The sequence below is a fragment of the Enhydra lutris genome, unplaced genomic scaffold (assembly GCF_002288905.1).
Source record: "Enhydra lutris kenyoni isolate GAN:26980312 unplaced genomic scaffold, ASM228890v2 scaffoldscaffold9, whole genome shotgun sequence".
NCBI classification, from domain to species: domain Eukaryota; kingdom Metazoa; phylum Chordata; class Mammalia; order Carnivora; family Mustelidae; genus Enhydra; species Enhydra lutris.
In genome coordinates, this window is record NW_019154093.1 from 42,508,910 (window position 1) to 42,580,998 (window position 72,089).

The 72,089-nt window shown below is 39.2% G+C and overlaps 1 protein-coding gene across 2 annotated transcripts; it reads left to right on the plus strand.

Annotated features, from left to right (window-relative positions):
* The first annotated feature begins 4,424 nt into the window (after positions 1-4,424).
* Positions 4,425-30,999, plus strand: LOC111143319 (LIM homeobox 8). Of its 2 annotated transcripts, XM_022496980.1 has the most exons (10): positions 4,425-5,137; positions 5,328-5,400; positions 7,127-7,213; positions 7,609-7,770; positions 11,627-11,748; positions 13,757-13,977; positions 14,479-14,582; positions 19,792-19,887; positions 25,524-25,707; positions 29,449-30,999. In XM_022496980.1, exons 3-10 carry the CDS (start codon positions 7,139-7,141, stop codon positions 29,523-29,525), a joined length of 1,041 nt encoding a protein of 346 aa, XP_022352688.1. In that variant the 5' UTR covers positions 4,425-5,137; positions 5,328-5,400; positions 7,127-7,138; the 3' UTR covers positions 29,526-30,999. The 2 variants fall into 2 exon arrangements, with proteins under 2 accessions (XP_022352688.1, XP_022352687.1); XM_022496979.1 differs by lacking the exon at positions 5,328-5,400 and having other exon boundaries at positions 4,915-5,137.
* The last annotated feature ends 41,090 nt before the right edge of the window (positions 31,000-72,089 follow it).

The following is a 72,089-nucleotide window of genomic DNA, read 5'->3' on the forward strand; positions in this document are numbered from 1 at the left end:
GCTTGCGGTACACTAAGGTCGGCTAATAACCGGAGCCCTGTGTTGCCTTATCAAAACCGGATTGAAGGCTGCGAATAGGAGGCTCACACAGCTCCCCGCAGCCACCACCACCCCTCCCCACTCCACCCGACACTCTCAGGCGCCCATTTTTTACATTCAGATCAACTTTGGCTTTCTTGGCTCCCTGGCCGGGTTTTAGTGCGCCGCTCAGGGATCGAAGGGGAAGAGGAGAGTGGAGGAGGAGGGTATCCGCGGGGCTAGGGTTTCCGTTGTCCTTCTAGATTCGTGAGCTCCCCTCTAGATCCTCCCTGAGAGCCTACTAGGACTTGTAGGAAAACCCAGGGCGGGGGAATTGGGGGTTAGATGCCTCGCCGCCAACCTCCTAGCTCGGTTTTTTACAGAGTTGTGTGGGCCGAGGTCTGCAGAAACAGGTTAGAATCAGGTTTCCCCTGGTCCTGCCGCGCTGCTTATTCTGAACGATAAAATGCCTATAAAATTAGCAGCTCTAAACCACAAGTGTGCTTAAGGCGAAGATTGTGGGCTTGGAAATGTTACAGTGGGTAAATAGTGTAGTGGACTTTCGCGCTTTGCCCAGTAGCATTTGGTCCAGAGCGTCCCAGACTGCGTCTTGACTAATTTTAGGCTCCAAAGAGCTCCCAATTCCATCACTCCTGTTACCCGTCTTATCAGGCGAGAAACGCTTACCCTCTCTCCTTCCTCAGAGGACTGGGCAAGTTTACTCGCGTTGTGGGGGAACAAGGGCACCCGCTGAAGAGAGACACCGAATCCACACGTACAGCCCTCTGGGGCGCAGAACGTGGTTTTCGGTAGTTGGGTCTCTAGAACCGCGGGAGACCGCTGGCCCCAATAGGCGCGCAAGACTGCAGCGAGCGCAACAGACGCCCGGCGCGGCCCGGTGGTCCAGGCGCGGCCGGCGCGCCAGTGCGTACCCGGCTGTCCCACGCGGAGCACGGTAGCCTCGCCGGCAAGTTTAGTGAACCTCGGCTCGGCCCGCAGTGGGGCAAACACCAGAAGGTCCCGGACGGAGGCCCTCTCCACCTTTGGGCGTCCTCCACTGCCGTGAATAAACACGCCCTTCCTTTTCCCTCAGAAACTGAGAAGGAGCCTGGGACCGGTAAGTCCCAAGGTGAGCGCGCGTCCGGCTGCGCGATCTCTGAGGGGTGACGTGGGTTCTGAGCTGCGCAAGTTGGTGGGAGAAGGTCTTTGGAAGTTATCTCCTTCAGTCTCTTTCCAAATATGTGTTAATAATGGTTAGACGGGGTGGGCAAAAATCAAAGGACACACTCCTAACCCTAAAACAAGTGTGACCTTCGCAGTTTCAGGGCTCTCTTGGCTGAGTTTTTACCTTCATGCATGAAGAGGTCGCCACAAGAATCAGAGAGAAGCTGCGCTTTCTTATCCGCGCGGAGGTCTCCCATGCCTCAATCTCCCGCAGGGCTCCGGGCTGGCCCCCGGCGCAGGGTCGCGGGAGCGGGGAAAAGCGTAGAGGTGCCATGGCTGGCGCTGGCCCTATGCCTGAGGCCCGGGAGTCCTGGGAGCGTCTGGTGTAACCGCGTTTCCGCCCAGGCCCCCAGCAGTCTCGCCCAGGTCTCCACAGCTCTGACCCGAGTGGGTCCTCGAAGGCTGGCGGAAGGGCTGGGAGCCAGGGCGCGCGGGGATTCAGGAAGCGAGATTCCGGAGGTTGCTTGAGTAACGCGTAAACTCCAGGTTAAGTTCCCTCAAACATGTGGTTACTCACGGCGAGAAGCTCAGAGGCAAAGGGTTCAATAGTCAAGTTAGTGGGGACTTCCCCTACTTAAAGTAGTAATTTGCTAATTCGGATCTATTGCTTTTAAATATCGAGTTCCAGAGACCTTTGTCAATGCAGGCTTAATTTCATCCTACTGATGAAGGATGTTTATAAACGGCTCCTGTGGAGGAAGCCAAGTGTGAAAATATCAGTTTTATGCCTTTTGATAAGAATTACCGAGGTGGAAGGCTTATTAGGCGATTACAAATTTCGCAGCTGCTCACAGCCCAATTAGGCAGCTCTTCGAGGTGAGTGGAATCTGTAGGGGTGAGAGCGGGTTGGTGTTTCCGCTTTCCATCCCCTGACCTCCAATCAAGGCCTGACCCCAGGGGACCAGACCCCTTCCCTAACCCCTCGGACTTTAGGGAGACACACCCAGCGCCTCCCAACTTGCCAGGGCGTCCTCCCAAGACTTCTGGGTTTATTCCTTGTGCCTTGCAAAGACCCTTTGCAGTCCAGGGGTGTTGGTTAGTGCCCTGGGTGGGCTTGCGGTCTCTGATTTATTTCAGTGGAGGTAGCCATCTAGAAATTTTAAGTTAGTAGGTAGGAATCGACCCAACGCGGGTGATTCCTCTCCCACCTGCAGAAACACAAGATGATGTTTTTTGGTATGTCCTGCTTCGACCAAAATTGGTTTCAATTGGAGTTTGGGCTCAAAACCCTTATTAGAAAGACAAAAAGAGCCCTTAATTTTAGCACAGGAACCCAACTCTGAGAAGCAGCGGGCGAACTTTTTCCCTTGCCCTAGCGGAGGAGGAGCGTGGTTAAGAGGTGTGACGCGAGCTCCAAGAAGCCGGGCCCGGTTCAGGAGCAACCCCAGCGTATGTTCACCCCTGACAAAGGGTCAGGAGGTCCTTGGGCCCATCACCAACAGGACGCTCAGCCCCGACATTCACAGCAAATACTTGCATACCACCCCCTCCTCCCACCTCCACATACAACCGCTGGCCAAAGGTTTACAATGCTCAGGACACAGAAACAGACTCACCGCCGCCGGGAGGCCTACAGAGCAAGGCTGTGTGCACACAATCACACCCCGGGAAAAGGTCCTCGTCCTGCAGTGCGTCCGCAGTAAAGCGAACGCCAGATCAGTCTTTCAGGTCTTCTGCGATCTGAAGACCATTCTTCTTCCCCATGCCCAGAAGCCTCTAAAAATGATCATTTCCTCCACTGATGTAGAGATAGGGGCTCTTAGATCAAGATTAGTATTTTGAAAACCTGATTGAGAGCCGAGCCGACTGATTAGGCGAGGGTGGGTGAAACGACCGCACAAACGCCCGCGCCCCCGCCCTACTTCCCCCAAACAGCTCCAGCGCTCTCCGGATCTCCAAATGACCGAAGCGATTAATTCTCCCGGAGAGTAGCCAAGCAGTACCCCAGATTCATTTTGCAGACCCTAATGAATAGTAACTAAATCTGAACTGGGTCTTTATTTTTAATTCCACTTTCAATTTTGCTCTCTACGAACACCCTGATAGAGCCAATGTTCTGACGACTCTTTCCATTCGGAAGAGCCATCTCGAGGCCGACGCTATTTCATGGAAAATGCATTATGTGGATTTCCCCCCAAATACTAATTTTTGCACTTGATGAAAAACTCAAGACTTTCTGTTCTCCACGCACAGGTTAGCTTTTTGAGGAGAAGTAGGTCCGCCCCAAGCCTTCAGTTCTGTAAGAGGGCACAGATCCCAGCGTCCTCTACCTCACAATTCATAAATTTAAGAGAGATCTCCCAGAAAGGACCGGAAGGGGGATGGCTAATATTAACGTGTCCGCAGCTTAACGAAAAGGAACACAATGGCAATAGGAAAATGCTCTGGGACCCTCGTGTTTATGAGAGAAAAATGTACTTGAGGGAAAACTAAATTTGCAGTCCTTGCTCGGTCCTGGGTTATATAGTCTCACTTCATTACAGGAAAGGCTACCTAGCTCTCCCTACTGCCCCTACTCTGTTCTGCTATTGAGGTGTCTGTGCGAGAGGCGATCTTACTCTTCTAGACAAACGAGGCAAGGAGATAAGAATATCTAAGATTATAGATAGATAAATAGATACACAGATACATATATCCATCTAACTGGAGCAACATCACATGGTTTTACTAAAGGCCTTTAGGAAACAGAGACTTCCAAGTATTCTTAAGTTACGTTTTGCTTTGTTTCGTTTCTTAAAAAAAAAAAAAAGAGAGAATTGGAAATAAAATATTGTTAAATGGTCTCTAACTAAATTCCACTTTACACACTAAATAATGAAGTAAAATTCGCACAACCAAGAAGCTTCTTTAGCAAACATACCCTTCAATCCTAATCAAAATTAGGTATTCTGCGAACACCGCCCCCCTCCACAAACCCACAGCCAACATTTGAGGCAGGAACTGGTCCCTTCTAGGGCTTAAATTTTGTCTAGGACGAGATGAAAGAGCAATACTATTAGCAACATACTTTTGTCTTTCTTGTAGCCTTGATTTCAAATCTAGTCGCAAATCATAAGCTTTTGTGCTGCTCAGATGTTCCTTCTTTATCTTAATGAGAAAACTTTTCGCAAAGGGAGCGCGAACCGCTAGATAAGTCAGCCCCGAGGCTGCCAGGGAGCGGTCGAGTTCCCAGCTAGACAGGAGAGCTGCGTGTTTCAGGAGAATGACTAAAAAGTTTAAGTCACTCAGACCTCCGCTTCCCCTTCTGCTTGCTGCAGAAAGAGATGTAACCTGAATCTTTGTTTAGGTTTTGGTTGGGGAGTGAGAATTAAAAAGCCAGGGCAAATGCAGAGAGCAGATTTTTTTTTTTTTAAGTCAAAAGTTAACAGGCCATTCCCAGTGTTGTTCCCCCCCCCCTTAATACTAAATCTGGAGTAAGTTGGCTTGCCCTGATAAAGATCTTAACATGTACAGAAGGCGGGTTTTCCTTAAGGAGGTGAGGCTATTCCTCCAGGAGAAGACTCCCCCCGCTTACACACACCCCCTTCCCTCCCTTTATGTAAGGTTCCACCCTCTGGAAAACAAAACTTTTTTTTTTTTTCTTTTCCTGGAGGGACAGACCTCAGTGAAGTTGGGATAAGAATCTTAAGAACAGTCCACCAAGTGGTAACGGCCACAGCGGCCTCTTTGGACGAAGACTTGCTTGTAGTATTCCTGCTCTTCTCGGTGTCAGCTTTTATTAGTGCTTTGGGGTGGGGGAGGGGGGAAGATCGGCAGACACGGACGGCCGCTGACCCTCTGGAGTTGGTATGTGATAAGCAGCCCTAGCAGTGCCATGTATTGGAAAAGCGATCAGATGTTTGTGTGTAAACTAGAAGAAAAGGACGTGCCGGAGCTGGCAGTTCCCACTGAGAAGGTGAGCGAGCGGACGCCTGGCCAGACCAGCTGAATTGCAGTTCCCTTGAAACGCGAGCTGTTTGGGCTCCTAAACGAGGTTCAGAAATTACCTGTAACGGCCTCATCTTCAGACTTGGCTTTTTTTTTTTTTTTTTTTTTTTATTACGTAGTAGCGTTAGTCAGTAATCATTGCCTCCCCTCCCCACAAGCTCACTTAACCTGAGGCATGGAGACTGTAATTTGGGAGACGAAGCCTCAAGCCTAAGGCGTTCTCGGGTACATGTGAGTCGTGCTTTTGTTCTATTTGCCGTGGTGATCGTGGCGGTGGGAAGAGCGAGTCGGGAGGTCCGGGCGGCTCTCGGGGTGGGATCAGAGGCTTGGCTCCTTGCGTCCAGCCGCCCGCGGGCGTTTGCCAGCGCATAGGCTCGCGGCTGGACGACCCGCCGCGCCGCGGGCCCACGACGAAAATAGAGTCGTGGCTCCTGGAAGGCCTTGGGGGATCCCAGGGCGCGAGATTTTACTTAAAATACCCGCCCCCGCAAAAGGCAAAACCCAGGACCAGTGAGTCACACCCTTCGTAGAGTAGATGGGGAAAACTGACAAGCGCTCACCTCACTCTGGAGGCCCGTTGGTGTCTCGCGTTTTAAGTTTGAAAATCATCTGCAGCCTGTTTGAGCTCCTCAGAGGGCCCCGCCTTGGGAACCGCTGACTTTGTCGGACTCTGGCGGGGAATACCCAGCGAACGCGGGACTTCTCTGCTTAAACTTGCTTTGTGTCTGAGAGAAGGCGGCCTCTGAGCGGCGGCGCTGGGTCCGCACTAGGGAGCGCACCCGAGGGTCCCCACTGAGGGCTCGGCAGGGAGCGGGGTGCTCTCGGGTTTGGACGATATCTTGCCTGGCGCAGCCGGAAGGAGGGAGGTGAAAAGTCGGAAACGCAGGTGTGGGTCGCTTGAGTTCGGCATCCCCTCCCCCCAAACTGGAGTTTTCCTGAACGAAGGCAGAAAAAGCCTGCAGAGGCTGCGTTTTCGTTTAAGAACAAAACTCCAGCAAAGGCTTGGAAACACTTGAGTAATGCGCGCTGTTGCTTTAAAACATTTTGACCGAGGTTGGGTGAGTTTTAATGGCACAAATTAAATTCAGCTGGATATTTTCCATTATTCGTCCCGCTTTTTGCGCTGGTTAAAAATAATCCTTTAGTAGCTCAAATGTTGACTTACTGAGCAATAAGTGGCAATTTACACCTTAAAGAAACGAGTGTAAATCACTCGCAGCTCTAATGGCTGTAAGTTTACGAAAGAGCTGGTGGCTTGGTGTAATCTGAAGCATTTTCATTCAAATTGTCATCGGAACAAACACCAGGCTTCTTAAATCCCGCTGTAATTAGCTTTCAAGTATCCTATTAAACCTCTTCACCTTTCGGGCTATCCAATTCAAAAAGCACCCTTTTAAAAATATATATGTGTCTTGCTCTTTTAATTGAGGTTATTAAAGAAATCAAGTTTCTTCCCCCCCCCCCCCCCCAATCCCCTTTTCTTCTCTCCCCCTCTCCCCCCCCCCCACCCCCGCCCGTTGCACCCGCTTTAGCCTGGTGATCCCCGCTCCGCCGTGATTGACGTCTAGAAAGAAAATGCTTTGTGCTGGGATGATTGTTATTAACTTGTTACCCCCGGCAGGGGGGCGGGGAACCGACTTGCTCCGGTGAGCGCTAGGGACCTGCGGCCCCGAGAGCGCCGGAGCGCGCCGGGGGAGCCCTCAGCGCTGCGGTGGCAGCCTTGCCGCGCGCTCGGCCAACGCCACGGCGCCCCACGTCTGACAAGAGAGGCTGCGCTCCCGCGGGTTTACCCGCGCGCTGGGTTCCTGGAGCCCTGATGGTGCACGCGCGGCCCGGAGCGCTGGGGGCCTTCATTAGCCCACTCCGCGTGCCAGAAGCCCCGGCTCTGGGCTGAGTCTGCCGGCTCTGAACTTCTGCTCTCCGTTTTTCCCCATTTCCCCCTCCTCCCACCCCGCAGTGCCCGGGGCTCATGTCGGAGGAGTGCGGGAGGGTTGCAGCCCTGGCGGCCGGGAGGACTCGGAAAGGCGCCGGGGAAGAGGGACTGGTGAGTGGGGAGGGACAAGGCTGTTGGCAAGACTAGACGTGTGGAGGCGGCCCAGAATTAAGGGCCGCTATTCCCGCGCTCCTTCCAGGGCCCAGCTGGCCCCTTGGGGAGCGGGTGGAAGGAGGGCCTGAGGCAGGGCGGGGTGGAAAGCTGAACCGGCGCGACGGGCGGCGCAGGGCTGTAAGGCTCCCTGGGTCCTTGAGGTCAGGGGTCGATAGCCCCAGCGGGTGCGTGGCAGGAGCTTGTGGGGAGAGACCGGGGAGCGAGAATTCACAAACTGAGGGTGGCCCGGGAAAAAGGAGGGGTAGGGTGGGGGAGCTCCGGGAGTTCCGTGGGATGAGGAGAGGAGGAGGGGTCTAGAACCGCCGGCGACTGTGCCTCCGGGCTTCTTTCAGGTGAGCCCCGAGGGAGCGGGGGACGAGGACTCCTGCTCCTCCTCGGCCCCGCTGTCTCCGTCGTCTTCGCCCCGGTCCATGGCCTCGGGCTCTGTCTGCCCCCCTGGCAAGTGTGTGTGCAACAGCTGCGGCCTGGAGATCGTGGACAAGTACCTTCTCAAGGTAGGGGGAGCCGTGAGGCCCAAGGGGAGCGGGAACTCTGGGAAAAGAGAAAAGTTTTTTCCCTTCTTTTCCAATTTCAAGTTCTCGTACAGGTTGTAGGCTTTCTCAGCAAAGTAGCCCAGTCCAGGGCAAGTCGAAAGAGCGGGAGAAGAAATCCTAGACTCTCCCACATTGTTGCAAAACAGCTTATGCATATGACACGTTGTGCTCTAGAAGTGCCGATACCCCGGGGTGGTTGTATTAGCGTCAGCCACCGACTTGTAGGGGAGCAAAAGTGGGTAATCCTTTTACTCACTTTTGAAACAGTGTCCTGCCTGATTATTTTTACCGAGACTGGGTTGTCCCTCCACCCCGAACAACACCCCTACACCTGCCTGCTTCTAAGAGTTTCTGGTTAGTATATGTTGGATGATTCCCCTTTGCAGTGTCTCCTTTGGTAAGGACCGTGGTAAAATGTCTTTTCTGGACAGAGTCTTTACATAGTTTTATGTTTAATAGCAGTCGCTTGAGACTTTTTCAAAGTAAAAGATTGTAGGAGCATTTACATAAAAACCATTTTCAGTACCTCCTTCCTGTTATTAGTATCTGGAGGCCACCCAATGCTTTTTTAATGTCCCCTCCAGTGCTTGTAAGAAAAAAAAAAAAAAAGGAAATGGATGGTTAGACACCCTCCAACCCCCCAACCCGCCCCCCCCAAAAAAGAAAGAATGCAGGCAGGAGAGAAAGAAGGCAGGAAGGGAAACAAAAAGAAAGCTAGATGGATAGATGAATGCCTGGGATGAAGTTTGAGAATTTGGTGGTCTTAATTTGTTTCACTTCTCTCAAAATATTGTGCAGGAATTTGGAAGTAGAAATTCTGGCAGGCCACAGTTAACTATATCAATGAGTGCAGGGTCATGGTCCCATGTGTCTTAATTCTAATACCATGGGTTTTTCAACTTCAACAGCTCTTTAAAACCACTATTTAAAATAATGATCTCTCATACACTGAATTAGTAGCAAACCAGTTCACTTTCTATTCCTTCCTCATCAATCTCCCTCCACCCCCTTCCCCCATTTTTTTCAGAAGGATTAATTATGGAGAGTAGGAGTTCAAAAAGCAAGTTACTGGGTTTCTTTAAATTTCTACCTCAATGTAGAAAGCTATTTAAAATGTAAGGTGGGAATAATAAGTTATAGATACAACCCAGATAAATCACCAAAATAAGTTTTGGTGAAAAATTGAAATTAAATTAAGTTTAATTGGGGATTGAGTCTTAAAGCTGGCAAATTAACATGGCTCTCCCTTTAAATCTAGATTAAGATACTCTTTTCACTGTTTCTAGACCTGAGCCTTTTTAGATATCTCAAAATCATCTTTTGGACCAAAGCTAGTTTGTCATTTTCAATGAGCCCTCTCAATAATAAACATAATATTTAAGAGTGTTTCTGAATGGGTCTATAAAGGCTTTAATACTTCATACCAGAGAGGATTTAGGAAAAAAGGGCATTATAAAGTGACTCTTAACACACCTCTGAAATAGATATAGTTGCTAATATTCACTTTTATATGTTAAAAATACATTTGTTTATTATATTTACTTGTGTTATATAAAATACCTAAGTTATCTAAATATCTTACATAAAGCTTTTTGTTGTAGGACTGTTGTCCTCCCAGTGAAGTCTTCTATGTACAGACTTATTCTATCCCTTTTTGTACCTATTAGTATCTTAGTTCTAACGAAAGTTTGACATTATATGGTTATATAAAAACTCTGAGTTCTTTTTTTTAAATTTGGGTATTTATTCTAAAAGAGTAGTTTATATTCAATTTGAGTCACTGGTGAAAAATAATTGCTAGACTTAGTAGAGTATTTGAGGGTACAACTGTTTTCTATGGAAAATATAGAAACCACTTAATATAGAAAAACATCATTTCATGGGCGAGTAAAATGGAGTTAAAACAAAAAAGTAGGAGAGGAATTAGATGTATCTTTTGCCTCCTCTAATGTTTTAGTGCCCTGTTGTTTGGATGGTTTTTTGGGCTTGGTCTCATATACATATATAGATTGGATCAATAACCGCCATCAGGAAAGTTTGATATTCTCTAGATTTTTCTCTCTTTACCTTACTTTCCTCCCTGGAAAAGAAATGGAAAATGAACATTTTTTTTCTTTTTTAAATAAACTTTAAAGAAAGGTGGTAAACCAGGCATTCGGTTTGGCATTAGGGAGTTAGAAGATAGCCATGACTCTGCTCTGTAGCCTGAATCTACACTTGCTTGGGGAGATGGGGAGAAAAAAGAGCCTGGATAAGATCAAAACGTAGACGTCCCTAAGCATTGGAGTGCTAAAGGAAGCCTGTATTTTTAAACTTTAATTGTCCCGTGTTAGGAAAGAATACAAGGAAAATACATATTTATTTCTAGGATAGTATTAACCATTGTTAATATTTTTTAATTCTGACTTCCTCTGTTTGCTTGTTTGTATATTCCAAGTTTTCTTATGTAGTAAGCATGTAATCCCAGACCAAAACTTAATATTTAAAAAAATTTCACCAAAATGTTACTCTTCATTAATGCTTTGGAAAGAGGCCTATAACTACAATTAGAAGCAAGTGAAACTTTTCCTTCAGCTTCAAAGGACCTTTTATATTTTGTATCACAAACATTTTGGAAAAAAATTTTTGAACAGTAGTGCTAATCTAATAGAATCATTGGACAGAGGATTTTTGCTACACTATTTTATAATAAAGATTATTTCACAATTTCCTAATTACTATTTAAGATATTAGATCCATTTGTAGGGTGTAACTAGTGTTTTTGCATCATTGCTGTTCTTTTACATGAAATGAAATTATAGTTAATTGGTTAAACATAAACTCAATTCTTGTGTCCATTTAACAAGAGCAAATGTTGGAAGCCTCTGTTATAAGCAAGTTCTATCTAATATATATACATCTTCATTCTTGAGGGCTGAAGTTGTGGTGCTTATAATATGACAGCAACAGTTTGAGGTGCGGGTTATTATGATTTGTTTCCTGAATTGACAATATTTCATGTGCTTATTTAGAAAATATAAAGTGGTATGATTTATTAGACACTATGTTATGCCTTACTCCTTGAAGTATAAATGGCAAACAATATTTGGTGCCTTTTTAGAACCACTTATCATCAGATTAATTTTTTTCTCCAGTAGCCAAATCATTAGTTAGGGTTCCAATAATTCATTCCTTGAGTTTATTATTTAATGTTAGAAGGTATCCAGGATTTCTGCCATATCAACATTTAAATCTACCTTAGCAATTTCTCTTTGTTAAGGGAAGTGTTGCCTGCCTTCTTTATAAGGGTAAGTATCTTACAAAGCTTCTTTTTTAATTTTCTTTCTCTCTCACTTCAACTACTGCACCGAATATAATTGTTTGGCCAAAAAATAGATTGAGATGTCGTGTGGCTTGACTTCTTTTGCTATCAGGTTTCCTGGTGGGAAGAATTTGGTGAAAGAAAAAATAAAACAAGCCTGTATGTAGGACTTTAAAGTGACCCAAATTTTCCATGTTCATAGAAGTTCGACTTCAATAAGGAAAAAAAAAAAAAAAAAAAAAAAAAAAAGCACATGCCCTGAATTCTTCAAAGGAATAAAGAATTTAACACACAGTATAAAATATGTTATTGTGATTTTTCTGGCTGGGGTCTGAAAGAGAATACATTTAGACACATGTTTGTTTAAATGACACCTTTTAGGTAGAAACATTGAAGAACATATGTTAAAATATCAAGAAGTCAGTTTTTAAAATTGCTTACTGCACAAAACCAATGAATGATACTGTGAGTGTGGTATTAAAATTGTTTCTTACCCTTCCCCTTTTTCCTTTACAGGTGAATGACCTGTGCTGGCATGTTCGGTGTCTCTCATGCAGTGTCTGCAGGACCTCCTTAGGAAGGCATACCAGCTGTTATATTAAAGACAAAGACATTTTCTGCAAACTTGATTATTTCAGGTATACTATGAAACATTTTTTTAGTAGACACTTTAAGATAATACAAAAAGAGAGTTTTGTAAACAAGCTTTCTTGTCCAGGTTTATGTATCGAAACCAGTTTTTCTTATATAATGGATTTCAAAATGAGAAGAAGACCTCACATTTTTGAGGTCTAACTTCTCTCAAAACAAATAAAAAATAATGTTTGTGTGTTTTAGGAATTCTGTATACAAAAACTAATTTAAAATAATTATTTCCTCTTTGGGAATGAAAGGTTTAGATATTAAAAACAGGGAAACTTCTCCTTGCTGTGCATAGGTAAAGTATAAAATGTAAGATGACTTATTGTGACAAAGTCCGTGATTTGCAGGTGATGCTAAGGTGAAATGAAATAATTATGGTTGGGAAAAAATCAAGGTTTTGTTAAGTGTTTACCAGTTTACGAGAATGATCCCAGTTATACCTTTAAAATAACAGCAGTTTGGAGACTGTGATAAACCTATAATTTAGAGGATTTCGGTATCAGAAATATACCAAGTCTGATTATTCTGTCTAAAAATCCTGTTTCTTTTTATCTGTTCTTTGATCTTTGTTTTTTGAGATTGTATTTGCCTAAGATATTAAATGTAACATTTTTTTCTATGATCTCTTTATAAATTATTTAAATGCACAGTTTCTTGTAGGATATAATTCAGTTCTTAATGGATAGCTGTCTAGAAATTGAAACTATTCCTAAGCATGACTTTTTAAAATTACCATATATTTTTTTCTTTATTTGAATTTCCAAATGAAAACTGTTCATCGTGAAATTGGGAAATTAATGCTATATAATGAAGTTTGTAATACTAATTATGTTTATACTCAGTTTCAAAAACTGGTTTCAGAGAGTTTAGTGACTGAATAAAATTGCTAATTAAAAACACTTCATAAAACCCAGATGCTTTATTTTATAAAGTCAAAGAATTTTATAATTACCAAAAACATATATTTCTCATCAGGTTTACTCTCCATTTCCTCAAATCGTAGCAATTTTACCTCCTCTTTGACTTAAGATATGCAAATCTTAATTTTTTCATGATAATTTAAAGCTTTTTGAAAGGTTTAGTTTCAGCAAGTTATTGAAAGCCTCGTTCTTCAGGATTTTTTAATATTTCATATTATATTCTGAAATTTAGTTTTAGGATTCACTTTTTCAGATTAACTTAAACAAAACTGGCAATACCTCTAAAGATAGGCTAATGAATAGAAACAGACATATTTTTGTTTGATGTGGATATGCAAGGCTATGACTGTGATTATGATAGGAGACATAGCAAAGAATGTCCAGTTACTCAGACCAGGAGAAAAAAGAAATAGTTACATCTGGTATTATGTTACAGTTAACCTGCATTTAATGTCTAGGTAAGTCTCTAAGTTTTAGGTATTTCTCCCCTTCCTGTGACTAGCAGTGCAGTAGCTTATTCACCAATGGAAACATGTCTGAGTTTTCATTCCTCACTCTCAGGGTGAACAGTTTGTTCTACCCATTGTTTGATAATGTTGATTCTAAATGTTTAAATATTTTAACTTAAAAAATGATATTTAAAACCTTTCTGAATTATCTCAATTTGGTTTTAGGAAGTCCTTATATTTTCATTGTATGTTTTTGCACTTTTAGGTTTCAGTCTGGAGTATATGTGTGTTTGTATCTTGAATCTCTAGGTAATTTATAAATGCATTGATAATTTGTTACAAACGAGATATTGAAACTCATAGCACATTTATTTTAAAAGAAAAAAATCCGGTCTTCCTTTAAAGTAACAATGAGAAGCTTTTGTTTTATAAACAGATTTAAACTATGGCCCTATCTCAAGTCTTGATTGCTTACCATATTGACTTTAAGAAAAATAACTGGTTCCTGTTTCATTTTCAAAAGATGTAAACACTTAAACTTATCCAATAAGTAATACAGTGTATTAGTTTACTCAGGCTGATGAATATCTCCCCAAATAGTAAAATCTTCACCTCCTGCTCTTCTATTTATGTAGAAGGTATGGAACTCGCTGCTCTCGTTGTGGGAGGCACATCCATTCTACTGACTGGGTCCGGAGGGCCAAGGGGAATGTCTATCACTTGGCATGCTTTGCCTGCTTTTCTTGCAAAAGGCAGCTTTCCACGGGAGAGGAGTTTGCTTTGGTGGAAGAGAAAGTCCTCTGCAGAGTGCATTATGACTGTATGCTGGATAATTTAAAAAGAGAAGTGGAAAATGGTAAATATATACTTAAAATACTTTGGAGTCTTTTGGGACAGTGAATACAGGGAATAAAAATGATTTTTCCTAAGGTCATTTTAATGTATTATTTTGTTCAGTGTAATTGTGGTAAAACTCATTAAGCATTCTCCTGTTAGTGATGATCTCCATGTGTTTATATGCAGGAAAAGACATGGCATGTGTATTAGCCTTGTACCATATTCTCAGGCAGCAGCCTTGAATTTAAGGCTGTTTTGCTTTCATAACCAGTTGTTTTCCTGTATTTGCCTTTTAAGCATGAACCTTAAATGTGTGTTCTCCTAACTTTTTGTGCTTTTCAGTAAATATACAAGCCTGTATATTATTTCCACAGAATATTTTAGTGTGTTTTAAAACTTAACTGACAGATTTGGACAATCTACAATTTCACACAAAGCCAAGAGATGCAAGAAACATATTATTGTTTGATCAGTGGACCCATTTGAGTTACTAACATGTATGCTATTTTTTTAAATGCAGGCAATGGGATTAGTGTTGAAGGCGCCCTCCTCACAGAGCAAGATGTTAATCATCCAAAACCAGCAAAAAGAGCTCGGACCAGCTTTACAGCAGATCAGCTCCAGGTAGACATGACAATGAATTTATGATTTTTGAAGTCTCTCCTGACCATAACAAACAAACAACAAAAACATAATTTTAATAACTTTAATTTCATATAAACAAAAACCCCCCCAGTTCTCCTGCCCCCTCCCCAAAATGCCCAAAACAGTTTCCTGCTGCCTAAGAACATTTTCATGTTTTCAATAAGATCAGCCTGTGCTTTTAATGAATACTAACTTGGTGAATGTATGAAAACATATTTATAGCCCTAAAATGTTTGTCAATATTTCCAGAGTCCCGACCTGGTATGAACTAGTCATTCAAGCTTTATTTCCCTGGGTTTTATTGGCATTAACGTCAAAGTACAAACAAAATATTGATCGGTCCTGACTTCCTGATAAAATCAGTTTAGCCCAGGCATTTATTGACGTTACTACATATAATGGGGATAGAAGACAAAATATTTTAAGACTATTAACAAAAAGAGACATATAGTATGTGGGCCTATGAAACACTAATGTGTTCATCTTTTTAACAAATTACAATGAGCCTTTTAATGGCTAGGTTTATAGAATGTTCTGAATAGGAGAGAATTGAATATGCCTTACAATAAAATTACAACAGGAATCTAGTTATTGACTCTACAACCAATAAATCTTTACTTGTTTTTAAAAGGGATAGAGGGAGCTAATTCTATAGTTTGATGCTGAAGGTTGATTATGTCCCCTGAAAAAGGAGAGATTATTTCAGTTTATAATTGTTATAAGTTCAAGTCATGTCAACTCTCGAAAAAATAATTAAATATAATTGTTATAAGATCAATTCATGTCGACTCTCAAAAAAAATTAAATAATTACTCCTTACTTTATCTTTAAGTCTACACATATAATGATTCTTTTCGGAATTTTTTCAGATAAACAAATCATGTTTCCTAAAACAGTAATGTGGATGAGGTATTTGTTTTATGGTAAGGTAAAGTAACATTTTTTGAGTGCCTACCATGCACTACTGGGTGCTTTACACATAGGATATATCTTAGCTCAAACTTTAAAGGATATTTATACAACATTAACAATTGAGTAAAAGTAATATTCTGAAAGTCACATATGGTATCTAAGACTTGCCAGTGTTCAAGATGAACACAGTAAAGGGGTTTCAAGAGAGAACTTTTATTTAGGGAGTGGTTAGGAAAGAATCCTTCATGTGATACAAATATTTCAAGGGAACTTAGATCACATAAAGCCCTAAATTGGGAGATATGAGTACTGGTGGAAGACCTGGCAGCAAAATATGCAGTAGCTAAAAGATGTCGGAGTTAAAATAGAATTTCTAACATAAATATATTGTTTTTACAATGGACTGTTTCCATGAAGGGCTGGCTATAATTTTAATAATTATAAGGCTGACAATGAAAGGTTATATGAAATTAAACATTAAAATTATAATAGTGAAAACTTGAAACAACTTTAGGTAGATATATAATTTCACATAGGAAAATAATTACAGGTACTAATGAAATAAAGAGAGAATAATATTTGTGAAGGTTTTTGTGTGTCAAGTCCTATGCCAGACATTTATCTACATTCTCTCCTTTAATTCTTAACAATAATTCCTTGATGTAGGTAGCCTCATCCAAGAAGTGCAGGAACTCCCTTCAAGGCAGACTGCCAAGGGAATGACAGAGAAGAGATTTGGAAACTTCCCCAATCCTCTGGTCTTTTCATTTTTCTTGACCACCAGACCATGAGTGGAATAAAAGCTCCACTTAATGGCAGCAGCAGCTAAAACAAGAGTGAGATTCCAAATCTTGTGGATAGCTTTATAGTTTTAAATTACAAACATACCTAAGCTATTTGCATCATCATATCGATTATTATATGAAAATGTGATCTGAATCATTAGTTTTTAAAGATGTATATTGGAACCATAGGTTTTAAAAAATGAAAATAAAAAAACGAAAATAGAAGTTATATGCCTTCAAAGCATATACTCATTTTTTCAATATTTATTAGTATCTGTCTTTTGCCAGGGACAGCTGAAACAAATGAGACACAATCTTTGTCCTCAAGTGGTTACTTATACCTTAAGAATCTGGAAAACATAGCTGTAAATTTTTAAAAAACTTAAATCGTTATATTTTGCTCGAACCTCTAATAAATCACACAATGTACGTTCATTGTCAAATTATCCTTTCTGAAAACTGAATATATTCAAGTAGTGCTTGAATTCAGCAAAATAATAAAATATTATAGGTGATCAATAAGTCAAAACTATTCATAAAGTACTGCTTTAGACAGAGGAGAGTTAACATGGGAAGAGTAAACAAGATAATTTGCCAAAATTATTTAGAAATTTACGGGAAGAAAAATTAGTTTAAGGCTCACAACAGAGTAACATTTTGTGTTGGCAAGAATATCTCAAATATTGTCTCATTTGTAGAAATGGTATTTAAGAAGTTCCTGCCAATACTGTGGTTTGTTTATTGTAGTTAGAAGCTCTTGCTCAATGATGATGAATATAAAACATGCCAAGGTTATCACCTATATTAATCTACTTTCAGAATGACTTGGTCAGCTGCTATTATGCAAATACCTGTCATTTCTGAGAATTCTTGGCCTTAAAATGATGAGTGTCTACAAAGGCTCATTCCTTGATCATGTTAAAAAGCCTTCAGAAAAGAAGTGGGTTGGGTTTCAACATCATTAGTGACTGGAGAACAATGAAATTAAGTAGAAATTAAAAAGCTTTTGGTGTGTGTGTATGAGATTAAACATTGATAAGCATGTCTTACTTTCCCCTTAGCATATACCAATTCTAAACCATCACTATTCATTTAAGTTTTGCTTTATTCCTTGATGAGAAATTGCTTTATTAAGCATAACTTCGTTTCATTATTAAACTTGTGAATTTGAAATACATTTGTGAAAAAGCATGCTGGTTTTTTTGTTTTATAAATTATCAATAATGGCCTAATAAGCAAATCCTGAAATATCTGTTTAGCTTTTCCTCTTGAAAAATTAAAAAAACAAAGACCAATTATTTGCTCATTCTTTTTCTCTTTGGGATATTACATGCTCAACTACATAGGAACACAACTATTTGTACATGACAATATTGAAGTAACGCATTTGGAATAAGAAAGGAAGAATGAGGTGAACTGAGTGAAATTATAAACTCTTAGGCCAGTTCTGCCCATTTTTTAAAGTAAAAATACACATGCTATTTACAGTAAGTGTGTGAACAAATATGGTTGGACAGGAAGCCAGGAATACCTTATTCTTTTTTTCCTTTTTTCTTTTTTTTTTTTTTAATGGAGAGTTCTGGTTCCCCCTAAAACCTTTAGCATTTCTTAAGCCTGTGTAGTTACTGTAATGCTCTTCAGCTTTAATCATGGTGAGAAATGTAAATGTAACTCTTTAAATTACGAACTGACTTTCCTCAGTGTATATGATGTTCTACATAAGCACTGTTCCTCTCTAGCGCATGTGTTCATTTATCTAATCTTAACCTTATAAAGTAGGTGCCACTGAGTATCTTCATTGTGTAGATAGGGAAACAGAGGAAACTCACCAAGAGGATAAGTTATTTGCCCACAGATTTATGGATATCAAATATCAGGGCCAAGACTTGCTTAGGAAGGTCAGCTCCTGGTTGATCAGGAGCTGATCTATGCTATAGCATCCCTATGCTAAACTCATTCATGTAACAACAATTTAATGATATCTAATGATGTGATCAGTTAAAATAACTTCAAATAATGTGAAATTCTCTGAAGACAGTGGTTTGATATGGGGAGAGAGAAAAGCTTTAGCTGCTGGGGGACAGGGGAGTTCTCTCTAAGGGTAAACTTTGGAGTTGAGATCTGCAGGAATACCTTATTCCAGAAGTCACTAATTAGAGAAAACTTAACTGAAAAAGAGAATTTATAAACTTCATAAGATTTCCTGGAACAACATTGGTCTTTTTCTCCACACTATCTTCAACTTTTCCTCGAATTGTCAAGGTTCGTTGTGTTACAAACCCTTAAGCACATACTATGTGATAGGAAAGAGTATTAGCTCCTAGGGATATGAAGAATAAGACATTCCCTTTGTCTTCAGGAAGCTTACTTTGCTTAGGAGAGCTAGACTTGCCATTAGTTATTTAGCTGCTGTGATATGTGCAGTGGCAGAAGCATATGAGAAGCATGTGGACAATGCAATAATTTTGCCTGTGGAAAATGGTGTTGAGGCCGGTGGTAGCTTAAAGTCTTTGGGTAGATTGGTTATCCCCATCGCACACGCATAGACATGTACAATTATGTTGGATGACTGACTCCGCTCTCCCATTTTTTGTAATACTTTCTTCATATATTATTCTACTTCCCTCAGTTGATTGACTTTTAAGTAATAAAATTCAAATATCCATCTTAATTCTCATGATTTCCTCTTCAGAAAGAATCCAAAACCCTTGGCTTAAGCTTTATTCTGGTACTCCCTCACACTCTGTACTTCTCCCCTTACCTTGTATTGTAGTTATTGGCATGTCCACATCTTTGTCTCAAAAAGTTGAGACCACAGACGTATCACTGTTTCATGGCACTTAGCACAGTGATTCTAATCCAAAGGTCATATCATATCCCCTGAGAGCTTTTTCAGTGCATAGATGTTTAGATCCCAGGAAATTCTTATTCAGTGGGCTGATTGATATCCTTTTTTAAGATCCCTGATACTGTTTTGCATAGAGCGAGTGCAAATGTTGTAGTTAATGTTGGAGTTATTGCAATTAAATGGAATCCATCCATACTATTTGCTGACTGAGAAAAATTATAATCTGGGTCTATTTAGCTTTGTTGGAGAAAAATTTGATAGGATTTTTGTGTTTTTAAGTTTTCTAATACAAAAAATTTTTAACAAAATGGAAGAAATAGTAAATGGACATACCATTTATTCATTTCATTTGTGCATAGAAGAATGGAAGAAGAGCAAATGTGAGCTCATTTTTAGCAGCATAGTTGAGAGACAAGTTTTATGTTGAAATGGATTTTTTTCTTACAGATCTCAGTGTAGTGACTTGTTTGTAAATTTGCAGCATATGCTTTCTTTTCATTTATATGTATTCACCCATTTTTATTTTCAACTAATAAAATACAAGTATCTTATTTTCTTATGCATGTCTTATCTCTCTGGTCATCAATGTAGAAGATTGAGTTTCTTATATTTAGCTATTTACTACTTTTTTTTTTTTAAACAGGTTATGCAAGCACAATTTGCTCAGGACAACAACCCAGATGCACAGACCCTTCAGAAACTGGCAGAAAGGACAGGCTTGAGCAGACGTGTGATACAGGTGATTATTTTAAAGGTTAATCAAGAGATACTGAACAACCTATTCTAGGTCGTTATGAATGTTCAGTGTGTGTGTTTGTGTGTGTGTTTGCAGAAATATCAAAGCATTAGCTTCCCATTTAGGTCTCTTTTACACTCTATATCAATTTTTTTTTAAAACCTGATAATTAGCCTGTTTGAACTGAGCTATCAATTGTTAAATGACTTTGTGTACAAGTTACTTCATTCTGTGCTCAGAGCAACCCTAAGACATTCAAGCTGAAAAACACAACTTTGGTTCCAAGCTAGATCTGGTTCTGAAGCCAGTAATTTTTTTTCCCACTTTTCTGTGATTGTATATGTGAATGAGTGAGTGAGTGAGTGTGTGTGTGTGTGTGTGTGTGTGTGTGTGTGTGTGTAGGGGGGTTTGATCACTTTTGCTAAAGATCCAGGTAGAGGAAATCATGTGAACAAAGCTAGGGAAGGATGAATTAGAGCAAATTCATTGAAATGTTAATTTTATATCTGCAAATTGTGAGAGTTGAAATTGTTGGAGCTGAACTTATAGGGACATGTGACTATAGAGTTCTGTCTTGAGCAGGAGAAAGCCATGGTAGCTGATGGCAAGAATTAGGTAGTAGATGGCAAGAATTAGGGTTGAAAGAGGCTAGATTAGAGATACAGATTTGTTGGGATGCCCTGCAAAGGAGTGATTTTTTTAGAAGAGATTTAAATGCGATAGTGACCTGAAATTCATTGAGAAACATTTTATTGCGTGCATGCTGGTGGCAGACAGACAAGAAGAGGACCTGGACGCTATGATGGGGAGGGAGAGAGAAGTGAAGGATGACTCTTAAATTTGAAGTCAGAGTATCCATAGGAATAGTGCTATTGACAGGAATATTCAAGTCAAAAAGGTGATTTGGTTATTGGGAGGGAGATGAATTTCCTTTTAGGTCTGTCTTGGACAGTTGGGCATATAAGCACATATTTTTTTTTAAAGATTTTATTTATTTATTTGACAGAGATCACAAGTAGGCAGAAAGGCAGGCAGAGAGAGAGAGGAGGAAGCAGGCTCCCCGCTGAGCAGAGAACCTGACGTGGAGCTCGATCCCAGGACTCTGGGATCATGACCTGAGCCGAAGGCAGAGGCCTTAACCCACTGAGCCACCCAGGCGCCCCTATAAACACATATTTTAAAAGATGAACAGAACTCATACAAAAAGATCCAATGCCATGAAATTGGGTAAGATCCTTTGGAATGAGATCATAGACAGTAAAAAAAGAAGAATGGACTTTAGAGAGAGGAGGGTAAGTGATACTTTTAGAAAGAGACATAGTAACAGGTGGGATTAAGGAATGAGTAGGGTAGAAAACATCATGGCCAAAGGAATGTGTTCAAGGTGGGGCTGGCCAACTGTGTCAAGATCTTATAGAGAAGTCAGGGAAATGGAAAATAATTTTAAATAACATTCAGGGTTCAAAACTGTTTACAGAATTAAGGCAAGCAACCATAACCAGCAAGATGAAATTTAGGTGGTAGGGGGCAGGTAAAATCCAACATTGTATATATGTTTTACTTCTTGAATTGGGTGGCTGATATTTTTAAATAGGGTGCTCATTCTTCAATTCATTATTAAGCCTGAAATATTTTGTAGTTAAATCATCTACACAAAGAAGCTGATTGGGAAAGACCTGGTGGTGCTGCAGCTTCTCTAAAGACTTAGATTCCAGTAGATTGGGCTGACTACAGTGTAATGAGGTTCTTTGAGGAGTTAGGTCATAAGACCTCAGTGCTTTTCAAATGTTCAGGATACTGTGTTTATTTCAGAACACCAAATTTTAATTTGGCAATCCAAACAAACTGCTTCCTTTAGAGACAAGTTAATAAAGTCGTGAAAGAATTAGAAATACTATGCTAATATTAACAGCAATAAGAATATTTCTCAGGAGATGAGAAAGTAAGAGAAGGAATGGTATAAACAGAAAAAGTATCTTTAAATATATGTGGAAGGCTGTCCTGCAGATAGCAGAATCAGGTCTTTGCAGGGGAATGAAGGAAAAGGCAGATTTCACTCATGATGAAGAATTTTCTCAGCATGAAAGTCTACAAAAATGACATGGGCTGCCATTGGAGGTAGTGAGTTTCCAAGCCTAGAAATGGAGCTTCCTTTGTTGAGGTAGTACAGACTCAGTGGGCTGAAGTTCCTTCTAATCCAAGAGTCTATACTTTCAATGACAAAGACTACTTCAGCTAAGTCAATTCATGACTATTATGTTTTAGATTATTTTGAAATTGGAAATAAAAGAAAATGAAGGATTTTCTGAGAGCTTTTCTTATTATCTGAAGAAGTAAGGCCCCCAGACAATGTCACAGAATTTCCAAGTATTTAGCTCACCAGTATCATGGGCAAGTTATCTTGATTCCAAGTACTAGAACTTGAAGAATATATTGTTAGGTGGTGGTTTTTAATATGTGAGGATTGAAATAACTATTTTAGATAGGATAGCAAAGGAAGGAGTACTAGCATGCAAAAATATATGTTATGTGTGTGTGTGTGTGTGTGTGTGTGTGTGTTTCCGGATTTTCATTATCCTAAAAATTCTGTAATGAATATCACTGTATGTACACCTTGCTCACTTGTTGCTTAGTTTTCGTATGATAAATTTCTAGAAGTGGGGTTGTTGAGTCAAAAGATAAAACATGTTTAAGGACTTTAACTGACTAACTGATAGTACAAAAATCACTATCCAGGAAGTTCATACCAGTTTATTCTGCCAGGAGCTACATATGCAAGTTCTCTTTCACCAACCCATGCAAATCCTGAACACAGTCATTCTTTTACATTCCTCCCAGTTTTGGTAGAAAATCGTTTTTATTTATATTTCTTTGATTATCAATGACCTTTAACATGTTTGTTTATTTTGTAATTTTAGAAATTTTATGTTTTTAGTCCACTTTTCTATTGGGTGGTTCCTTTCTCTCCATCTTGCTGATTTTTATTCTATTTATCATGTTAAACCTCCATAGTTCAACAGTTCCTTTTTCATTTGTTTATTTATTTATTTAAGTTTAAAGAGAGAGGAGGAAAAGAGCAGAGGGAAAGGAGAGGGAGGGGGAAAGAATCTCAAGCAGACTTCTCCCTGAGTGCGCGGCTCCACGTAGGGGTTAGTCTCACAACCTGAGACCATGACCTGAGCCAAAAGCAAGGGTCAAAGGCTTAAGCGACTGAGCCACCCAGGAGCTCCAAAAGTTTTATATTTTTACGTATTCAAATCTCTCAATATTTTTTTCTTTTAGCTTTGGCTTCTCCACCTATAGGGTTTATCGATATTGACTGTTGTTTCCCTTAAATATTTATGGTTCCAATTACATACATCTAATCTTTAAGTTAGCATTAATTAAATAATAAATAATTAAACATTTGGTTATTATTAAGGTAAGGATTTTACCACTTTTTTCTCCCCCTCACAAATGATTAGCCAGTTTCTCTAAATCAATATTAATGATTTAAATTTTTCCAACAATTAAACTTCCAACAATTTAAACTTCCATCTTTTTTCTACATTAAAATCTGATATTTGGCTCCTTGGGCTTTTTCAGAGATCCATCTTATGGATTAGTCTGTTCTTTTTCAGAATGTCCATATAGCCTGCTCTTAGCTTACATAGTATACAATTTAGAACTCAAAAAATTTTTAAATATGTTGCTCAGAAGAAATTTTAACTCTTGGAAGTTTGCAAAACAGAAGAAATTTTAAGTCAGTGAGGAGGATCAAAATGACTTGTATTTGAATTCTGAAGTTGAGGTACCCCCAAGCCAGAACTTATTTTCTGATGGTCTGGAATTGTCAACTATATTTTTCTGTGCAAGTTACATGACATTTTGTGTTTATAAACTTCTCTCTACTTGATTACCTGTTGATGATCTTTCCAAGGAGCTATTTGAATCAGAATTAAGGTAGTTTTTCTGCTGATATGTCATGCCTTTTTCATATTATTTCCAAAGTCTGGATTTTTTTTTAAACAACTGAGTAGGTTCCACTCAGGATATAATTTATTGGGAACATAAGATACTTTGGAGAAACTCTGGGAACCATAGTGCCGTGTCCATTAGGTTATATGTGGCCCATTGGGGTGCATCTCTTCTGGGTACTGTTGGGGAAAATGCTGGTGGCAGTCGTTCTCTTTTACAAGTTGGAGAACATGTGAGTATATCTTCTTGACTGGGTGAGTGACAGTAGTGATGCCTATTATTAAGGAGCCTGTGGAGAGAACTGTGACTGAACACTTTGGGTTCGGTCTCTGTCTAAGTATCCAAGAGTGTAATATTCCAGAAATGGAAGAGAAGGCTGTGACTTCCCACTCCTTTTCCTTGATATATGCCTATGTCTTGTTCCTGAAACATTCCTCAGGTGTCACCTTCCATCCATCTGCCCAGGGCTGCATACCCTTTTACATGATCACTTTTAATTACTTTAGTTTTAACCCCTAGAGTTTGTACTTTGTCAGTCTTCTGTTTTTGGGTCCTCAGGGCAGGACGTGTCTTTGAAATCAGGTCAGCTTTTTTGTATAAAACTTTTTGCAGCTTCTTTCTGTTCTACTATTCAGCGCTGATTCCCTTGCGCCATCGAATAATTTCCTACCAGCCTTGGGCAGAGATTTCTGCCCCTGATCTCTCCCTGGCCTTCTCCCCTGACACTAAAATGTTATCTTTATCTCCTTAAACTTTTTATACCTTCACTTCTCTTTCTCCTCATGACAGACTTCTTTGGAGTGATAGAAAGTAAGTGCTATGATATTTTCACAAAGTAACCCTCTATAGTCAAGTTTTATCTAACAACAGGGAGTCAAAACACAGGTAGATTAATTACTGGGAGCATTCTGGGCAGTCTAGATTCATTCATCCTGACCTGGATGCAAAACTATGCTTGCCTTGATTTGTTTCCTTTATTTCTGTGATAGAGTAGACAACAGGATGATTAGTACTTTACATTTTGTGAACTGTTTCACTAGTGGATGTGTTTGTATTTTATTCTGCTTAAATATTACTCATTTTTTCTTATTACAAGCCTGACCTTAACATACTTCTTAGGGAATAGTCTATGAATTCACTAAGAGAAATTGAACTCAGCAGGCTAAAATGTGATTGGAATAATTGAATCAAGAGGTTTGTAGAAAGCTTTAAGTTCTCAGTGGGGATATTAGTCATTTGGAAAGGGATTTGAAATAAGTCCAGCAGGTGTCTAAGAATACATTTAGTTGGGTTTTTTATTGTTGTTGTTGTTGTTAAGTTCTGATTTAAAGGGCTTTTTTTTTTTTTTCTTTTTGTCCCAAATGCCAGTAGTGAAAGCCAAGGAAACTTCTCTGGAATTCTTGAACTTCTTCTCTCCCTTTTTATTTTGGAAGATGCTGGGGTAGTATAGAATTGGCTTTTAAGTAAATCACCAGATGGTTATTATATGAGCAAAGAAAATGACCATTGATATTTATGCAGATGTTTCTCTTCTGTCTACAGAACTGCTTAGAAAGCTTGTTTAGATTTATACCGTGGTTATATGGTAGAGAAATTGAGGATACATTTCTTTGTAAGCTAAGTTGATAAGGTACTCAGAAGTTGACATGTGATGTACCTCCATTGCTTTTCTCCTCTCTCAGGTGTGGTTTCAGAATTGTCGAGCACGCCATAAGAAACACGTCAGTCCTAATCACTCCTCCTCTGCCCCAGTCACAGCAGTCCCGCCCTCCAGGCTATCTCCACCCATGTTAGAAGAAATGGCTTATTCTGCCTATGTGCCCCAAGACGGGACGATGCTAACTGCGCTGCATAGTTACATGGATGGTAGGTATCCCAACCTTTAACAGCTGTTGTTCAGGCACAGTAACTGTTAACTGCTAATATTAGCTGATTGATAGGATGCATATTTTGAAATATTACCTCAGTCGTAGCTGAAAAATTGGGGGGGGGTGCAGGAGAGAGCAGAAATGTCCAAACATTCTTATTTCTGTGACTACATTTGAAGGGACAAATTTAAGACCCACTTCACAGCTAAAATACAAATATTGATAATATAATGCTTGATTTTTTTACTTAGGAAAAAACTTTCTTTGTTGTTTTCACCCAATAGTTAAATAATTTATTTTCCTATGGCCAGAAAAAGTATTCACACACAGAGTTTTATTCATTTATTCATTTATTTAAATTCAGTTAATTAACATACAGTATTATTAGTTTCAGAGATAGAGTTCAGTTTTGCATATAATACCCAGTGCCCATTACATCACATGTCCTCCTTAATGCCCATGACCCAGTTACCCATCACTCCACCCACCTACCCTCCAGCAACCCTCTGTTTGCTTCCTATGATTAAGAGTCTCTTACAGTTTGTCTTCCTCTCTGATTTCATCTTTTATTTTTTCCTCTCTTCCCCTATGATGCTCTGTTTTGTTTCTTAAATTCCACATATGAGGGATCATATGATAATTGTCTTTCTCTGATTGACTTATTTCACTTAGCACAATACCCTGTAGCTCCACCCATGTTGTTGCAAGTGGCACACTCAGAATTTTAGATCAGAGTTAGTATACTGAGTTTTGTTAAGGAAACTTTTTTATTGAAGTAAAACATACATATATAAAAGTACATACATAACAAGTATCCAGCTGGATGAATTATTAAAGTGAACATATCCATGTAAATACCAGATGAAGTAGTAAAGCATAATTAACACCCAGAAACCTCTCTTATGCCCCCTTCCAATTATTATTCTCTTCCTCCAGAGTATCATTGCCTTGACTTCTAAAATAATGTTTTAGTTTTGCCTGTTTTTGAGCTTTATATAAACTGAACCGTATAGAATGTATTCTTGTGTATCTCACTTCTTTCAACTACATTGTTTGTGAGATTCACTTGTATTTGTTGCAAGAATCCGTGATTTGTTTTATTGTTCTATAGAATTCCACTGTGGGAATATACCACAATTTAACCATTTTATGGTGGATAACATTTGTGATTGAGCATGTTTAGGCTTTTATGACTATGCTGCTATGGACTTCATTGTACATGCCTTTTGGTGTAACATTAATTCACACTTCTGTTTGGTATGTACCTGGGTGTGGAACTTAGGGTAATAGGCTACCCATACACTCAACTTCAGTTGATTCTGCCAGTTTCCCATAGTGGCTGACCCAGTTTACACTTGGACCAGCACTGTGTGAGAGTTCAAGGTGTTCCACATCCTTGCCAATACTTGGTACGGTGTGACTCCTTAATTTTAACCAAGTTGATGGTGGGGTAGTGCTCATTATTTTAATTTGCTTTTCCCTCATGATTGATGAGATTGAGCACGTTTCCACTGGGCATTTGTAAACCCTGTGTGTGTGTGTGTGTGTGTGTGTGTGTGTGTGTGTGTGTGTGTGGAGCCTTTTCATGTCTTTTGCCTGTTGGTTTATTGGCTTGTCCATTTTGTTTTTTCCTTGATTTCTTAGTTCTCACTATATTTTGCATATAGAAAAGCTTTTTGATGGCATCCCCTCCTATTCATTGGCTTGCCTTTTTCTACTCTCTTAAGGGTATGTTTTGTTGAGCACAAGTTCCTAATTTTAATATAGTTCATTTCATCAGTTTTTTTTTTTTTTCCTTCATGGACAGTGCTTTCTTTGTAACCTATTCAAGAAATTGGTTCTCCTCAAAGATAGTGAACATATTCCTCTAATGTTATCTTCTTGACACTTATCTTACCTTTGACATTTAGATTTATACTCCATCTGGAATTGAATTTTTATGTGTAGTATGAGACAGGAAGTAAAACTCTTTTGTTATATTGATAAAAATACCAATTTCCCAACTGTTTTGTAGTGACACATTTCTCATAAATCAACTGTTCATGTAATGTAGCTGTTAATTTCTGTACACTTTATTTTATTGGACTATATATTTTCATATTGAAAATATGATCTTATTCTTGCTCTTTTGAAAGTAAATCTTGTTTTATCCCAGGTTTTCTCTTTGTGTTTGGTCTTCAGTTTTATTATAATGATATGCTTCTTGAGTATGTTTGATGTATTATAGAAACGTCTGTTTTTGTCTCTTCAAATATTGTTTCTGCTCTTTATGAAAAAATTCCGTATTTTCCAGTTTTTGACCTTCCATGCTTTCGTCTAGGTATTTTCTTCTGACCTATCTCCAGATCACTAAGTCTCTATCTAATATGGTATAAAACTCACCCACTAAGTTCTTAATTTCAGTTATTGTGTCTTCAGTGTTAGAACTTCCATTTCATTCTTTTACATAGTTTTCACTTTTTTATTTTTTATTGAAATCTTCTATTTTTGCCACTTTATTCCTTAATAAAATTATTGTTATATTTATTAGTTATATTAAAGTTTATGTCTAATAACTCCAATATCTGGATCTCTTGCTTTTCAGTCAAGTCATGTCTTCTTCTTTACCTTTTTATTTTTTTTATTGCACTTCAGATGTTGGATTGGGTATGAAAAACTAGAAATAATTTGAAGCTTTGGATTCAAATTTGGACTGATCCTCCACCAGAGAGGATTTGTTTTTGCCTCTGGCAGGAATTTAGGTTAGGGTAAAATCAGCTTAATCCAATGAGCATCAGTCTTCATGAAGGCTGGTATATTTCTGGGTCACTAATTGGATTTAGCCTTTGGGGATCCCAGACAAAGCTTTCATTTTGTTGTGTTTTGTTCCTGTTGTTTTAAACCGGTCCTTCTCTTCAGTGGTCCCTGATCTTTCGTGTTTGTTCCCCATCACCCAGCCAAAGTCTAACTCCTGAGAGTCTGCTCAAATTCTCAGCCTCTCAGACATCCCTTTTCTTTTAAAATTGTCACTAAATTTGGGGGGTGGGTGGTGGAAATTTGCCTCTTTTTATTTCCCTTCTCTTTTGAGACTTGCTTTGCAATTTTTCATTATCTTGGTATCTTTCAGATGCCTTCCAACAGATTTTTTAAAATTTTGGCCAGCTTCCTAGTTGCTCTCAGAGGGAGGTTTGAAGTGTCATAGACCTTGCAGAGAATGGAAACTTCATTTAAAGTTTTGGTTAAATAAAAAACCAGAACCTATACCATTGTTGCTATTATACTAGCATTAAAATTGTGTGTGTTCACGTGAATGACTATAGTGTTGCCCGAGTCAAATGCGCTTTGATGTATGTTTGGGGAAGAGGTGGTTAAGCATTCATAAAGGAAAATTGGGGGGGTTCATCCTATAGACATTTTTATATGGAAGCCAGCAGCATCTCTGCAGACAAAGCTTTTGTGTTTTCTAACTGCAGGGTAAAGTGCAGTGAATGGGGTATGGATGGAGGACATTAAAGTGTCAAAAGCTTGTGGCCCCAAAAAAGGTTTTGGGGGTAAACTATTCCTGGATTCTCATTTAATACTGTACTCACTATGCTGAATAAGTTAATGTTTCTGCTGAGGTTAGTGGAATGAGTGTAGCTTGGTGCCCTCAGCTATAATGAGTAATGAAATCACATTGCCTTGGATTGTTTTTGTTTGTTTTTAAATCAGTTTTATTCACTCTACAAAACTGATCCACAAATTTCTTTCTATTTTATAGCTCATTCACCAACAACTCTTGGACTCCAGCCCTTGTTACCCCATTCAATGACACAACTGCCAATAAGTCATACCTAATTCCTTTTTTCAGGGATAGAAATGATTAAGGATATAATCTTGTCATTTATTATGTATAAAATACCATTGAAAAGATATTAATGTTAATTTTTTATTTAACACTCAAAGCATTTTCAACATCACTTTGCTAACCAGGTATGTATCTATAGTTGGCCTGCAAGACACTTTTATTGAGTCTTCATTTTTTTGTAAAATTTATGTTTACAAGAAGAAAATAAATCAGAACTTTTTTTTGTATTGTCTGGAAATAGTTCACACTAGTGTGTATCTGTTAATTTATTTGTCATCAAAAGAGCACTTTGCCTAAAAGAAAGGACTGACAAGTGTGCAAAATGTTTACAATCCTTTGTGAAATCGTAGTTTATCATTAGTTTGTATCTGTAAGTTATTGTTATAAATACTACCTGTATTTTTTGTTATATACAACTTTATACTTTGAAGCTTGTATCTGTGAATTCGCAACTGAAGTTTATTTTGCCAATGTTTTCTGAATGAATTGAATAAAGCTTTTGTTGTAGCATGCCATGCAAACACATTATTGTGTTTGTGGTTGATGAATTATGGCTGTAAATAACACTATAGTTTAATAAGCCCACCACTCTAAGTTTATTAAACATTTTCCATTCTTGTGAAAGTTTCAACCAGTCTGTCCTTTTGTGTGTGTGTTTTCAGCATTAAGTTGACGTTAGTCTCAAATATCACAACTCTTAATTTTAGAAAGTCATTTTGTTTTGAGCTGTGTTTTGAGTATATTTTAATAGGAAACTTATTTGTAGATGATTGCACTTAACAAAAGAACACATGAAAACATCTAATTTGGCAAATTATCCCTTTCAAACTAGCTAATAAAATTAATGTGAAAGAAAAGAGCACTTTTCAAAACTACCTTTTTGCGTATCCCAAGTCAGAAAAGAAATATGGGCCATGAGAATATATTCTTCAGGGGTGAAAAAGGAGAACTAAAAGTATTTGGAGTTTATGAGCAATGTTTCTAGAGCAGACTCTTTACTTTTTCTTCCTAGTGAACACTCTTTAGGGATTGTGATTCTGAGAGCTGAAATCTAAACCCCAGGACTTTATCATATGTAGCCGTGGACGCTTGTCTTGGAATTACAAAAGTAAGTGGTGCCACCCTCACTAATTTTTGGATTTAAAGAACTTAATCAGTACTCACTTCTTGTTTTTCATAGACCAGTAAGGGGGAAAAAGGTAATGGGGAAAAAATCTTAAGAATCTTAAGTTTAAGTCTTTGTTTAACTTAGCAGATTCACATCTGGCTGAGGACTGGAAGTAATAGTGGAGTATTTGTAATTCTATTCTAGTAATCATAAATGCAACCAGAAAGCAATCATGTGGGTGTAAGGAACTCACTATCTGCCTCAAACCAGAGGCAATAAGCCTAAGTTTCACTACAGGAGAAAGGAAGAAAAAAGGCTTTTGTTTTGTTTTGTTGAAACCTGCTACTCCAGTTAGAATTTTTTTTTTCCAAAAACAAAGAACGTAGCCAATAGTCACTCTATCTGATCTTGTGAGATTGATGCTAATCTCCTTGGGTTTTTGTCTACCTGTCCCAGGCACGAAGTAGTGAGGTCAGCTTTACCTCTACCAGATGTCGAGGAAAGCTCTTGTAGTCTAGCCAAGCTCTGCACTGTTAGCAGCTTATAGCATTTCCCAGCTGGATATAATTGGCATCATTTAGCTTGGGAGGTGCTTGATTGTGAGTGTTAGTTCTCCTCTCTTGTCATTTTCCTGTGCTCACCACCCTCTAACTGTTCAGAGAGTTTTTATAAACCACATCACTACACTTTTTGTTTCCGAAGATGAATGCCCAAAGTGGAAGTAGAACTTCCATAACAAAGAGGCTCAAAGTTGTCAAAGTGAATGAGATTTATATATCCTGCATATAAAGTTAACGAAATGAGATAGATTTGAAAGTACTAAAAAATTCTATATGATACAAGCATATGCCTATGTTTTCATTTCTATTGGTGGAAGTCAGAGGTCCTAATTTTGTAACATCAACAAAGAACTGAAGAGTTTCCATGTTAGTAATAGAGTACACGTGTAGGCACAGTACTTTTTTGCTTGAATTGGGGGGTGATCAAACAACTTTTGTGAGGATTGGAGGAAGACTTTTTATCATTGAGTTAGCAAAGAGCTGAGTAACAAATAGTATCTCTTAGGGATTCAGAGATTCATAATCCGTGAGAGAGTAAGGATACCTTTTTGGTATGTAAATCAATTGAATCACAAATTCAGACATTGAAACTGAAGTCACACTATATCACTTAAGTGATATATTCACTACATTCACTTAAGACCCTGTACTTAAGTGAATGAATGAATTATGAATTATGATTCATCAGATATGAATCAAATAGAAATTATGATTATACAAAGAAGCTATACTATAAACAATATAAACTATATTCACTTAAGTACCCTTAAGTGAATCTTGTTTGTTGGACAAGAGAACATTCATATTTAGCAGTATTTATATTATGCAAATGTCATTCTTAAAATCCCACATTATTGTAAATGATATCTGTTATAAGTATCTCATAATAAACATTATTAGAATCATAGTTCAAGCTTTTAAAAATTGTTATAGCAACTTGAATGCTGGTAGCTGTAGTATTTCTTGACTTGGTAAATTATGTATATAATTACTCTAATAGTATTATGACACTAGATAGTATCTTGGGACTTTGTTATGGCATGGAGGACTTCACCAGTTAGTAAAAGAAGTGCTTCTACTTTATTATTAGAAGTCATTTGGATTGCAGCACACTAAGTACCAAAAGGATATTAGCCCAGAAAAAAATCTTATTATTCCTCAGAAGGTAAAGGAACTGAAATTAGCACTATTTGATTTTTGCCCTTGTGAAACACAACTACATTTTTAGAGCCATAAATGCATTTAAATTCAAAACAAATTCAGGTAGACTAGATAATGTCTAATAAACATCTGTTTGGATTCAGTCACATAGTAAATACTATTTTATAGCCTTCTTTTCCCCTTTAACATAATAATTATCTTTCTAAGTCAAATATTCACCTACAGTATCATTTTAATTGGTATATAGCACTATATTGCTAGGAGGAAACAATTTATTAGATATGTAGATTTTTGTAATTGTTTATTATAATGAACATAACCTAACACCATGAGCACTTTCTAGTATGCCCTAGGTGCCTTAAATGTATTTTGTTAAATAATCATAGCCACCTCATGAAACAGGTTCTGTTATTATCAGCTTTATTTTGCAAATGTGGAAGTTAAAAAGCAATATGTCTAGAATCTCAGTAAGAAATAACAAAATCAGGGTTTGAATCTAGCAGCTCAGTGATATCAGGTACTATATTCTTAATTTCTGTACTTTAAGCACTATTTTAAGTAACACCATGATGAACATCTCCTAGCTACCTTTTTATTCACATCTGTATTTCTCAAGTATAAATTCTTAGAACTGGAATGGATGTGCATACACAATTTAAAGACTCTTAAAAATCATTAATTGTCCCCAAAATGCTGCACTAACTTACATCTCTACCAGCAGTGTCTGAGGCATTTTTCAAAACACTGTCTCTCTGTCTCTCTGTCTCACTGTCTCTCCTGTACCAGTGGAATTAATGTCTTAGTTATTTTTCCAATTTAATAGAAGATGATTTTTAAAGTCTTATATTTCATTTATTTCTTTATATAAAGTTTTAATTTACATTTTGGGGAACTAGTTTCTTATAAAAAAGAATGAAGTTAAACATAAGCTACCACTTTGGTGACATTTCTTCTTTTAGTTATTCTGCATACATGGCTAAGTGAACATTCTTTAGGACTTATTCAGCTGAGGTTTCATTACTTGATATCATATATTTATGATATTTTATCATATTTAAATATGATAAAATTTATTATATTTTACTTTAGTACCTGGTACTCTTTATACTGTGGCATTTTATTAGCTTTACTGATCATCACATTGGTACCTTTATTTACATGGTCCTTTATACCTTTCTAATGATTTTCTGTATATCATGTCCTCATGTGACAAATGGGGACCTGAAATTTAAGGAACATTGATTAACATAATTAGGCTTTTGGTTTTAATATGCAAGAGTTCTCCAGAGCACCAGATTATTTTTATAAATCTGTGGAGACCTCAGGAGAATAGATTTGTAAGTGGTTTCTGGTTGTTTGGGTTTCATAAGCCATTCCAAAGAAGATAGATTTCCAAAGGCTCAGAGGATGTGAAGCCCCCTGCAGGGAAGGCTCTTCTCCCTTTTTAAATTGTGTCAACATTTACAGTACTTACCAAGGATCTACCTAGAATCTGTAGCTGGTCAGGGCTGAGAGCAGAGTTTAGGGGTGGACAGCAAGAGAAAAGGATGTTAAAAAAATAAAGGATAGTGAGCCCTGGGAGGGACTTGCTTTCCATTGTATTCCAGTGTGTAATATGGTAAACACTAGATAAATACTCAGTTAACTGAGTAAGTTTGAAAGGAAAATAATCAGAATAATATACCTAAACACCCTAAGAAAACTTCAAAGTCCGAAAGAGCTCTTCTTAAATTCTCAAAATATCCTTTTTTTTCAGCAAAGATGTTTTCTATACCTGTGACATTTTTCATATTCATATATCACTTAGTATGAGATGGGATACCTGGATTTTAGCTCGTTCTTTAATACCAATAAACTGTATAAAAACTCTAACCTCACTGAAGCCAGTTTCCTCAACAGTAGAAGGAAGATTTGTATGAGGCAAAAGTGAGATGATGAATGAGAAACACACAGTAAAAATATGATCTATTAATTTAGGAGGGTGGAGCTCATGACAGGAGATCAGGCAAGCCCAGGCCAGGCTGTTAGAGCACCAGAAGTCTGGCAAGCCCTGCCCTACCCCAGGCAACCCCAGGAGGACAGTGCTCTATCCATTTCTTCAAATAAAGTCAGAGGTGGAGTATCTATGCTGGTAATGAGTTCCATGTTCTCATATGTTCTCTTATCCTGACCTCAGCACAAATAGAAAACATCTATTTGCTTTCCACATAAACTTACTTCTTGATCTTAAAGAGTTTTTCAGACAAATAGAGGTGTCACCTTCTGTAATTTGGGTATAGAAAAACTCCATATAATTTAGATTACAGAGGTGATTTGAATGTTTGCAAAAATGGTTTTTTGTTTTTTGTTTTTTTAAACCCAACAGAGTTATGATGCTATATTTGAAGATGGAAACCATTGTTACAAATTCAATTTCAAAATATTTACTTCCTGGAACCAGGGTAAAGTCTCTAGAGAACCACTACTAGTTACTAGCTCATTTCTTTCAGATGCACTGGAGTGAGTCTGCTACTTTGCCAGTATGGTTCTGAACCACAGAATTTCATCTTTGGTTGAAACTCCTCCAAGCGAGACCATGTGCAATTCTCCAAGTTCATCATTTATCTTTCAGAACATGGCCTGGTACATTTTTTGACAACTGTAAAAACGTGTCTTACGAGTCTTGGTGGGCAAAGCTAGCTTCACAAGGTCCTCAGCAGAGCCTGGCACATGCAGAAGATCAGTAATGGAAGGAAAGTGGAATAGGGATCAAGAAAATTCTAACAAAGACAGGCTTGCACTTCTGCTATGATGGGAGGAGGGAGACTGTAGTGGAACTAAGTGAAGGCAGTCAGAGTCTACAGGGAATTCATGGGTTCTGAGAGCACACTGAGCTCACATAGGGCTGGGAACAAGGTGCCAGGTTCCAAAGAGAATTCAGGTAGTGTTGAGCTGACTCAGGAGCAGGCAGGCCATTCGGCTGCTAGATAGTTCTACTCTAAGAGCAGATTTCTGGCCTCTGTGAAGCATGCATTTAATCTGACCTGTCATGGACGGGTATGGACATTGTGTGGTGGTACCCAGGGCTACAAGAGCCACATTACAGATATAATCAAAACTGAAAAAACTCTGAAGTCTGATAGTCTGAAGTCCTGGTTTTGCCACACCCCACTGGTGTGATTGTAGGCAAATTATTGAACTGTGCCTCAGTTTTTTCATAAGCAAAACAGAATAAAAATAGCCCCATTTCCAGGTGGTTATTGTGAAGGTGCAGTAATATAATTCCTGGTAAGTACTTAGTAAAATGTCATGGGCATAGTAAAGCCTGAATATTATTATTGTTTGGGAATTTAACTTTCACCAAGTGGGGAAAAATGCCACAAGCCTTCACACTAGCTTTCACTCACCCTTTCCCCTCCCTCTTTTCCTGCTAATAACTATTCATCTCTAGGACCCACCTCAGGCATCATCTCCTCCAGGAAGCCTTCTGTAGCTGTTGCCCACCTTCTACCCCATCCCAGTATGGGTCAGTTACTGCCTTTGTCTTCCCATCATCTCTTCAAAGAATATCTCTACACTTCACACATTTTTTGTAATTATATTTTCTCAACTTTGTCACAAGACTAAGTTTTGAGAAACATCAAAATAAGGATTGTTTATCTTTGGGTGTCTAAAACGTGGCAGAGGACACCAACAGATCACTCTTTACCAGGCTGACTACCTCATGCCAGCCTGAAGGCAGGCTCCTGGGGGCAGCCTTTCCCATGCTGCCTCCTCAGCCTGGGCTGCACCATGGCCCATGGAAGGTCTCCAACTCATATGGACCTGTTTCTTGTTCTCTTCAGCTAAGCAAAACAGACAGTTGGGCCATTATCGAGTAATTCAGGCAAGAGAAGCAGCCAAAGCACATGTTTTTATCTGAGTTACCCAAATTGGCTGACTCCCCAGCCTGCAGTTACTAGGTAATTACTCAATCTTCCACTTGGCTTTTGCTGTGCAAATGTGGCTACAGAGTCTTTTCATTTGTTGAGTGGCTCCTCCCATCCTCTACTGAATACAGCTTAAAACAACTTTACCTTTCACCATCATCGTGGTACTGTTCTGGGTTGTAGCTGACCTCCATTAATCTTCAAAGTAGGCTGACATGTTTGGATATGGGGTTGGTGTTTGTTTGTTTGTTTGTTTTTTTTTTCCTGTGTTTTGGATAATCTGCTGTCAACTCTCTTTTTTTTTTTTTTTTTTTTTTGGTGTGAGGGGAGAAGATCCAGGGACATACAGGATACATACACATATATTCACGCAAAACCAAACAACTCAATCATAAGTGTTACACACTGGAAACTGTCTATATTTTGGCCTCAGGTTCAGGACATCCCTTTCTCATTAACCTATGACCATTGGCTCACTGTAGTCAGGGAAAGATCACAGGGTCTGGTTTCAGATAGAGCCTTGTTCTGAATTTAGCCTGGTTCAGCCTTATTACCTATGTGACCTTGGATATATCATTTACCAGTACATCACATGCTATTTAATACTAAAAGTGCAAGCCACCCTCTCTCATCGGGGCTATTAAAATTGCTACACAATTATTTTCCCAGCTTCCACCTCCTCTCCCTTAAAAGACATTCATACAGATCTATTTGAAACCTAGGTTAATACTTTTCTTCTCAATTCTCTAGTGCCTTCCCTTCATATTCAGAAGAAAATCCAACATTCTCCATGGCCTTGAAAGGCACTTTTCATCAGGTGGCTGCCCTAGTTCTAACCCCTTACTTTTTGACCTTGTCTTTTCCCCTTGTCCCCACTCACTCACTCCCTTGCTCTCTTGCTTCTAGTCACACTGGCCTCCTGGGCTTCAGACAAGTAGGCGGGATAAAATAGTGCTTCAAGATTTAGAAGACACATTGGGTCTGCCACTTTTTGACTCTGTGACCCTGGAAAAGTTGCGTATGCTCTTGGAGCCTGTTTTCTCTTCTATAAATGAGCATACCACTACCCACATTGCAGGGCTGCAATGAAGATTAAATAAATGAGAAAGGACAGATAAAGCAGTTAGCCCAGTACCCGGCATATTGTCAGCCCTAAGTCAGGAACTGGTGGCTACTGGAATGAGAGGTGAGGCTGAGGGGAGAGGGTGCTCTGAGGCAGGAAAGCAGCACTAGAGCTTTCCCTGAAATGCTAAAAACAGAGTTATCACTCTCCCTTGCAACCAGGTCTTCAATTTCAAGCCCAATTTCTGCAGAATTTCAGCCCAACTCCTACTTTTGATGTTGTTAGTAGAAACATTTACACTACTATCAGTTACCTATTTAAAGGCACGTTAATCCCCTCTGCTGCAACCATCTTCCTAGCCCACAGCTCTTTGCTCTGGTCTGAAAGAAGCCAATCCCTCCAAAAATGTATTTCTCTGAAGCCTGATTGATCTTGATTGCCTTTCATGGCTCCTCTCCAAGTTCTCCGTATCTCTTCAGCTCTGGGTCCCATTCAATACAGGCTTTACCAAAGTGGAGTTGGAACTCCTAGTCTTCACCAGTGACATTGGCCCATATTTCAGGCTTCATGGCACTTTCTTGGTTTCACTGCTACATGAGCTCTGGTAATATGACATCTCTGCCAACTTCATTTTTGCTTTTTTCAGTAGATACCCTGGGGCCACACTTCTCCGTTGTCGAAGGAGTGGCCAGTGTCTGCCTTTGAGACTGTTCTTACCTTTGTGCTAATATGTATCCATCTTAGCCAAATGTCTCCTGTCTGCTGAATAATTTTCTCTACTGAACTGTAAATTCAAGACTTCAGTGCTCCTGGGTCAAATGTTTCTTTTAGACTATTGAATATAAGAGTAAGTGGATTTGACATCTAGTGTCTTCTATAGCATTTGGTGTTTTATTAAGCTAAATGAGCAAATAATATAAAATTGTGTTTAATAGCCCAGGGAATTGAGTAAGTGCTATCCATTGGGCCTAAATAATAGCACAGAATTACTCAGTTGGCCAGTGAAAAAGGAAAAATAAAAAGACAGCTTTCCTACAAAGTATCTTGACTGGCTTTTTGAACTTCCCCAAAATGATATTATCTAATCTTTCAGAGGACCTGTGGATCTCAGGACTCAGAGAAAGCTTTTAAGTCATTGAAACCTATGACCTATCTAAGTCTTTTACAAACCAGTGACTAAAAAGGATAATAGATTGTAGCTAGTGGTCTAAAATCAATGGTCTTCAAATTTAAGGCACTCAAGTGTCATCTGGAGAGTCGGTGGGTTGGGGGGGGCGTTATATATGGTGATACCCAGAGATCCTGATTTACAATATCTGGGATGGGGATCAGAAATCTCTGTGTCTTACAAGCACCCTCAGGGATCCTGCAACAAATGGTCAGAGATCACACTTTTGAGAAACCCTGAAGCAACAGGAGGGGCTTTAAACAGTTGAATGATTCTGCCCTGTACTCATTCACAATGTTTGCCCTTAAGCTGCTGTTTACTTATCAAGGGTCTGCTGTAAACTGGGAGCTTCAAGTACCTTCTGTTTACTCCTCACAACAATATCACAGTGAAAGCTATTCTCATTTCCACTTTACAGATGATACAACTGAGATTTAGGGTAATTAGAAATGTTCCTAGCAAGCTGGAATTTGAACCCAAGTCTTAGATTTTTTTTGACATTACATATGTCACAGTAAAGATTGACAAAAGTGAGACAGATGGCCTGTGAGCAAACCAACCAAGGCACACTCTGAGCTAAATCAACCATGGGGGTTCAAAAAATTATAACAAACAACTGGGTCTGTTTTGTTTACAACAAATATTCTCTTTGCTGATTTTTTTTTTAATTCCACGAAATTTTTGACCGAGATGCTATTTGGCATTACACAGTTGCCAAATGTGAGTCAGTCCCTTGGATGAGTGCACTTGGTACCCTACATGCACATATTTTCAAATATTTAGACGTTTTGGCTAGTCACAGAGACACTGGCTTGAGATTAGTTTTCTAATTTTCAGGTAGGAAATCTGAGTCACTGAGTGACCTAGAGATGAAACCATTTTTTTGGAGGGGGGTGGTGTACATTTTCTCTACCTGATATGAGTGAATATAGCCACTTCTTTCAAAAATGGTAAGGTCCCAATATGCTTGGTGTTGTTGGCGGTCATTCCCATATGAGAATCCCTTTCCCAAAGAGGATGACAGCTGGAGATAAAGGGAATCAATGTTAACAGGCATGTCCTCTGTTTCTGAAGAAAAGTTTACCCAAGCTGGAGTCATAACATTAATGGTTTGCTTTGCTTTTTAAAATTGTGCTATGCTTTTAAGACAGTAAAACTTGGTGTGAGCAGGAAGACCGCACTAGGGGAAGACTGCTGTCTTGTCTCAGATTTCAGCTGATGCCTTTTAACATTTCTCTTCCCTTCCCTTCCTCTTTCCTCCCAAGAAAAGAATAAGAAGCAGGGTGACAAAGGCCATATTAGAGATTCAATGGCTAAGAGAGAAGGAACATGGCGAGTCTGAGGCTTTGCTGAGCAACTGAATAGAGAGGCTGCAGCTTCTGTACTGAATGTAGAGTCAACATCTTGGCAGAATGATTGGTGATCGTGTAGGTCAAGAGATTGTGAACTGGAAACTTTAGGGATGCTCTGGTAAACTAATAGCATAGAGATTTGTACAGCAGCTGCTTGTCTCATCCCTGGACTTGCCAAAGCCTTCCCCATCTTTCATCTCTTGAAGCACAAGAATTCCTCTCTTGCAATAATACTTTAATTCCATTTTAATATCCTTATCCATCAAATGGGGTTTTATAGTCTAATTTCATGACCTTATAGCACACAAACTATACTGCATATCACAACTATTTGGACTGCTTCTGAGAGACATGTGGGACCATTACATTAGTCCTGAGATCTTCAGACAGTCACAGTTGAATATAATTTGTGAATTATTTTACCCTTGTAAGTCTGGGCCTAACAACCGTTGCTTAAACAGGAGATTTTAAAAAAGAATAGGGATAATTTGTATGTAGCCACTGTTGAACTTGTCCATCCAAATCCTTTTAAAACTTTCTTTGACAAAACATAACTTTTAGTCATGGTGAAATGAGGCTGGCTGGAAAAGAGGCTTTCCTCTCTACCAGGGTACGACTTTCCCCCAAACTTTCGTGCTTCATTTTATTTTCCATAGCTCTGGTTATGAATCTCACATCCTTTCCCTTACCAGGGTATTCTGGGGCTCAGCAGGAATTTGATTGGGACATATTTTCCTGAGCATCTGCCTGAATTCTCCTGCCTTGAATATTTTTTAATCCCCCTTCTTTTAGTCATGCTCAGAGACTCAGTGCCTTGCAGAATTCTGGAACAATCTTTAGAGATCATCTCATCCAATAACCCCATTTTACTCTCTGAATCCAAATGCCCCTCCCTTCCAGCTTCTCTTTGGAAATGGAAACAAAAATAATCCAGTTCAGGCCCCCTGCTTGAATCTCCAAGGAACACCCTGGGCTCTGCTAAATGATTTGTTTGCCCGTGGAGCCTCTGTGGGATCACTGAGCTACTCCCAAGTCTTCATGACACTACCTGTTTGTACCTTAAAATAACTCTTAGCCAGAAACCCTAACATCAAACTCTGAATTTTATCATTCTGACTCTTCCGTTCAGGCTCTTCCTTCTGAAGAAAGGCTCCATTGTTAAGAGCTGACTGTGAGCATGTTCAGCCTATTCTGGGAGGCTTTTGGGAACCTCCATTTCCTCAAGGGAAGGGAAGATCTCCAGGGGAAAAAAAAAAAACCAAGACCACATTACTACCTGACATTTAGTGAACATTTATTATGTGCCAGGTACTGTGCCAAATGCTTACATGTGTTAACTTTCTTTAATCATCCCTATATCGCATGAGTTAGTTATTAGGATCCTAACTTCACATTTGAGAAGACTGAAGCATATGTCACAAAGTTTGTAAGTGGCAGAGCCAGGATTTAAATGCAGGCAGTTTAACTCCAGAATAGATATTCTTTTGGTTGTTGTTGGTTTTGTTTTTAGAGAGAGAGCGCATGCATGTTAGCTGGTGGGGAGGGGCAAAGAGAAAATCTTAAGCAGGCTCCATGCCCAGTGCAGAGTACATATCACAACCCTGAGATCATGACCTGAGCTAAATCAAGAGTCAGCCTCTCAACCAACTGAGCCACCCAGGCACCCCAAGAATGTATATTCTCTCTCTCTCTCTCTCTTTTCTTTTTTAGATTTTATTTGTTTATTTATTTGAGAGAGGGAGAGAGAGCACAAGCAGGGGAGCAGCAGGCAGAGGGAGAGGGAGAAGAAGGCTCCCCACTGTATAGTGGGCTCCATCCCAGGACCCTAGGATCATGACCTGAGCCGAAGGCAGATGCTTAACTGGCTGAGCCACTCAGTTGCCCTAGAATATATACTTTTAATCATTATGCTATCCTGTTTTCAAAAAACTAAGAAGTAAACAAGAAGCCATCTTAAGTTACCAACTCAGGGAATTAAGAAAGGATCTGATCTTTCAAATATTCTAATGAAATTAATCTAAGACCTCCTTCTAACATCAACAGGTATGTCTTCCTTCCTTCCTACTGTAGTAGCTTCTAGATTCCCAACTATAGTTCCTCAGTCTAAGAAGGTGTCTCCATTATTATGGTCCTGAAAAGAGAACATTTTTTGTTCTGTTGAAGACTCCCATTCTTCATATGGTATAACTGAAACATTGGTAGCCTAGAGATTGGATCTCACTTCCCCCCTCCCCGCCACCTTCCAGACTAGAAATCCTGGAGCCTGGTATAACCCCTGTCCACTAAAGAAAGGCAGTAACAGCAGGTGCAGGCTTGTTCTGTCCCTGGTGTAGCTGGGTGTTCTCCAGTACAGAGAAGAGGATGCCTCTCTTCTGATTCCCCATGCTGGGTACACTCCATTATAGAATCTCCTTATCCCCATAACCCCAAGTTCTCAATCATTTTATATGCTTGATTCTGTAACTTCTCTATTTTACACACACACACACACACACACACACACACACACACACACACACCATACTCTGCAACCATTCTCCCCAAGATAGATCTGCAAGGGCTTAGAGCCTAGACCAGCTGCTTCCTCTAATTCTGTACTCTAGCCCTGAAATCCACCTCAAAATCTATCCTATTTCCTCTTTCAGGATAAGTGACATTTCTTCTAAAGAAATCCCTTCAACCCCACCCCGACAACTTTTTATTCGAGGTAGGACATGATAAAATGTTGCAAAGTATGGCAGCAGATGGGAAATGTCTTCACCACCCCTGGTCTTCATGAAAAGGCACTTTCTCTAAACACTGCTGGCTGATTGGCCCACCCATTACACCTTCCTTCTGAAACAGAGATACTAGATGAATGAGGTTAGGAGGAATGCTGGGAATGCCCTCCTCATTCCTCTCTCACTTGGAAGCCAGCTGCCCTGAGGGAATAGGCATTCGTGCTCTGCTCCTATTACAACACGTGGTTTATGTGCACAGCAGCAATAGGCTTGGCCCCAGAATTAGACAGATTGAATCATTTGGTCATTGGCATCTTTGGAAAGCTTTAGCCCCTGCTCCATGTAGGGCTGCACTATGCACTTTCTGCAGGGGGTAGCAGCAGCTACAGTTGTAATTCATTAAAAGCATCCCCAAGAGTTGTACATTATCCCATCTACTCCTCAGAACGTTCCTACAGAGAAATTACTCTTATGATTTCCATGTTAAAGATAAGGAAATTGGAGCTTAGATTGGTCACATGATTTACTAAGGTCATGCAGCTAGTGTCTTAGCCCAGGTCTTTGGAAGACAAAAATTAGACAAAACTTACATGCCAACACTTTGGTTTGGCAGGGGAGGTGGGTTGTGCAATTCCAGGAGATCATAAATGAAGAAAAAGTGGGGCAGAAGAAAGAATAGCAAATTCAAAGTGGTGCTTTACTCCACTGCTGTTTTCTTGGTTACATGGGCTTCTCTAAGGAGTTTAAACATCCATGTGAAGCCATTGTATCTCAGAACAACACATCTTCGAGCAACAATTCTCTGTGGGCTCCTTTCTACCTCTAGTCCTTCTTTTTATCAATATCTATTTGAGGTAACATTAATTTCCCTGCACTTGCAATTTGTGTCACCTGTTCCCTCTTGGCAGCCTCTTCAGGAAAACAGAGTCTCCATGAGTCCTGTCAGTTGGGCCTTAGTACTAAAGTCATTGTGACTTCTGCCATGAAGGGCTTAATGTGGGCAGACACCACATTAGGGAATGATCTAGGCGGCATGTGGTCGAGTTGCCAAAAAGATGTAGGGCCGAGCAAAAAGATGAGTCTGATAGAGGTAGTACGTCGTAGGGCAGCATAAAACTCAGAGCAGAACTTTTCCAGATAGCATATAGACACTTAAGTTATAGTTCATGTTCGAGAAATGATGAACTTCTCCCAAGAAAAGTCAGTTCAGCACTGTGCTAGGTACTATAAGAAGTGCAAGATGGGCTCTCTATCAGTCAGGGTCCTCCAAAGAAACGACCGATCAGATATATACAACATAGAAAGAGAACTTTATTTTAAGGAACTGGCACATGTGATTGTTGGGGCTGACAAGTCTGAAATATGTACAAGAGTCCCAAAAGCTGGAAATGAAAGTAAGATTTGATGTTAAGTCTTTGACTCTAAAATCTGTAGGGAAGGGCAGCCTGGCTGGAAACTCAGGCAGGGTTTTTATGTTGCAGACTTGAGACCAAATTTCTTCCTCTCCAAAAAACTGGTTTTCACCCTTCAGGCCTTTGAATGATTGGATGAGGCCCACCCCCATTTATTTAAGGTCTACTGATTAAATATTAATCACATGCAAAATACTTTCACAGCAACTTCTAAGCCAAACAACTGGACACTATAGCCTAGCCAAGTTGACATGTAAAATTAAGCATCACAAGATCCATACTTCATCTGGAAATTATGGTATCGGGAATTATTCTTTGGGGACACTAAAAGGTGTTGGAATTAGCAGACTTGAGGTAACTGCAATTTCCAAGTAGAGTCTATAACAGTTGTTAATTCTTTTGTCATAAAGCTTTCTTTCCATTCCTTGGGACTAGTCTGCACTCAAGTTAGGGAGGACATTTCTGGGCTACCAGTAATGTTTGCTAAGGTTTCTGTTTAGGAACAGCTGCCCAGATGGGCTTTTTGTGCCTGTACCCATGATAAAAGTCTCCAAGGAAACTCTCTGAGAAGTTTAAATCTCTCATTTAAGGAATAGGAGAAGGAAATGGTTTGAGAGGACATGGTGTCCCCTTGGCACAGGTATCACTAGGGCAAAGTTCTTCAGACTGGTAACATAGTAGAGGATGGTTTCTAGGAACATTGCTCATTGACTTCCCAGACAGCTTTGAAAGGGCCATATAACTGATTTCCTGAGTACCAACAATGATTATGACCTCATGTTAGCCACTCAACGTACAAGATTCAAAACATTTTACCAGACAGGTTTTTAACAGATGAGAAAGTTGAGATTTTGAGAATTCCAGTAACTCATTCAAGTTCCCCCAGCAAGTAAATGGCCTAACTAAAAAGAGCTCTTTTTATAATAATTAGAATTGAAAACAGCTGATTAGTTGTGCTAGCTTAAGATCAGAGTAAACTTGCCTTAACTGTTGTCTTACTTAGAGTAGGCAAATAAGTGAATGAGTCATCAGTCAAGGTGTTTTTAACACGTAAGCCATCTTTTATTTGGCTGCATAACATTTTCCAATGAAATCTTACATAAAACCTCAATATGTCAGAAACATAATAGTGGAGATGCTCCAGATGATGCAATGGTGAAGGAGATAGAGCAACATTTGAGACATTCCTCTTTATTTTCACCTGAGGCACTGCCATAAAATGATAAAACAAGGCCAAAATAAAGTTTGGAAAGTACCAACTGACTCTAGCCCCCAACGCAGCATGATAGTATACTACATATCTGAAAAGTCCTCTCCACCAAATTCCAGAGTGAATTGTGAAACAGACTGCTATGGCTAAGCAATTGCTAGAGGACTTGTCTGCAACATACAGGGTATAAAAGGGTCAAGTTCTTAGAAATTGGATAGGATCTTATGGGGGAAAGTTTAGAGAGTCTCCTCTTTACCATCATCTCAATTTAAGGGAAAGGGGCTTTAGTGGTCCACTTGCCTCCTCCAGCTGGCAGGGGCAGGGACCAAGGGAGGAGGAAGAGAGAAAGGCCTGGCCAGCTGGAACAGGGGAGAAATGCTGCTGTATGGGGAAGACCTGCACATTGTGTATGTATAGAGCAAGCCATCATGGGGGGTTTGTTTAATGACAAGGGCACTAAAACCTCAGCAGAAGAGAAGCTGTGAATATTGAACCACCCTCATATCAAAGGAATAAATCCCATTGATCATGGTGAATGATTGTTTTAATGTATTGTTGGATTCAGTTGCTTAATATTTTGTTGAGGAATTTTGCTTCTGTGTTTCTTGGAGATATTAGCTTGTAGTTCTCTTTTTTTATTGTAGTGTTTTTATCTGGTTTTTATATCAAAGTAATGCTGGTCTCATGGACTGGATTAGAAAGTTTCCTTCCTCTTCTATGTTTTGAAATGCCTTGAGAAGAATAGGTATTAACTCTTCTTTCAATGTTTGATAAAATTCACCTGTGAAGCTGTCTGGTTCTGGAGTTTTTAAATTACTGGTTCAATTGAATTGCTGATAATTGGTCTGTTTAAATTTTCTATTTCTTCCTGATTTAGTTTTGGTAGGTTATAGGTTTCTAAGAATTTATTCATTTCCTCTAGGTTGTCCAATTTGTTGGCATATACATTTTTGTAATATTCTGTTATGCTTTGTATTTCTGCAGTGTAACAGTTATTTCTCTTTCATTTCTGATTCTGTTTATTTGAGTTCTCTCTGTCTCTCTATGAACCTAAAGGTTTCTCTCTGTCTGTAAATGTAAAGGTTTAACCATTTTGTTGATCTTTTCAAAGGCCAAGTTCATCGTTTCATTGATCTGTTCCACTCTGGTTTTTTTGGTTATTTTTGTTTTGTTTTGTTTTTAGTTTGTATTTCTTTTATTTCTGCTCTAATCTTTAGTATTTCCTTCCCTTCCCTGGTTTTGGGTTTTCTTTGCTTTTTTCTATTTTTTTTAGGCCCTTTGATTGTAAGATTACGTTGTATATTTGAGAGTTTTCTTGCTTTTTGAGTTATACCTATATTAATATATACTTCCTTCTTAGAACACCCTTGGCTGTATCCCACAGATTTTGTTGTGTTTTCATTTTCATTTGTCTCCATATATTTTTTTAATTTCCTCTTTGATTGGTTGGTTGACCCATTCATTGTTTAGTAGCATTTTATTTAACCTCCTTGTGTTTGTGTTCCTTCCATATTTTTTCTTGTGGTTGATTTCTAGTTTCATAGTGTTGTAGTCAGAAAGGATGCGTGGCATGACTTTTATCTTTTTGAATTTGTTGAGACTTGTTTTGTGGCCTAACCTGTGATTTATTCTAAGAATGTTCCATGTACACTTGAGAAGAATGTGTACTCTGCTGTTTAGGATGCAGTATTCTGAATATATCAGTTAGATCCATCTGGTCTATTGTGTCACTCAAAGCCACTGTTTCCTTGCTGATTTTCTGTTTGGGTGATCTATCCATTGATTTAAGTGGGGTGTTAAAATCCCCTACTATTGTATTATTATTGATCATTTCCTTTATGTTTGTTATTAGCTGCTTTATGTATTTGGATGCTTACATTTTGGGTGCAAAAATATTTACAATTGTTGTATCTTCTTGTTGTATTATTCTCTTTATGATTATATGGTGTGGCTCTTTATCTTTGTTACAGTCTTTACTGGAAAGTTTGTGGTGCAAATGTTGCTACCTCAGGTTTTTCTTCACCTCTATTTTCATGGTAAATGCTCTTCCATCCCTTCCCTTTCAATCTGCATATATTTTTAGGTCTGAAATGAGTCTCTTGTAGGCAGCATATGGATGGGTCTTGCTTTTTTTTTTTTCCTTCCCATTATCCTTTGCCTTTTGATTGGAGCTCTTAGTCAATTTATATTCAAAGTAATTATTGATAAGTATGTCCTTATTGTCATTTTATTACTTGTTGTATCATTGTTTTTGTAGTTCTCTGTTCCTTTCTTCTCTTGCTCTCTTCTTTAATGGTTTTCTGGCTTTCTTTAGTGATGTACTTGGATGCCTTTTTCTTTATTTTTTGCATATCTATTACTGGATTTTGATTCCTGGTTACCATTCGGTTTGTATATAACATCTTATGCATAGAGCAGTTTATACTAAGTTGACAGTCATTTAAATTTGATTTCATTCTTCAGTCTTCTCCCCACCACCATGTTTTAGGTATACAGTGTCATACATGACATCCTTTCATTTTGTGAATCCCTTGACTGATTTTTATAGGTATACTTAATTTCACTGCTTTTATGTTTCCTAATTCTCTTACTCCTATTTATGGTCTTTCTTTTTGACTCAACAAGTTCCATTTAATATTTCTCGTAATGCTGGTTCAGTGATCATGAATTTATTAAACTTTGTCTGGGATTTTCTGTATCTCTCCTATTCTGAAGGATAGCCTTGCTGCATACTGTATTCTTGGTTGCAGTGTTTTGTTTTGTTTTTCTTTTAGCACTTTGAATATATCATGGTAGTCCCTTTTGACCTGCAAAGTTTTTGCTGAAAAATCAGCTAATAGGCTTCTGGGGTTCCCCATGTATGCAACCTTGCTGATTCTTTGCAACCTTTAAAATTCTTTCTTTGTCACTATTTTTGCCATTTTAATTACTATGTGTCTTGGTGTGGCCCTCCTTGGGTTGATTTTACTGGGGACTGTCTGTGCTTTCTGATCTGGATTTCCCTTTCCTTCCTCAGATTTGGGAAGTTTTCAGCTATTATTTCCTCAAGTGAAGTTTTTGCTCTCTTTTTTCTCTGTTTTCCTTCTGAGATCCTTAGAGTGCAAATGTTACTATACTTGATAATGTCACTGGGGTTCCTAAGTTTATTTTCATTTATTATTATTTTTTTCCTCTCTCCTATTCAGCTTGATTGCTTTCCATCACTCTGTCCTCTAGGTCACTGATTCTTCTGCTTCCTCTTGTCTACTATTTAATCCATCTAGTGTATTTTTAATTTCAGTTATTGAGTTCTTCATCTCTGGTTCTTTTTTATGTTTATTTTTATCTCTTTGTTAAAGGCCTTACTGAGGTCCTCCACTCTTCCTCAAGTCCAGTGAGTATCTTTATAACCATTACTTAAAATTCTTTGTCAAACATATTGCGTATCTCCATTTGATTTAGTTCTCTTGATGTGATTTTGTTCTGTTTTTTCATTTGGGACATATTCCTCTGTCTCTTTATTTTGTTTAACTCCCTGTGTCTGTTTCTATGTATTAGGAGAGTCAGCTACATCTCCTGCTCTTGAAAGTAGTGACCTTATGAAGAAGAGGTCCTGTAGTGCCCTGCAGTGCACTGTCCCCTGTTTCTCAGAACCTGGCACCTCCAGGGTTTCTTTTAAATGTATTGTGTTCACCCTGATATTGTGGCTGAGCCACTTTTGTCTTCAGTCAAGGTATCTTCAGTAGACTGTTGTGGGCAGTGTTTGGTCCCTGTGTTGTTAGTGGTCCAGCCAAGGGCAGCCTTCAGCTTGAGTTGATTCAGACCAGGTGTTTGCCAGAGATGCAGTAGCACAGAACTGTAGGTGACCATGGGGATGGAGTGCACAATGCCAATAAGGTCTGCACTAGCTGGGGGCACCTGTAGCTGTCGGGACAAGATGGGCCTGTTTGGAGGTGGTGGATCTGCAGAAGTGTGCAGGGGCAGGATGCATGGTGTTAGCAAGGTTTTCCCAAGTCTGCTGTGGGAAAGGACCTGGAGATGAGGCCTGGCTGGAGGGAACTTGTCCGTAGGAGAATGCAAGGGCATGGTGCACTGTTAGCAAGTTAGGTAGTGGGTGTTGGTGCCACACAGGTGTCGGTGTGTTTATGCTAGGGGCAGGGGAGGGAAATGGTGCCCATCAACTCCTTTGTTCCTGGCTCTGAGATTAGTAAACAAATCTCTCTCCCATATATTTCAAGTGTTTTTCAAACTGCTGCTTCTATGCCATGTCTCCATAAGGCTGTTTGTTGTACTATCTTTAAAGGTGGGGACTTTGTTTCCTTTCACCCTTTCACCATCCCAGCTCTCCCATGAGCCTATTAATTTTAAAGTTCTAGGTATGCAATCCCACTGATTCTAGGAACACATGAAACTTGGCCCCTCTGGTTTTTAAAGCCAAATGTCATGGGCATTTGTCTTCCTAGAGTGGGTTCCCTTGTATCAGAGTCTGTTCCTCTCCAGCTTTCCATGTCCACACAGCATCATTCTCTCCTGTGGACAGTCCCATGGATCCACTTAGCTCAGGCCACCAATCTTGGCCCTTCCTACCCACTTTCATGTGGTCTATTCTCTATATTTAGCTGTGGAGAGTCTGTTCTGTCAATCTTCAGGTAGTTTTCTGGGTTATTTAAACTGATGTGGGTGTTATCTAGTAGTATCTATGGGAGAAGGTGAGCTTAGGGTCTTCTTACTCTGCCATTTTCTCTGGACCCCATCATTTCTAATTACTGGTTTGAAGTTGTATTTTTTACTTTAAGTAGCCATAAAACTTTCTTTTTTATGTAAAAGGGTACAGAAAAATTGTGGGATTGCCCAAGTTTTCATCCAGGTAGAGAAAGACTACTCTCAAAGAGCACATTTATAGAGATGGTGTGAGGTGAAAGTCAACATTCAGTTGTGTTTATACCCTCACACTCTGAGGGTATAACATAAGTTCAGGTGAGTTATACACTTTATGACTTCTTTGTATGGATTCTAGCCCAGCCTCCAGGAACTCACAGACCAAGACTGTATATGACAGCTCTTAAAACATTTATGGAGCTTGTCCTGTTTCTCCTCAACCCCTTGTCTCCCTGTTCCATTTTTCGTGGACCTTAGCTTCACAGTTCCCTCTCCCTGGGATTCCCTTTTCTGGAACCTCTACCATCATTTGTCTTGCCTGTCATCCAAGTGGAGCCCAGGCCTGGGACCAGTACAGCATATGTAGAAGCTTGATTCTTCTTGGGTGACTGTGAGAAGAATTCTTAATGTTCTTCATTGGAAGATCAATGCAGGTAAAATAACCTAGTTCCAACCATGTGAAGATTTCTGGGCTTTGCTTTCTCTTCCCTCCATCATCAAAATCAGTTCCCTAACCTCCATTATGAAAACATATGCTACAATCTGGCATCAGCGACTATGGCTACTGCTTTTCCACTTTCAGTCCCACTATCAGACAGTTTTACTAGCCCCCCTCAACACACTTTGTGGGAATTGCCTGCTTTTAATCATCTTCTGAACCTTTTCTCTGTCCTTCAAAGTGGGTTTTATGTGCCTCACTATTTATTTTACGCTGACTTTGGCATTAGCACATACGTTCCTAACATCTTGGTCTGTTCTTTTTTTTTTTCTTAATATTTTTTATTGTTGTGTTAGTCACCATACAGTATGTCATTAGTTTTGATGTAGTGTGCCAAGATTCATTGTTTACATATAACACCCAGTGCTCCATGCAATCTGTGACCTCCTTAATACCCATCACTGGGCCAACCCATTCACCCAGCCCCCTCCTCTCTAAAATCCTCAATTTGTTTCTTGGAGTCCACAATCTCTCATGGTTCCTCTCCCCCTCTAATTATCCCCCTTCATTTTTCCCTTCCTTCTCCTAATGTCCTCTGTGCTATTCCTTATGTTCCAAAAGTAAGTGAAACCATATGACAATTGACTTTCTCTGCTTGACTTATTTCACTCAGCATAATCTCCTCCAGTCCCATCATGTTGATGCAAAAGTTGGGTATTCATCCTTTCTTTCTTTTTTTTTTTTTTTAAAGATTTTATTTATTTATTTGACAGAGAGAGATCACAAGTAGGCGGAGAGGTAGGCAGAGAGAGAGAGAGAGAGAAGCAGGCTCCCTGCTGAGCAGAGAGCCCGATGCGGGACTCGATCCCAGGACCCTGAGATCATGACCCGAGCCAAAGGCAGCAGCTTAACCCACTGAGCCACCCAGGCGCCCTAGTATTCATCCTTTCTGATGGCTGAGTAATATCCCATCTGAGTAATATTCCATGGACCACATCTTCTTTATCCATTCATCTGTAGAAGGACATCTCTGCTCATTCCACAGTTTGGCTATTGTGGACATTGCTGCTATGAACATTGGGGTGCATATGGTCCTTCTTTTCACTACATCTGTATCCTTGGGTTAAATACCCAGTAGTGCAATTGCTGGGTCATAGGGTAGTTCTATTTTTAATTTTTTGAGGAACCTCCACACAGTTTTCCAAAGTGGCTGCACCAACTTGCATTCCCACCAACAGTGTAAGAGGATTCCCCTTTCTCCACATCCTCTCCAACATTTGTTATTAATTTTTGCCATTCTAACTGGTGTATTCTGTTTCATGGATTTTAAGCTGCTTGTTCTAGGCCTCCTCCTCCTCCTTCTTTTCTATTAGTTTGTCTTCAAGGTCATTAATTCATTCTTCTGCTTCATTTACCCTAACTGTTAGAGTATCTAGATTAGATGGTATCTCACTGATAGCATTTTTAAGTTCTGCCAGATCTTATTTCTGCCTTTAACAAATCTATGTTGCCATAATAGTTTTCTCCAGCCTGACTATTGTCTTCATAACTGCTACCTTGAAGTCTATTTCTGACATCTTCTTAAATCCATATCCATTAGATCTATGGGAGAGGCCATTGTCTCTGGGTCTTTCTTTGTTGGGAGTTCCTCCTTCTAGTTATTCTGTGGAGTTGTGGTTGAGGGAATGTACAGCTGAAAATATCAATCACTATCTAGACAATGTGCACCCTGGGAAGTTTTGGAGCAATTGGAAGTTACCACTAAAAAGAAAAAAAAGAAAATCCAGCCAAAATGAGCCCCAAGAGTAAGATTTATAAAGTACAAAACAAAACAAACAAAAGGCTGACAAAAAAGAAAAAATAAAAAGGGCAAGGTGACAGGAAGGTGGTTATAATCCCTTGATGTGGGTGAGGAAGGGTATTTCAGTCCTTCCTGGGTATATTTTGTTATCTTTGTTGGAGACCTCTATTTCCCAGAGATACAGAGAAATTAAAACTGGTATATATAAAGGCATTATTGGACTACATTGAAGTTTATATACATTATATAAAAAAGAAAAAGGAAAAAAAGTATATGTATGAAAAAGTTCAGGTTAAAAAGTTACGATGGAATACGTTGTATTAAACATTTAGTTGAAATGATAAGTAAGTAAAAAAAGAAGGAAAAGTTGTATCTAAGAAATATACAGGCTATGAGGCAATACCAGGAGCTTGATATACTGTTTTCTCCTAGTGTTGGGGTTTTACAGTTTAATGGGACCCTGTGGTTGTTGTCCTCTTGTTCTTCTAGCTTTTCTTCTGGGGGAGGGGCCTGCTGAGTTGTTTTTCAGAGTTGCCCTGCCCCTATTAAGGGGCTGGGCTCTTTGGAAACTGGTTTTTTGGGCTTTTGTTCTCTGGAGGCTTTTGTTCCCTGGTGGCTTTTCCCACCTTTTGGGGGATCAGAGCAAAATAAACTGGTGCCCCCCAGTGACCTTCCCAGTGATCAGCCAAGGCCCCACTTGTCTCTGTACCCCATGCCACCAAAACCATGAGTAATACCCGTCCAGGTGAGCCTGGCCCCTACAGCTGCTGTTCCAGGACCATCGTCTCCAGTCCAAACTGGGTCCTCTCAGCTGCAGCTGCAGCAGCAGAGGGAGTTGCAGTAACAGCCATGGCCAGCCCAGGGATCACTGACTCAGTTCTGCACTGGGTTCTCTCAGCCATGGGTGGGCATCTGCTCTGGTCAGTCCTGGGAACCGTAGGTCTGTGCCTGCGGCCACTTGGTCCCAGCAGTTGTCCCTTAAAACCTTTGTTCTGTCTGAGCACTGTTATCAGTCCCTTCCCATCTCACACAGCCACCGGGCTCCCAACTATCATTGGTCCCCAAGAGCAGAGCACTTTTGCACTGGCATGTTGCTTTCCAGTGGCTAGCTTCTAGTGGCTCCCTCCCCCTTCTGTTTACCCTCCAATATCTGTCTGTGCAATCCCAGCTCTGTCTTTTGTACCTCTCAACTGATGATTCTCTGCCCCTGTAGAGATCCAGACACATAATCTTACATCTTAGGCTGATTTCGTGGGTGTTTAGAGTGACTTGGTAGATTTCTAGCTAAAGTCAGGGGCCAGTCGAAAGGATTGAAACAGAGTCTTCCCACTCCTCTGCCATTTTGGTGGAACTCCTTAATTGGACTATTTTCTAAAGACAAAGTTTGCCATCAACATTTGACTGATTTGAATGCAAGTTACTAGATCAGCCAAGCAAACCACTAGTTTACAGAAATGTCATCATAAATATAACTCAAGCCTTTTGAAGAGAAAGGCACTAGCATCCCATTCTATTGATGTCACTATATGTAGCACATGCAGCTGTGGCTACAATGTAATGTATGGATTGGGTCTCAAAGGCAAGTTTTCAACATCAAGCCTGTCATGCCTCAACCTTCCAGAGATTTTCAAATCTCACCAGAATTTATAGAGTAAATGGTATTAGGTTGAAGTAGTAGTTTTATTTTTTCACTTGCACTCATGTAAGTTTAATTTAGTATCAAATTCCAGTATGTAACAAAAATATAAATAGAAGGCTCTCTGGTGGTTAAAGCTTGTTTATTTTTTCCTCCCACCTGCTCTACTAAGGAATTCCGCCTTAGAAGCTTACCTTCTCCATCGAATGGCCTGTTTGAAGACCCTCATTTGTCCGCTGAAGCTAACAACATCAATGCTGACACTATTTCTATGTGATACATTCTCAAGATGAAAGTTGCTTAAAACCTTGAAGAGTAACTTATAATTTCCTCTGATTCTATCTGCAGTAGGGATTCCTAACTCTAAGTGGACAGCCCCTGCAACTATGGGCACTGTGGAAATGTCAAGAAGTATCTCAAAATTTTCCTTCAAGAACTCAAAGTATAAATTAAAAGAGAAAACTAAATTCCATTTGGACCTTTTCTTTCCTCTCCCCTTCTCCCAAACAAATTGTAGTTAATTCTTTAAAAAAAAAAAATCTAGACTCAAACTCCTTTTTCTCCCTCTACAGAGTAGCTCCTATTCTCAGATCCCTCATTTATGTTACGTGGTCCAGTGTGCCTAACAGAGAAGACACTCAATAAATACTCCCTTACTTGAATTGGATAACTTCTCTAAAATTTATAGTATCATTGTATTTTTAAATTTATTAGATTTTGCAGTTTTTATCTAGGCCTCATAACATCCTTTCTTAGAGCTCTGTATGCTGAGAAGAGAGAGATCTGTTAACAATTAAAGACACAGAGTTGCTTAGTGGCAGACCTAGAATTAGAACTGCCATCTTCTAACCTGACTTTTTTGTTCTCTTTACAAAGATTTCATTGATATTAAATACATGAAACTCAATATTTATATATTGTAACTTAATAACTCAAACAAGAAAACCCAAGAAATAAAAACACCCAAATATTTTCTGATTATGTTAGTGTCATATTTAGTAGCTCTTTGCTGAAACTAAAATCTCATCAGAGTAATATCAAAACTTAGTAGTGCCAGGGTGTCTGGGTGGCTCACTGGGTTAAGCCTCTGCCTTCGGCTCAGGTCATGATCTCGGGGTCCTGGGATCGAGTACCACATCGGACTCTCTGCTCAGTGGGGAGATCGAGTACCGCATCAGACTCTCTGCCTACCTCTCTGCCTACTTGTGATCTCAATATCTGTCAAATAAATAAATAAAATCTTTAAAAAAAAACTTAGTAGTGCCATAAAAATGGTAATACAAGTTATATTAACCCTCTTGATTTAAAATGCATTCCACCAATCATAAAAAAAAACCTCTCTCTGAAATTGATATTTATTATTATTCTTCTCCCTCACCAGACTGTAAGCACCACAAGGGCAAGGACCAAGACAATTTTTTGTTCATCATTGTATTCCCAACATCTTGCTGTGCCTAACAATGTTAATTTAAATGAGTATGAATATTGGCCATTTAATTAACTGCTCAGTGATATTTTTTCATTCATTTTTCATTCATCAACAAGTGGGTTCTTTGCTAGGCCTCTGTCAAAACAAGAGTGCATAAGCCATTACCACGCTCAAGGAGGGAGACAGACTTATAAAGAGAGGTTTGTTGCACATGATGGTTATCTCTAGAAGATGTCTGAGCTGAACACAGATGAGAGAATGGCTAATTCTACCCTGAGAATCAGAACTGCTTTTCAGAGAAAGATTTCTCTCAGCTGGGTTTTGGAGAATGAGAGGTGGGAGGAAGAAACGGATGGAGTGTGCAAAGACTCTTCAGTAAAGAAATCTAAGGAAAAAATATTTTTTCTCAAGAACTTAAAAGTCAAGACTATTTGAGTTGACTTTCTGAGCTTTTAGGTTTTGCCATTCAGAATCATACAGATTATTCTTCATTAATCAAATTCTTTTTTACTCTATATTTTTTGGCTTCAAATATAAAGCTGAAAACAGATTGTTCCCCTTAGCCACATTCTCATATGCTGATTACTTTTCCCCAAGTTTGGAAATTGTGGTTCGACATGAGAGTCAAAGTTGACCACATTTGTGTCCCTTATTTTGTTTTCACAACATTGTTTTTTACATTATGAAATGTAAACATCATTTCTCAGCTGGATAAGATTTACCTATCTTGCCCTAAATAAGTAACTGCTCAAAGTAATAAAAGCAAGATTCTTCAAAATGAATAATCAAAACACCATTCATACTCACTAGTCCAAGAAATTTAAAGGTACACTTGGTAGAATCAACTGTATTCGACCATGAAAATGTTAATCTTGTTTATTTATATCTGCATATTCAGGAACTAGAAAGTCCTCTTAAAGAGAAACAAAATATTGCAATGTTTAAAATGTTTTGAATAACAATCCTAAGGGAAGAAAATCCACCAAGTCTTATGCTAATAATAGTTTTATTATGATACAGAGTATTAGCATGTTTGTTTGATATTTTGTTCTAAGAGTTGGAATTTTAAAAAAAAGAATTAATTATGACTCTACATTTGCTTACATGACTCTATATTTGCTCAAAGTCAGAGAATCATAGATTTAAAAGGTCAATTTCATTGTATATAAATTCTTTTTCTCTTTCTTTTTTTTTTTTTTAAAGAAAAAAAGATGAGAGGGAAGAAGGGAAGAAAATAGACTTTGTTTTATAATTTGGGGAAACTAAACTTTGGGTCCTTCTTCTGACACTGCTCCAGACTCTTTTCCAGAAGGCAAGCACTTGGTACATTTCAAGCAGAATAATTAAAATCAATCACCCACACAGGCAGGCCAAGAATGAAGAGCAGAAAACTTGGGATTTGACAAGAAGGAAAGAGATCCAAGACAGGAAATTGACTTGGTCAGACGTGTGGAAAATCAAGGCAACCCACAAGGCCATTAATGAAGGTCCCCATAAGAGAGTCTCTGCTTCTGCACCCCGCCCTCAGCCCAGGCTCTCTCTCCAGCTGGGAGGATTTATTTCAGGGAAGCTGTGCCAGCATCTTCCAAGGGAAACACAGTCGGAGCATGGTTACCAAACAATGCTGCAAAGGAGGCACAGGTGGCACGCTGGAAGAATCTTCCTCAGGATGGAAAGAGGGAGACAATCACAGCCAGTGCGCCTAACTTCCATCTAAGGAAACTCAACTCCCCGGAAACAGATATCTCAACTCCAAAGATGAAGAAGGGAAAACCCAGTTAAGAAGTCTTTGTCCTTGGAAAACAATAGAAGCAGTCCTGTTACTGAAACACACTGAGAGGCAAACACATTAAGGTGGTCACTAGAAATGACCTCAAGATAATGGGACTGAAAAGCGTTAAAAAGGATATGGAAGTGGATTAACATCACTGGATAGAAGCCAGTGTTAGATCAGCACTGCACATGGATTAACCAAAGAGGATATAGTCTAATGCATGACCCCAAGCCAAGCACTTCTGTTAGCCCAACAGCCTGTGGAGTCAGAACTGATGCTTGCCGAAAGTTCTACAGTTTTATATGAAAAAGAGGAAAAACATCTGATCTCCTCCTAAGCTGTTGCCTGTTTGAATCTTAGCAGCATCACTTACTCATTGTGTGACCATGGATAGGTTATTTAATGTGTTTGTGCCTCAGATTCTCTATCTGTAAAATGGAGGAGAGGGTTAGTGCCTATTTCATGTACTTGTTGTATTAAGTAAGTCCATATACATATGCATATATATATATATGTATACACACACACACACACACACACACATACATACTAGAGTCCCAGGCACATGGTAAGTGCTATATAAATTCTAGTCAATATGATTATCATATAATAAACTTCCCAGTATAGAGTTGGTCTTGGTATGCTAATACTAAGTATGTTCTGAAGTAACCCTAAAACCTGACTGAAGTCTGTGAACCACACAAGGTGGCTAGTTTACAGAATTCATGAAGTTTTTTTTTGCTGAGGCATTTGCTAAGATTTCCATTGATTCTTTTGGGATTTCTAGCCATATTTTCCTGGAAGCCAGTTTCGGCATTCCTAGAAAAAAAGGCCAAAACTTTTAGAGTAACAGTGACGTGGAATAAACCTTGGGTTGGCAGTCAGGTGACAAGTATCTGGATGAGGTAGTTTTTTCTGTGTCACTTGTCAAAATCACTTCCCCTTCCTGGGCCTACAACACCTCCCATTACAAGAGAGGGTTGAACTAGATGACATCTATGTTATCTGTGTTACCGTTTGAGTTCTGACATTTTCTTATTCTATTCCAACGCTACAGTTGATTTTCTTTTCTTTTTTCTTTTCTTTTGCTTTCTTTTAACATCTTTAAATGTCTATAAAAGGACTTTGTAATCCAATGTGCTCCAAATACCATCTGGGCTTCTATACCTAGGTATTTCCTGAAGGCTCCTCCACCTCTGTAAGTGAAGGCATAATTTCACCTTTCCTATCATCCTATGAGCTCTACATCCTTTCCTTACTGAGAAGGACCCCACCATTCTCGGTCCCAGTGCAAAGCCTCAAATGCCCTAGATGGCTTGCATTGCCTCTCCGCATCTCTTCTTGGTCTCCTCAATCATCTTTGAGCAGCTGCTTATGTTCAGGCTCTCCTCAGCCCTCCTTTGACCAGTGCTACTTATATCTTAATAAGCATGTTGTTCACCCGGGGATCCCGTTCAAATATAGATTCTGATTCTGTAGGCCTGGAACAACCCGTTTCCACATTCCTAACAAGCTCCAGGTGGGGCCAAAGCTGCTGGTTACCTACCACACTCTGGGGAGCAAGACACTTACTCTTCTAGTGAGAGCCCCAGAATCCAGATGTTTTCTTTTTCAGTCCAATTTTCAGGTTAGTATTCCTAAACTTTGATCCTGTTCTTCCTGCTAAAATATTGTGGCTTACATAATTGAATAGTAAATAAAATCTCTTCACGATAAAACTTCAGCCTGTGCTTCTGCCTTAACCCTTACAATCCCCAGCCTACATTTAACTTAATTTATCTAAGTAGCCTACATTTAATATGACTAGTTCCTTTCAGGATGTGTTCTTCCCTTTCTGCCCTCATGCCTTGCTCAGGCTCTATAATTTGCTTAAGATGTCATCTTGCTCTTTTTCTTTCTATTACTCAGAATCTTCACACAAATACCCTCAGTCCACGAAACCTTTCTGTTTCCTGTAACATCACCTTCTCCTTTAATTCACAGTGTTTTTTTTTTTACTTTATTTATGATGATTCACCGTCTGCTCTGTAATTTCTATTTATGCATCTGCTACCTCTCCCATCAGACCCAGTGCTGCTGCTGCTTCTTTTTTTTTTTTAAGATTTTATTTATTTATTTGACAGATCACAAGTAGGCAGAGAGGCAGGCAAAGAGAGAGGGGGAAGCAGGCTCCCTGCTGAGAAGAGAGCCTGATGCAGGGCCCAATCCCAGGACCCTGAGATCATGACCTGAGCTGACGGCAGAGGCTTTAACCCACTGAGCCACCCAGGTGCCCCAGACCCAGCACTTCTTGAGGAGATGCTTCAAAGCAGAAAGAACTGTTCAAAACAAAAGAATGGAAGTACTCTGTCACTAATTATCTAAACTCATACAGGCTGAAAATATGAAACAAATTCTAAAAAGGCTTAGATAGCTTCATACTGTTAGTCATTACTGAGGGTGACTAGGACTTTGGGGGCATGCCTCCTACCTTTTATTCAATTTACCCTGCATTTCTGAGTGCTCTCTCTATGTAAGACCCCATCCTAAGAGGGCTGTGGCGGGACCCAAAGAACAAGGCCAGCATCACGAAAGTCGTCATTATCTGGTGGGAGGGACAGTAGGAGCCAGGCACTGAAGCATTTCACCATGGGTTGCTTAGGCCCTTGCCTGAGGCAGAGTCTTGGGCTGGGCGGGGGTGAGGAGAGGTGGTAAGTGTGGTTGGTGACATAATTGTTATAAAAGCCTATGGCTTTGGAGATAGTACACTTACTAAACTAACACCATGAAGATTTGTGTAGAAATGTGCTTTCAGTGTAATGCCAACTCTGCATTTGATATCCTTCCTCTCAGCATTTATAGCTACCACCTGTGCTTTCATGATTCACTCCAGTGTTTCTGTCCAAGCTGACACACTTAACTTTCCAGGGCCTCGAGGGAAAGTAGGGAGTTTCTCTCATGTCCTTCCCTTCACTCATGGGTGATTCTCCTAAGAATTAAGCCTCACGGACACATCCATTACCTGTGTGAGGAAGAAGATCAGAAAGTACTGTCATGGCATTCTTACAGTTTAGTAAAGAGGCTAAGAGAAGAATAGTTATTTTGTAATTTTTCGCCTCTCCTGAGAAATAACATTCTTAAAAAGCTTAAAAATGTGATCCCCAACCATTCCTCCTTGCATCCTGGGAATTAGAGAATTTTAGAGCTAGAGATAGACCATCCTATTCCCTCATGTTTCCTCAGTGAGGAAATTGAGGCACAGGATCACACGTCAATGTAGTGGCTAAGCGAGGTCTTAAACTTGTCTTCTAAGGACTAAGTGGTTAAGTGGGAGAAAGAAAACGATATTTGTATCTATCTATCTACCTATATTTATATTTATAACTATATATGTATCTATATCTATCTATCTATCTATCATCAGTCTGTTCTGTGATATGTCAGGGACTGTGTGTTTGGTGTTTTAGATGCCTTATCACATTTAACACTTTTATCCCAATTCCAAGAGGCAGGTGTCATCCCAACTTTACTGAGAAATCTGAATTTCGGAGAGGTAAAGTAACTTGTCCAAGAGTGAGTGTGTAGGTGTTGTACCATGTCCCCAAACCCTGGCTCAAGGGAAGACTACCAGGTAGCCAGCAGCAAGACGCCCTGCCAGCTGGTGATATGAGAGGGAGATAAAAGAAACAGTCTTCTTGATCCTTAAATGATAAGGATATCCTTAATCTACCTTTTGGGTTACTCTCTCTCTTTCTCTCTTCTGGTCTCTGAATCTTATTGTTCAGTCTTTGTGGACTTCACGCCAAGATGCTTCGCCAGCCCTCCTGCCTCACACCCATTCTCTGAGATGGTATTCACTCCTGGGGCTTTCATGGTTCCCTTGCCTAAATACTTGTTATGCTGTACTTCAAGCCTCTGTAGTCATTCATCAAGAATTGTCTGCTACACCTGCCCCAACAGTGCACAAACTAGTGTTCAAAATGTGGAATTCATTTCTCTTTTTTGCCTCCATTTTGGAATTCCTATTTTCTTTTTATCTATGACATATTTCTTCATTATCTTATACCAACCCTCAATATCCTTCCAAAGACAATACAAGTTCTACCTTTTCCATGAAATCTTCTCCCATCTCATTCACTTATTGAAGAAACATTTAATGAGCAGTTTTATATGACAGGAGCAGGAGAGAGTAAAGAATGAGACAGATGCAGTATGTGTCCTCATCAAGCTTATAATCTAGTGGGGGCTATAAGTAAGTACTTGTAATGTCTTCTCTAGAGGGAAAGCACAGGGCATGGAAAATTTGATACACTTTCAATTCTTCTACATTACTCCCATCCAGAAAGAGTTTGTTAACTATCAAGTTGATTTTTTTTTTAAAGCTGAGGAAAGATCTCATGGCAGGATCTATTCCCATGCATTTGCCTCTGGGTCCTGTGAGGACCATTGCCAGTACTTGGGGGTCCTGGAGGACCTGGGACACCTCATAGATGCTTGATATTCAAATGGTAAGTGCCAGGTGGGAAAAATTCTTGGAGCAGTTCTGCACGGATGTAAGCACATCCTGGATCAAGCAGCTGCTTCTTCAGGGGCTTACTGGGTGGTACTGGCAGGAATTCCAATTCTCTGGAGCTTGAATGAAATACACATGGCACACTTTAATGTGAATTCAGCTCAACGCTGGCTGGAGAGCAAGTGACAGCCCAATAGCTGGCGCTGCCACAGTTGTGACTCTTCCCTTTGAAGACTGTGTCAGTACTGGTCTTCCCTCCAAACTCACCATGTTATAAACCTAATGAGGGTTTTCAGTGGCTTGGGGGAGAGATAGCGGAGCATAATAGGATCAGTTTTAGATCAGCTCTTATTTCTGTTTTTAATCTTAAGGTAGTTTTGGTATCTGGCTAAGCTTCTTATAGAGACTGTTTTTGTATTTCTGAGACACTAGCAGTAGAGGAGATGGACTCATATGCTCTCCTGTATGCCAGGCACACACAACATACCCCCCTCTTAATACACACATTTGCCCATCTTGCACACGTGCAGGCACACACGCTGCAGGCATAGTGCTTGGAGGCAATCAAGGCCCATCAAGGGGCCTCCCTATTTGTGGTTTATTTTCTGCTTTTAAGTTCCATTAAGTATCATTTGAGAGTGACTATTTCATAATGACCCACACTTGATAAAAACCAGCTCAAGAACAGTTTCTATGCCCAAGACTCACATATGCAAAACAGCAATAAGGACAATAGATTGTGTCAGGAGCAAATGAAAATCATTTAAAAAAGAAGTTCCAAATAGCAAATATAAAACAACTTTGTTTTCCAAAAAAATTTCAAATTAAAAATTAAAGAAATAATTTAATTTTACAATTATAAACTAGGAAAATGTGGAAATATTCTCAACATTTATTATGTTTTATACTGAACTTTGTTCATTTCACATGTACTTTTTGAATTAGGAAACATTTTGTGCTCAGATATTCTTTACCTCTATCATATAAATGCTAAATTAGCAGTCTAAAAATACCCTGATAAATTAGCAAGACTTATTAAAAAGAATACGATTGTACAATTTCTAGTTTGATTTCTCTTAATGCCATATTCCAACAACACACTGGAATTTAAATTTCCATGTTGTAGATGACAAAAGGATTTGCCTATTAATCAGTTTACATGGTGAGTTGAAATAAACACTGTAATTATTTAAATGACATGGCATAAAATAATTTCTAGCCACTCCTTTTTTTTTTTTTCTTTGTAATGGCCACCAAAAGCTAATTAGGACCTGTCAAAAGAAAAGGAACACTTGCTTTTAAACATGATTTCTTTCTCAGATGATCTTATTTAAGATTTGTGGGGCCGTATTGTTCTGCCTCAGGAAAACAGGAGCCCTCATAGAAGCCTGAAACAGTCCTCAAGGAAGGCCTAAAACTTGCAGTTTATCGAGGGCTTCCTGCCCAGGAACCCGGGTAGGGAAGCAGAATGAAAGATCTTCCATAGATCTACAGAAACTCCCAGAGCAGTGTCTATAGAGAAAAGCCACCATCCAAATACATAAAGTGCAGATCTTTGGCCCCAATTTTGAAGGCTGCAATTGTGCTGTTGTGCAACATTAAATTGAAATGTTACTGGTTTTCAGCATTACCTAAAGAACAACTAAAGGTTAAGAGATGGTAGGAATGCCATCCAATTTACTAACTTCACAAACCTGGTTTAATGCTGGAATTTAGAATAAAAGAGAAAGGTGATAGTGACAAAGTATGAGTCAGAAAAGCTGAAATCTCAGTGAAATTTTCCTTGGTTACTAAAAAATGGTCTGCATTAGTGAGCCAAGAATTCAAGCTCTGTTAAGGACATCTCATGTGGGATTTGGAATGAAACTCTAGGGAAGAACTGAGAGCCACCCATGTACTAAGGACATTTACTCTGGCCTAGCTGGGTGGTGGTGATGGGAAGAGACCCCCCACTATGATGCCCTTCACCAGCTTCTCAGAGAAGCCAAAGTAATCTGCCTGCTGGATCAAAGGGCTCTAGAGGCAAAGTCCAATCATCAAGGGCATAATAGGTCCTCAGTCAAGAGAACATCATTAATGGCTACTAGGCAGGGAGTGTTTCTGTGTACCAGGCCCTCTCAATCCCAGGCACAATGCACATGATGCCATTTCCAGCTAAGAAAGCTTCTGAACAGTTAAACACTTTGTCCATGGTCATGTAGTAACAGCGTAACTTGGATTCAAAGCTAACCTGATATCTGGTTCTAAAGCCCATCCTAATACCCAATATGCTCTACTCCTGATCTCTGTCATTTGCCATCCCTGGTGCCTGGGTGCTCAGAACTCATTCCATGAACCCAATATTTATAGCACAACCCAGGCTTCTCCTGGATGTCTTCATTTTTATTCTTCCTTTTCCTCTTCCAACCCCATTTCTTTTCAAAGACCTTATTAGAACCTCAATTTCTTACAGGCAAGGAGAAATGAGATAGAAGGAGAGAGTGAGCTGGAGTGGAGAAAAATACACCAGCTTATTATAATAGCAAAACTTTGGCTAACATTCAGGAGCACTGAGAAAAGGAGGCAGATGTTTTTTAATCCCTTAATCATAAATCATGTTGGGACATCATTCTTTTTTTCCTTGTTTGCTTGAGCTAAAAATTCATCTATGTGATTGGTTTTATTATAATCTTTCAATGTTTATCAGAAAATGGAAAGTATTTTATTTATTATCGGCTTCTAATTTGTTACTGAGTTGCTTTTTCAGTAATTTATGAATTGCATTCAGAAGGCACCCCACTTTTGTAATGTTGCCTTCTTGAATCCTACTGGAGACTTTTGAAATCTATCCTTAACTTTTTTCTATTCTCCCCTTGAATGCCAATGCTTTTCCCAACATGTTCCCTTCATTTTCTTTTCTGTACCTTACAGACACTATTGCAGTAGCACACATTCATCTGGCTGGGAAAATGTAGAGATTTCAAGGTTAATCTAACAATGAATCAAGTCTGAGTTCCCTTGAATTTACACGTAAAATGGAACATCCTTTCTTGATAAGCTTCTCCTGCCCCCTTTAAATCACAATGCTTTTTATTTTTTTTAAAGCTTTTATTTATTTGAGAGAGAGTGGGCAAGCACAAGCAGAGGTGAGGGGCAGAGGGAGAAGCAGACTCCCACTGAGCAGAGAGCCCAGCTTGGGATTCGATCCCAGGACCCCAGGATCAGGACCTGAGCTGAAGGCAGATGCTTAACCGACTGACTGAGCTACCCCAGTGCCCCAAAACACAGTGTTTTTAAATAGCAAAGGGCGAGAATATTAAAATGTCCGTATTTGTAAGCCTTAAGTAGAAGCGTATTTTACTTTATTCACAAGATTGTTTCCTCTCCTTCCTTAAAGTATTCCAAATCATATAGTAGATGTAAAGGACTGGGCAAAAAGAAACAAGGCATTTAAAAAAGAAAGTTAGTGACTTTAAATAGTAAAATTGAATTGATTGCTTTTTTTAAATTTTAGTTATATATAGTTAACATACAGTGTTGTATTAGTTTTGGGTGTACAATATAGTGATTCAACAATTCTGTACATGACTCAGTGATCACCCATGGTGAGAGTACTCGTAACTCTTCACCTATTTCATCCATCCCTCTACCCACCTTCCCTCTGGTAACCATCCCTTTGTTCTCTACTGTTTAGAGTCTGTTTTTTGGTTTGTTTTGTCTCTTCTTTGCTTTTTTTTTTCCCCTTAAATTTCACATATGAGTGAAATCGTATGGTATTTGTCTTTGACTGACTTATTTCACGTAGCAGTATATTGAATATGAAATATTTCTAGGCCATAAAAAAGAATGAAATCTTGTCATTTGCCATGATATGGATGGATGTAGGGAGTATACTGCTAAATGAAGTAAGTATATATATATGTCACTTCTTTATCCACTCATCTATTGATTGACATTTGGGCTGCTTCCATAATTTGGCTATTGTAAATAACATTGAAACAAACATAGGGATGCGTGTATCTTTTTACATTAGAGTTTTCATATTCTTTTGGTAAATACCCAGTAGTATCATTACTGGGTCACATGGAAATTCTATTTTAAAAATTTTTGAGGAATCTTTATATTCTTTTTTTTTTTTTTTTAGATTTTATTTATTTATTTGACAAAGAGAGGGAGAGAGAAAGGAGAAGGAATGGCAGGTAGAGGGAGAAGCAGGCTCCCCATCGAGCAAGGAGCCCAACACGGGGCCCAAACCTCAGACCCTGAGATCATGACCCAAGCCAAAGGCAGCTGCTAAACCAACAAAGCCACCCCGGTGTCCCCGACCACCCCATACTCTTTTCCACAGTGGCTGTACCAGTTTGCATTCTCATCAATAGTGCATGAGGGTTCCTGTTTCTCCACATCCTCATCAACACTTGTTCCTTGTGTTTTTGACTGTAGCCATTCTCACAGGTGAGAGGTGGCATCTCATTGTGGTTTTGATTTGCATTTCTCTGATGATGAGTGATGTTGAGCATCTTTTCATGTTGGCCAACTGTATGTTTTCTTTGGAAAAATGTCTGTTCACTTCTCCTGCCCATTTTTAAATTGGATTGTTTTGAGTTGTGTAAGTTATTTATCTATTTTGGAGACTAACTTGTCTTTGGGAATGTCATTTACAAATATCTTCTCCCATTCAGTAGGTTGTCTTGGTTTTTTTTGTTTGTTTCCTTTGATGTGCAGAAACTTTTTATTTCGACATAGTCCCAATAGTTTATTTTTGCTTTTATTTCCCTTGCCTCAGGAGACATATCTAGAAAAATGTTGCTCTGGCCAATGTTAGAGATATTACATCCTGTGCTCTCTTCCAGCATTTTTATGGTTTTAGGTCTACATTTAATCCTTAATCCATTTTGAGTTTATTTTGTGTATGGTGTAAGTCAGTGGTCCAGTTTTAGTCTTCTGCTTGGAGCTGTCCAGTTTTTCCAGCACCATTTGTTCAAGAGACTGTCTTTTTCCCATTGCATATTATTTTCTCCTTTGTCAAAGATTAATTGACCAAATAATTGTGGGTTTATTTCTGGGCTTTCTATTCTATTCCGTTGATCTGTGGGTCTTTTTCTGTGGCAGTACCATACTGTATTGATTACAACAGCTTTATAGTATATATTGAATTCTGGAATTGTGATATCTCTAGCTTTGTTTTTCTTTTTAAGATTGTTTTGGCTATTTGGGGTCTTTTGTGGTTCCACACAGTTTTTTAGCATCGTTTGTTCTAGTACTGTAAAAAATGTTGTTGCTATTTTGACAGAGATTGCCTTAAATCTGTAGATTGCTTTCGGTTGTATGGACATTTTAACATTTGTTCTTCTAATCCATGAGCATGGGATATCTTTTTATTTGTTTGTTTCTTCTTCAGTATCTTTCATCTGTGTGTTACAGTTTTCAGAGTACAGGTCTTTCACCTCCTTGACTAAGTTTATCCTAGATATTTTATTATTATTGGTGTAATTGTAGATGAGATTGTTTTATTAATTTCTCTTTCTCTTGCTTCATTATTAGTACATAAAAATGCCACATTATTTTTATCCTGACAACTTACTGAAATCATTTATCAATTCTAGAGTTTTTTAGTAGAGTTTTTAGGGCTTTCTGTGCATATAATTATGTTGGGTGCAAATAGTCTGAGTTTTACTTCTTCCCTACCAGTTTGGATGTCTTTTATTTCTTTTTATTATATGATTGCTGTGGCCAGGACTTCTTGTGTTTAATAGTGGTGAAAGTGGACACCTCTTTTTCTTGACCTTAGGGGAAATTCTCTCAGTTTTCCAACATTGAGTATGATATTAGCTGTGGTTTTTTTCAAAGATGGCTTTTATTATGTTGAGGTGTGTTCACTCTAGCCTACTTTGTTGAGAGTTTTTATCATGAATGGATTTTGTACTTTGTCAAATGCTTTTTATGCTTTTCTCTTCTTCACATGTTTGGTAGAATTCACCGGTGAGGCTGTCTGGCTCTGGACTTCCTGTTCACTGATAGTTTTGTGATTATTGATTAAATTTCATTGCAGGTAATTGGCCTGTTCACATTTTCTGTTTATACCTGATTCAATTTGGGGAGGTTATATATTTCTAGGACTTTATCCATTTCTTCTAGGTTGCCATTTTTGGGGCATATATTTTTTCATAATACTTTCTTACAATCTCTTGCATTTCTGTGATATCAGTTGTTATTTCTCCTCTTTCATTCATGATTTTGAGTCCTGTTTTTTATTAGTCTAGTTAAAGCCTTATTGATTTTGTTGATCTTTTCAAAGAAGCAGCTCCTCATTTCATTGATGTTTCATTGCTTTTTTTAGTTTCTATTTTGTTTATTTTGGCTCTGATCTTTATTATTTCCTTCCTTCTGCTAGTTTTGGACTTTTTTGCTCTTCTTTTTCTCATTCCTTTATGTGTAAGATTAGGTTATTTATTTGAGATGTTCCTTGCTTCTTGAGGTAGGCCTGTAATGCTATAAACTTCCTTCTTAGAACACCCTTTGTTGTATCCCAAGGATATGGGACTATTGTGTTTCCTTCCTTCCTTCCTTTCTTCTTTCCTTCCTTCCTTCCTTCCTTCGTTTATTTGAGAGAGAGAGAGAGAGAGAGAGAGCATGAGTGGAAAAAAGCAAAAGAGGGAGAGAATATCCAAGCATACTCCTGCTGAGTTTGAGCCTAATGCAGGGCTCAACCTCATAGTCCATTAGATCAGGACCTGAGCTGAAACCAAGAGTTGGACACTTAACCAACTGAGCTACCCAGGTGCCCCAGGACTGTTGTGTTTTCATTTTCATTTGTCTCCATATATTTTTTAATTTCCTCTTTGATTGGTTGGTTGATCCATTCATTGTTTAGTAGCATTTTATTTAACCTTCTTGTGTCTGTGTTCCTTCCATATTTTTTCTTGTGGTTGATTTCTAGTTCATTGTGTTATAGTCAAAGAGGTATGGTATGACTTTTATCTTTTTGAATTTGTTGAGACTTGTTTTGTGGCCTGTGATTTCTTCTGGAGAATGTTCCATGTACACTTGAGAGAATGTGTACTCTGCTGTTTAGGATGCAGTATTCTGAATATATCAGTTAGATCCATCTGGTCTATTGTGTCACTCAAAGCCACTGTTTCCTTGCTGATTTTCTGTTTGGGTGATCTATTCATTGACTTAAGTGGGGTGTTAAAGTCCCCTACTATTGTTGTATTATTATTGATCATTTCCTTTATGTTTGTTATTAGCTGCTTTATGTATTTGGGCGTTCGCATGTTGGGTGCTAAAACATTTACAATTGTATCTTCTTGTTGAATTGCACCATTTTTGGTTTTGTAGTATCCTTCTTTGTTCCTTGTTACCATCTTTATTTTAAAGTCTATTTTATCCAATATAAATTTTGGTAACCCAGCTTTCTCTTTACTTACATTTTCATGATAAATATTTTTCTATCCCTTTACCTTAAACCTATAAGTGTTTTAGGTCTGAAGTGAATCTCTTGTAGGTAACATATAGATAGATTTAGCTTTTTTATCCATTCTGTCACCTTACGTCTTTTGATTGGAGTATTTAGTCCATTTTCATCCAAAGCAATTTTTAATATGTGTGTATTTATTGTTTTTTTGTTACTTGTTTTATGGTTGTTTTGGTAGTTCCTCTCTGCTCCTTTCTTCTCTTGCTGTTTTCTCCCATGATTAGTTTTCTTTAGCAAAATTCTTGGATCTCTTGCTTTTTATTTTCTGCATATATAGTCCTATTTTTTGACTTGTGATTACCATTTCATATATAACATCTTCTGTGTATAGCTGTCTGTATTAAGCTGATGGTTGTTTAATTTTGAACTCATCCTTTACTGTTCTCCTTTCCATGTTTCAGATATTTGGTTCATATTTTGCATCCTTTTGTGTTTCTCTTGCCTGATTTTTAATATATACTTTTTTTTGTGCTTCCTATTTTTCTTACTTTTACTTATAGCTTTTGTTTTTCACTTGCGAGTTCCTTTAACATTTCTTGTAGGGATTATTTAGTGGTCATTAATCCTTTAATTATGTTTGTCTGGAAAACTCTTTATCTCTTCTTCTATTCTGATTGATAACCTTGCTGCATAGCATATTCTTGGCTGCAAATTCTTCCCTTCCAGCACTTTGAATATACCATGGCCCTCTCTTCTGGCCTGCAGTTCCTGCTGAAGAATCAGCTGATTGCCTTATGAGGTTTCCTTTGAATGTAACTGTTTTCTCTTACTGCTTTTAAAATTCATTATCACTACTTTTTGCCATTTTAATTACAATGTGTCTTGTTGTGGACCTCTTTGGGTTGATTTTGTTGGGTGCTCTCTGTACCTTCTGGATACAGATTTCTGTTTCCTTCCCCAGATTAGGGGAATTTTTCAGCTATTATATCTTGAAATACATTTGCACCCCTTTCTCTCTCTTTTCCTCCTGGGATTTGAATGATGTGAATGTTACTATGCTTGATAATGTCACTGAGGTCCCTAAATCTATTTTTATTTATTATTATTTTCTCTCTTTTTCACCTTGATTGCTTCCCATTACTCTGTCCTCTAGGTCACTGATCAATTCTGCTTCTTCTGTTTTACTACATGCTCCATTTATTGTATTGTTAATTTTAGTTATTGAGTCTTCATCTATATTCATTAATTTTTATGTTTTCTCTTTGTTAAGGGTCTTACTGAGTTCCTCCACTCTTCTCTCAAGTCCAGGAAGTATCTTTATGACCATTACTTTAAATTCTCTAGCAGGTATATAACTTACCTCCATTTTAAATCTCTTGCTGTGATTTTGTCCTGTTCTTTTATTTGAGATATATACTTCTGTCTCACTTTGTTTAGCTCTCTGTTTCTGTTTCCATGTGTTAGGAATTATCAGCTATGTCTCCTGTTCCTGAAAGTAGTGACCTGCAGTGCAGTGTCACCCATTCCCCAGAACCTGGTGCTTCAGAAGTGTCTCCTATGTTGTGTGCATCCTGCTGTTATGACTGAGCTGCATTTGCCTTTAGTCCAGTCATTTGCAATAGCTCCCTTTCTCTGTTGTGGGCGGTGTTTGGACCCTGTGTCATCAATGGGCCAGTCTGGGGCTGCCTTGGGCTTCAGTTGCATCAGTCTACTTAGTAATTTGCCAGAGATGCTGTAGCACTGAACTGCAGGGTGCTTTCCCTTGTTTTCCTCTGAGAAGCTTTTGTTGGTAGGGGGCCCACAGTCAGACCAGAAGTTCTGCCCCCTTGCTAGAGCTACAGTTGAAATGGTGGTTACCTTATCCTCTCCCTAGGGCAGGAATCACTTTGGAGAGCTTCTGACCCTTGTTGGGTGCTCGCACACTGTTAGGATCCTTCAGCAAATGATGTAATGGAGGGGGCAGGTCTGCAGGAGATTGCAGGGACAGAGTGCACAATGTTAGCAAGGTTTGGACAGATCTGCTGTGGGAGGGGAACTGGAGCTGCTTTAGGAACTCCTGGCACAGGGTTAGAGGGGGCGACTCCACAGGAGAGTGTGGAAGCAGGGTGCATGGTGCCAGCAAGGTATATAGTTTTGCTATGGGAAGGGACCTGTAGCTGTCAGGCAAAACTCTTGCTGGGTTCAAGGGGATGAATCCACAGAAATGTGCAGTGGTGGGGCACACTGTTCATAAGCAAGGTAGAAAGTGTGGACACTATGCTTATTCTTGCAGGCTTCTGTGTATCTAGACTAGGAGTCAGGGGAGGGAAATGGCACCCTCCAGAAATTTTGTTCTCAAAATCTCTCAAAGATCCCTCCCCGTCCAGCACACACACTGAGGATAATAAACAAATCTCCCTCTTATATAGCCCAGACTTTTTCACACTGCAGCATCTGTGCAGTATCTCTGTGGGGATATTTGTTGTGCTGTCTTTTTAAGGGTAGGGACTCAGATTCTTATTGCCCTCCTAGCTCACCCAGAGGCCAGCCTGCTGATTTTTAAAGTTACAGATTTTAAGCTCCACTGATTGTAAGGCTCAGAAAATCTACCCCTCTGATTTTTCAAAGCCAAACGTTATAGGGATTCCTCTTTCTTGTGCAGGTTCCCCATATGTGGTATGCCTAGTGTGAAGTTTTGCTCCTCTCCCCCTTCACACCCAGGGTATCCCTCCCTCCTGCAGACAGTACTATTATGGGTGTGTTTAGTTCCCAAGGCATCTCTGTCCTTCCTACCCTTTTTGATGTGAGCTCTTCTCTACATTTAGTTGTGCAGAGTCTGTTCTGTCAGTCTTTGAGTTCTTTTCTGGGTTGTTTACCCTGATGTAGGTGTTATCTGGCTGTATCCCTCAGAGGAGGTGAGCTTAGGATCTTCCTACTCTGTCATCTTCCCTGGAACTCTTGATTGCTTTCAAATGTGCCATAACAGTCCCCAGTCTTCCCAGCACAAAAACATTAGAGAAGATATTGCCAGATTCTGTGCTGTTTTAGCTACCTTTTATGCTTGGAAAGTTGTGGAGAAGTTGGCTAAT

What these genes read in the sequence shown, in the direction of transcription:
- LOC111143319 (XM_022496979.1), top strand. Translation starts at nt 5,057, where the DNA reads ATGTATTGGAAAAGCGATCAGATGTTTGTGTGTAAACTAGAAGAAAAG. An exon ending in TGGACAAGTACCTTCTCAAG is followed by an intron (nt 7,771 to 11,626) that starts GTAGGGGGAGCC and finishes TTTCCTTTACAG; the next exon opens with GTGAATGACCTGTGCTGGCA. An exon ending in TGCAAACTTGATTATTTCAG is followed by an intron (nt 11,749 to 13,756) that starts GTATACTATGAA and finishes CTATTTATGTAG; the next exon opens with AAGGTATGGAACTCGCTGCT.